The sequence below is a fragment of the Apteryx mantelli genome, chromosome 1 (genome assembly GCF_036417845.1).
Source record: "Apteryx mantelli isolate bAptMan1 chromosome 1, bAptMan1.hap1, whole genome shotgun sequence".
Lineage (NCBI taxonomy): Eukaryota > Metazoa > Chordata > Aves > Apterygiformes > Apterygidae > Apteryx > Apteryx mantelli.
This window is the reverse complement of record NC_089978.1, coordinates 3248027-3300014: the sequence shown is the minus strand read 5'-3', so window position 1 is coordinate 3300014 and position 51988 is coordinate 3248027. Positions and strand designations below refer to the sequence as shown.

Here is a 51988-nt window from a genome sequence, read left to right as displayed (position 1 = left end):
GCTCCAGACCCCCAGAGGTTCACCCTTGCAGCACCCCCCCCTTCAATCCAGCTGTTTGCAGACACTCCTGCAATCCAGCTGTTTGCAGTGCCACCATCCCATCCAGCAGCTGCCACCTCATCCGATCCAGCTGTTGGGGACCCCGCTCCCCACCATTCCAGCTGTTTGCAGACACTATTGCAGCCCAGCTATTTGCAGCCCCACCATCCAGTCCAGCTGTTGCCCCGTCCGATCCAGCTGTTAGAGACCCGTTCCCTCCAACCCAGCTGTTGCAGACCCCCCACACACACACCCCAAGCCAGCTGTCGCACCCCCCCACCCCTGAGATCCAGATGTTACGGGCTGCCCCTCCCTGTAATCCAGCCGTTCCAGCTCCCCATCCAGCTGTTGCCCCCTCCAGCTGTTGCAGACCCTCGCCCGTTCTCCGCCCGCAGGTGCCGGGGCAGGAGCGGGGCAGGAGCGGGGCAGGAGCGGGGCGGCCCGGGGGCGGGTCGGGGGCGGCCCGGGGCGGAGCGGGGCCGGCGGCCGGCAGGAGCGGGGCGGCCCCGGCGCCGAGCGCCGCGCCGCGAGCCCGGTGCATCATCCCGCTCCCGGTAAGTGCCGCGCACGGGGGGGGGGGGGCGGGGGGACGAACCGGACCGGGTCGAACCGAGTAGGGTCAGATCGAACCGAACCGGACCGGGTCGAACCGAACCGGACGGAATCGGGCCGAACCGGAGCGGGTCAAGCCCAAAAGGGTCGAACCGAACCGAACCGAACCGGGTCAAACTGAACCGGGTGGGATCGGGCCGAACCGGACCGGGTCGAACCGAGCAGGGTCAGATCGGGCTGAACCGGGCAGGATCAGACCATACCGGACCGGGTCAAACCGAACCGGCCAGGATCGGGCCGACCCGGACCAGATGGAGCTGAAGCAGCCTGGGTTGAGGCAAAGCAGACGGGATCGGATCGGGGCGAACTGGATCAGATCGAACTGAACCAGACCGGATTAGATCGAACCGAACCGGTCCAGATCCAAACGAACTGGAGAGGATCAGATCAAACCGAACCGGATCAGTTCGGAGAGAACTGGCCCAGTTTGAACTGGACGGGCCTGAACCGAACCGGACTGGGTCCCGCGGGACCCTCGGTTGGGCGTTGGGGTGACACCGGTGCGTGCTGGGCATCCCGGGGAGCCTGGGAACGACAACCCCATGCCGACGTGTGGTGTCGCATGCTCAAAAGCTCCAAAAAAAAACCCAAAATGCCACTAGGGACCTGCTTTTCCCGGGGTGTTTCCATGCCGTGTGTGCCGGGAGCCTGGGCTCTGGCCCCGGGCTGCGTTGCAGGTGCCGGGGTCTCGCGGGCCGTATACGCGTACAGCGCCCGGCGCGCGGGGCGGCAACGGGTCCAGGGTCCCCGGGCACCCCGTGGTGTGCAGGTGTGTGTGTGTGTGTGTGTGTGTGTGTGTGTGTGTGTGTGCGTGTGCATCAGCGCGCACGTGTTAGGTGTTTCCATAGCGGAGCGCGTATGTGTGTGCATATACGGCCGTGTGTGTGTGTGTGCGTCTGCCTGGGGCTATATATGTGTATATGTGTGCGTATAGATGTGCCTACAGAGGCGTATATATGTTTGTATATACGTTATAGAGGTGTATATACTTGTGAACATGTATATGCAAGTGTGCACGCACGTGGGTGAAGCTATAGGTGTATTTCTGATTACGGGTGTGCGCGTGTTTGTATATACGTATGGTTTTATACGTGTGTGTATAGGTGTGTGTGTGCATATAGGCGGTCGTCGCTCTACGCGTACTCCGCAGCCTGGAAAGCTCCCGTGGGCAGCGAGTGTGGCACCGGGGGGAAGAGCTCTCCCGGCCGCCGCTTCCCCTCCAGAGCCGGCCAATTCCCAGCAGAGGCTGGGACAGCTCGTTACGGGATTAACTCCTGCCCTTCCCGGCTGCCGGCCCCGCAGGAAGGGCCGGAGGATGTCGGCGGCCGTTCGGGGAGCCCAACCGAGCTCAAAAACCCTTCCCAGCTTCTCCCTTTCGGGAAAGGGCCCTTCCCGTGCCATAATCCTCCCGCTCCGAGGCTCCCGGGGCCCCGAGTTTCCAATACCCGGGAAACAAAGCGCACGGAGGGGGGGGGAGGTTTGGGCTGGATTCGCGGTCAGACCAGAAAGTCTGGCTCTCCGGGCAGCCCCGAGCTATATCTTTTTTCCCCCTTCTCCGATCACCTTTCCCGACCCGCCTAGCTAATCCCTGCCCCGGCATGGCCGGAGCTTAAGGGCGAGCTGAGTCTCGGGCAGTTTTTAAGGGAGAAATTTGTGCGAGGGGGGTTTTGAGAGCGTTTCTTCACGCCCACGTGGTGATTTCCCTTTTTTTTTCTTTTTTTTTCTTTTTTTCCCTTTTTCTGGGCAATTTTCCCTGGGCAACGGGATGGGGTTGCACGAGGCCTTGCCGGGCGCAATCACCCTTCCCAGGGCAGCGCTGCTTGAGGGCTGAGATCTCGCTCCGCATCCCGCCTTTGGGACCGGGTGCAAAGGAAGCCGCCGATCCCAGCGCGGCGGTGGCTTTTCCCATGCGGCTTTTTTCCCGGACGGAAGGAAACGCTCGACCTGTGCGATAGGGCAAAGCGGGGCAGGGAAGGGTTTTTTTTCCCCCCTGCAGCACGCGGCTGGGTGAAATCCCATCAGCTCGGTGCGTGTTCACGCTGCTGTGCCGATAAAGATGCCGGTGCTTCGGCCTCGGCCAGCAGCGCGGAGGGTCCGCGGAGGGCAAAGCCAGTGGGGAAACTTCAGTTTTCCCTTTTGGAATGAATTTCTCGTGGAAACAAGTGTATTTTTTGGCTGCGCAGACGATGTCTTTGACTTCCTGCTCCTAACGCGATCCCCGCTCCGGCCGCCGGGAAGCTCCTGGCTCCTCTGCCTTTGCCCTTCCACCGGTGTGATGCTCTCGGGAGTCCTCAGCTCCCGCGGCGGTTCGGGGCTCGCCGGGCGCCTCGGCTTCGGAGGAAAGCGGCGGTTTCGGCACGCGGTGGCGGCGGGCAGCGGGAGCGGGAGCAGCCCCCCCCCCCCCCCGTTGGCCCATTTTTGGGGGGAAATGTGCTGACCGGGCGCTTTCGCTTCCACCTCGGCCAAAAAGGAGAACTGGCCCCGCTGCGCTCTGCCGCTTCGGCCCGGCCGTTTCCCTCCGAAAGAGATTTTTTTTTTTCCCCATTTTTTTTCCCCCCCCCGGCGAGCCCAGGCGAATCCTCCGCGGGATGGAGGCGGCACAGCGGCGCGAGGGAGGAAGGCTTTAAGGGAGGAAGGCGGTGGATTCTCTGGTGTCTCGTACGAGGTTGTGCTCACCGGGCACCGCGCGCGGCGTCCCTCTGCTGCCTGCTGGCGTCTTTTCCAGGGTTTGGCAGGGTTTTCTCCTCCGGCTTTCTCTCCGCCCCCCCAGACCCCCCCCCTTGAAATTCAGCCAAAATTCGGCCCTTGAGGGGTTGCACCCAGGCTTGGCAGCAGCTTTGCCCACCCTCGGAGGGGCATTTTGGGGGAGGGGGGAGCAGCCATCGGGGGGGGGGGGTCCGTGCGCTGCCCAAATACACTGCATTTGCCGCGGTGCCGAGACAGGAACAAGGATTTGGGGAGCTTGGGGGGGGGGCCGGTGCCCTCCCTCCGCTCCCGAGCTGCCCCGTGCCTCAGTTCCCCCCCCCCCGGGAAAGTTCGGGTGGCTGCAATGAGACGGGAAGGGGCGACGGGAGCGACGCCTCCGCCTCCACTGGCTCTGTCCCCCCCCCCCACCCTTGGGTGCCCTCCTCGCGCCCAGCTTTGCAACACTGCAACGCCAGCAAAGGTGCCCCAAATTGGAGGGGTGGGGGGGAAGCCCCCGAAACGCGAGCGGGGGACCACAAGTCGCGGCGGCCTGGCCAGCCGTTCCGGTCGTGCCGCTTTCGCTGCCAGCCCTATCCCGGCTCCGGAGCCGGCTGCTGCGGCTGCAGAGCTCGCCCGGGCGCCCGCGGGTGCTGCAGGCCGAACGCCGCCGGCGGCACGTCATGGAGCCGGGCCCGGGGCAGGTGGGTGCGTGAAGGGGTTGCGTGCGCGTGGGCGTGCGCGTGGGTGCGTGTGTGCATGCGTGTGCATGCCGGTGTGTTGGGGTGTGCATGCATGTGGGTCTGTGTGTGTGTGTGTGCGTGTGTGTGTGTTGGGGGTGCGCACGCCTGAGTGCATGCGTGTGCATGTGTGTCTTGGGGCTGTGCATGCATGTGGGTCTGTGCATGCATGTGTGTTGGCGTGTGCATGTCTGTGGGTCTGTGTGTAAGTGTGTGCACGCGTGTGTGTTGGGGATGTGCACATCTGTGGGTCCATGTGCATGCGTGTGCATGCATGTCTTGGGGGTGTGCATGCCTGTGGGTCTGTGTGCATGCATGTGAGCTGGCGTGTGCATGTCTGTGGGTCTGTGTGCATGCGTGTGCATGTGTGTGTCTTGGGGGTGTGCATGCCTGTGGGTCCGTGCGCACGCGTGTGCATGCGTGTCTTGGGGGTGTGCATGCGTGTGGGTCTGTGTGCATGCATGTGAGTTGGCGTGTGCATGTCTGTGGGTCTGTGTGCATGCGTGTGCATGCGTGTGTCTTGGGGGTGTGCATGCCTGTGGGTCCGTGTGCATGCATGCACATGTGTGTTGGGGTGTGCATGCGTGTGGGTCTGTGTGCACGTGTGTGCATGTGTGTGTGTTGGGGTGTGCAAGTCTGTGTGCATGCATGTGCGTTGGGGATGTGCGTGTCTGTGGGTCCATGTGCACACGTGTGCAGGCATGTGTTGGGGATGTGCACATCTGTGGGTCCGTGTGCACGTCTGTGCACGCGTGTGTGTTGGGGTGTGCACGTCTATGGGTCTGTATTCATGCATGTGCATGCGTGTGTGCATGCGTGTGGGTCCATGTGCGTGCATGTGCATGCTGCTGTGTTGGGCTGCGCGTGCATGTGGGTCCGTGTGCGTGTGTTGGGGGTGTGCACACCTGAGCACATGCGTGTGCGTGTGTTTTGGGGTGTGCATGTCTGTGGGTCTGTGTGCATGCGTGTGCATTGGCGTGTGCATGCATGTGGGTCCGTGCGCAAGCATGTGCACGCGTGTGTGTTGGGGATGTGCACATCTGTGGGTCCGTGCGCAAGCGTGTGCACGTGTGTGTATTGGGGATGTGCACATCTGTGGGTCCGTGTGCACGCGTGTGCATGCGTGTCTTGGGGGTGTGCATGCCTGTGGGTCTGTGCATGTGTGTGTGTTGGCGTGTGCATGTCTGTGGGTCTGTGTGCATGCGTGTGCATGTGTGTGTGTTGGGGTGTGCAAGTCTGTGTGCATGCATGTGCGTTGGGGATGTGCGTGTCTGTGGGTCCATGTGCACACGTGTGCAGGCATGTGTTGGGGATGTGCACATCTGTGGGTCCATGGGCATGCGTGTGCATGTGTGTGTTGGGGTGTGCATGCGTGTGGGTCCATGTGCATGCATGTGCATGCATGTGTGCATGCGCGTGGGTCCGTGTGCACGCGTGTGCATTGGGGATGTGCATGTCTGTGGGTCCGTGTGCATGCGTGTATGTTGGGGTGTGCATGTGTGTGGGTCCGCGTGCACGCGTGTGCAGGCATATGTTGGGGATGTGCGTGTCTGTGGGTCCGTGTGCATGCGTGTGCATGCGTGTGCATTGGGGATGTGCATGCCTGTGGGTCCGTGTGCACACGTGGGCATGCGTGTGCATTGGGGTTTGCATGCCTGTGGGTCCGTGTGCATGCGTGTGCATTGGGGCTGTGCGTGTCTGTGGGTCCGTGTGCACGCGTGGGCATGCGTGTGCGTTGGGGCTGTGCGTGCCTGTGGGTCCGTGTGCACGCGGGGGCATGCGTGAGCGTTGGGGCTGTGCGTGTCTGTGGGTCCGTGTGCATGCGTGTGCATGCGTGTGCATTGGGGATGTGCATGCCTGTGGGTCCGTGTGCACGCGTGGGCATGCGTGTGCATTGGGGTTTGCATGCCTGTGGGTCCGTGTGCATGCGTGTGCGTTGGGGCTGTGCGTGCCTGTGGGTCCGTGTGCACGCGGGGGCGTGCGTGGGCGTCGGGGTGGGCATGCGTGTGGGTCCGTGCGCACACATGCGCCGCGCCATCCCGGGGTTTCGGTTCCCCTTTTCGGGGGCCGTCGGCAAGGAAAAGGGAAGTGTCACTCAACGGGCAGCGCGCAGCACCCGCGGCCGCCCAGCGGGTGCCCAGCACCCGTGTCCCCCGGACCCCCGGGACCCCCAGGCCACCTTGCACCTCTCCAGGGCGCCGGGCCGCCTTGTCCCCGGCTTCCCGGCGGCGATCCCGTGAGCACCCGTGGGATGGCGGGGGCACCCGTGGGTGCTGGCGGCGGGGGGCAGGATGGGTGCTGCGCGGGCGGGATGGAGGCGGCTTGGGAGTCCGGGGGCTCAGCAAGGTGCAGAGGCGCAGCGGGTGCAGGGGGAGGCGCAGCGGGGTGCAGGGGGCTCAGGAGGGTTCGGGGGGGCTCAGGAGGGTGCAGGGGTGCAGGGTGGTGCAGGGGGGCACAGCGGGGTGCTGGGGGGGCTCAGGAGGGTGCAGGGGCTCAGAGGGTGCAGGGGGGTCACAGCGGGGTGCAGGGGTGTTCAGGAGGGTGCAGGGGTGCAGGGTGGTGCAGGGGGGCACAGCGGGGTGCTGGGGGGCTCAGGAGGGTGCAGGGGAGTCAGCGGGTGCAAAGGGGCTCAGTGGGGTGCAGCAGCTCAGTGGGGTGCAGGGGGGGCTCAGGAGGGTGCAGGGGGCTCAATAGGGTGCAGGGGGTCACAGCAGGGTGCAGGGGGGCTCAGGAGGGTGCAGGGGGGTGCAAGGGGGCTCAATAGGGTGCAGGGGGTCACAGCAGGGTGCAGGGGGGCTCAGGAGGGTGCAGGGGGGTGCAAGGGGGCTCAGGAGGGTGCAGGGGGTCACAGCAGGGTGCAGGGGGGCTCAGGAGGGTGCAGGGGGGTGCAAGGGGGCTCAATAGGGTGCAGGGGGTCACAGCAGGGTGCAGGGGGGCTCAGGAGGGTGCAGGGGGGTGCAGGGGGGCTCAGGAGGGTGCAGGGGGGCTCAGTGGGGCTGCAGGGCTCCCGAATCGCCGGCGGCCGAGCTGCTCTCAGCCCCCTCAGCTTCCCCTCGGCACAAAGCCAGCCCGACCCGGAGGCTAAGGGAGGTGACCAGGGCCAGGCAGCAGGGCGGTGGCGGAGGGCGAAGAGCGCCGTGGGGTGGGGGGGTCTCGCGTGTCTCGCCGTTTCCTGCTTTCCACGGCGGGTGAAGCCGGCTCCATGTTCGGCCCACGGTGTTGAGCCTCGCCGCAGCCCCGCTCCTGCCCCCCAGCCCCCTGCCGTCCTCTCGCCCGTCTCCCCAGGCCCGAACGTCTGGCGGGACGCCGGGATGAGCGCGTGGGTGCTCAGCTCCTCGGGTGGTGCCATCAAGGTGGCCTCCTGCCCCAGGCGTGGAGATCCCCCGCTGCCCTAAATCGATGGGGAAAAGGGGCATTTCCAGGGCACGATCCGGCAGAGCTGAGCCGGGGAAGGCAGTGGGGAAGGTTGGGGTGGTGGCATGGGGCACCCCATGGAGCAGAGGGTGGCTTTAACCCAGGAGGGTAGATGTGTCCTCAGGACCACGCGTGGTGCACAGCCCGCTGCTGACCGGGGTCGCTGTGGGTTGTCGTTCACAGGCGCTGCCGACTGGCCAAGCCGGCAGAGAAGGTCCCGGTGGTGGGGCTGGGACCATGGAGAACTTCACGGCCGGCGGCGCCAGGAACTCGTGCACCTTCCACGAGGAGTTCAAGCAGGTCCTGCTGCCCTTGGTCTACTCGGTGGTGTTCATGATCGGGCTGCCCCTCAACGCCGTCGTCATCGGGCAGATCTGGCTGTCCCGCAAGGCGCTCACCCGCACCATGATCTACATGCTGAACCTGGCCACGGCCGACCTGCTCTACGTGTGCTCCCTGCCGCTCCTCATCTACAACTACACCCAGAAGGACTACTGGCCCTTCGGGGATTTCACCTGCAAATTCGTCCGCTTCCAGTTCTACACCAACCTGCACGGCAGCATCCTCTTCCTCACCTGCATCAGCGTCCAGCGGTACCTGGGCATCTGCCACCCCTTGGCCTCCTGGCACAAGAAGAAGAGCAAGAAGCTCACGTGGCTGGTGTGCGCGGTGGTGTGGCTCCTGGTCATCGCCCAGTGCTTGCCCACCTTCGTCTTCGCCTCCACGGGCACGCAGAGGAACCGCACCGTGTGCTACGACCTGAGCCCCCCGGACCGCTCCGCCAGCTACTTCCCCTACGGCATCACGCTGACCGTCACCGGCTTTCTGCTCCCCTTCGTGGCCATCCTGGCCTGCTACTGCAGCATGACCCGGATCCTGTGCCAGAAGGACGAGCTCATTGGCTTGGCCGTGCGCAAGAAGAAGGACAAGGCCATCCGCATGATCGTCATCGTGGTCATCGTCTTCTCCGTCAGCTTCTTCCCCTTCCACCTCACCAAGACCATCTACCTGATCGTCCGCTCCTCGCCCAGCCTGCCCTGCTCGGCCCTGCAGGCCTTCGCCATCGCCTACAAGTGCACGCGGCCCTTCGCCAGCATGAACAGCGTCCTGGACCCCATCCTCTTCTACTTCACCCAGCGCAAGTTTCGGGAGAGCACCCGCTACCTCCTCGACAAGGTGAGCTCCAAGTGGAGGCACGACCACTGCATGAACTACGGCTCGTAGCCGGGGAAGGAGCAGCACGGGCAGCGTCGGGGCCGGAGACGGAGCAATTTGGGCTTCGAGCTACCGCCGACGGAGCTGAGGTGGCACCAGCCGGAGGCCGGGGTGGTGGTGGTCCTCCGTTCGGGGCGAGGAGGGTAACATCTCCTGAGCTTTCAGCACTTGCTGTCGTTCCCCTCTGCCTCAGTTTCCCCATCCGCCACGTGAAGAACTGGGCGCTGTAAATAGCAGGCGAAGCAAACGGGGGGGGGGGGGCGCAGGAGCCCCAGGGAGGGCTCGTCCGTGCGTCTGCCAACGCCATCAGCGGGACGGAGGACAGGCCGGGATGAGCCTGGCGCGGGATATCCCCCACTCACAGACCTTCGGGCCCGATATGTTTTGCTGCAGAAACAGGTTTCCGCCACCGGAGACGCGGGCCGTCTCGCAGGGGCAGCGCCGCGTCTCGGCTGGGCCGAGCCTCGAGGACAGACAGACGGTCTCGGCCGTCTCGCCGGGCTGCGTCGGGCGCGTGCCGCGAGCGCTGTCACCTGCCCGGGCCTTTCTCGGGGGTTAATAGTTTTGTGTTAAAAAATATCTCCGATCGTATGAAAACGAAGGAGAGGATCGTGTTTTATATGGGTAAAACTCACCCTCCTTGGACCGGGAGCCTTGGACCGTATATTCCATGTGTATAATAAACCTCCTCCCCTTCCAAATACGTATATGTGCACAAATACATATACACGCTTATATACACACATAGACATATATAATATATATATACACATGCTATATATATATATGTATTTGTGCCGTTGGTGCAGCGGCTACATAAAACAGCCACGTCTAACCAGGGGAAGGTTTGCAGCGCAGCGCAGACTATGCATCATATATATTCTCTATCCCATATATACATCCTATATATAGGATATTCTACCCTATTTTCATTATACACATCTATATAGTGCATGCAGGTGGGTGTATGGTATATATAGGTGTACACGCACACGCACAGGGTGTTTCTGTCGCTCTGCGGAGAGCCTGGTTCTCGCAGCGGTTTATAGGGCAACTCTATAGGGGAACTATACTGTTAAATGGCCCTTGGGGACCCCCCCCTCGCTGTCCCCCAGAAGCCCCGTGTGGCTCTGGGCACGGTCCCCCGGGGACCCACAAAGGGTTTCTGCGTGGGAAAATGCCGGGGCGTTTTCCCACCCACGGGAATCGGGAGCCGCCTGCCCACGGGAATGGCTTAAAACTTAAAAGAAGGGTCTGAACGCGCCCCGGGGTCAGCGTATTCCCATAGCCGCCCGCACCGGTGTCCGGGAGCGACGGGAAGGTGGCGGCACCAGGATGGGCTCCCTCGACTGCCGCCGGTGATGCCGGCCCCGGATGTGTGGCAGGCGAGCTGGGATGGAGACTCGCTGCGGAAACCTCCGGCCTGCCCCGGCCTCGCGTGCGGCTGCTTTTTGCCGGTTAAAATATAACCATCGTGCCAGGCCGGCCGGCGTTGCTCCCTCTCGGGGAGTTCCCTGGGAAAAGGGGTCGGAGGTGGATGCCTGGGGGGCCGGAGAGCCGCAGCGCGGGGCAGGGGGTGGGACAGACCCCTTCCAGCTTTCCCAGCTCTTCCCAAACAAAGGAAAAACGAGCCGGGTGCCGGATGCCCGGAGCAGGCAGAACCGCTCCGCCCGGACCCAGGAGAGGGCGCAAAATATTCAGATTTGGAGAAATCCGGCTCCGGCTGGGTCTATAGCGTGTCCACACGGATGGCAGCAGGGCTGGAGGGAGCCGGGTTGGGGGGGGCCCATCCGCACCCTCCGGCTTCGCTCGGGTGGGCTCGGCGGCAGGTAGCGCTGCCTGCTCCCTCCTTGTGCGAGGTGGCCACCCAAAACTCGGTCAAGACGGGCTTGGAGAAGAAGACACCTTGCATGACGCGGCCGTGTCCTCGCCGGGCCTGGGGGGGTACGAGCCAAAAGCACTTTCTCCCAGCTACCTGGCCGGGATTTGGGGACACGGCGCTGCCGGGGGAGCCGGGGATGCTGCTCACTGATTTCCGCAGGCCCGTTCGGCTGCCCTGAACACGGGGACTTGGGATGAAAATATCCATCCGGAGCAAGCCCAGGTGTCCCCCACGGCTCTGCTCCGGGTCCAGGCTGCAACCGGGCCTGGAAACCAGCCTTGCCGCCGCTTTAGCCCCAGCGGGGTCGGACACAGCCCGCAGCGACCGAGCTCTTCCGTCCGTTTTCACTTCCCCAGCGATAAATCCGCCGTCTTTCCTTGGGCGAACGGGATTTCTGCCTGCAAAGAGCAAGCGCCGGCACAAAAGCCGCCGGAAAAAAATCTTTCGGCGGGGTGGTTTAGTGCAAGCTGGCGACGAGGCGTTCAGCCTCCCCCCCCTCCCCGAAAAAAACGCCCGCCACGGATTGCGGAGATCGGCCGGAGAAATCCGCGCACGTTTTAGGGCGAGAAAAGCAAAGCCCCCCGCGGCCGTGGCTCCCCCGAGCCCTGCGCCCACCCGCCGGCTCGGACTCGCGCCGTCACCGGGCGCCCAAATATTCGCCTCCTTATCCTGTTTTCCCGAACGAGCCGGCGGGGAAGGGGGCAGGGGGAAGGGGGTCCCCCCTCCCATCAAGGGGGACCTGGCGGGGAGCAGCGATGCGGCAGCGGGATGCACCGGGCCTGCTGGGCCGGATCCCCCGTGTCCTCCCCCCTTCCCTTTCCCTTCCCTTCCCTTCCCTTCCCTGGGCCGTGGGAGCAGCGGGGCCATTCCCGGCTTCCCTCCGCCCCGCTTTCCTTGCGCCTTCCCTTGCAAACGGCTCCAACCATCCCCCTCTCGGGGAGGAAACCACGCCTCCCGGGGAAAGTTTATTCGAATGCAACAAATAAAAAAGAAGGGGGAGAAGGGAGGAAAAAAAGGGAAAAAAAAAAAGAAAAAGAGGGAGGGGAAAAAAAAGAGGGGGGGGGGAGAAAACAAAGCGGGAGTGATGAAGCCTGCTGGCAGCCCGGAGGAGGAGCGGGGCCGGGCGGTGCCTGCGGCGGGGCCGGGACCGGGGCCGGGGCCGGGGCCGGGCAGCGGGCGGAGGAGGCGGCGGGGGGGCAGATAATGGCGGAGGGGGGCAGCGGCCGGGGGGCCGCACCGGGCCGGCGGTTCTCGCCCGCCTCCTGCCCGCCTTCCTCCTGCCCGCCTTCCTCCTCCTCCTCCTCCTCCTCCTCCTCCTCCTCCCCGGGTAGGAAAGTTTCGCCGCTGCCCGCCGAGCCGCCGGGCCGGGCGCCGCGCAGCCTGGCCCCCTCGGTGCGCCAGCTCTCGCTGCGCTTCGCCGAACCGGAGCCGGAGCCGCCGCCGGGCCCGGTTCATGCCGGGGGGCCGCTGCCGCCGCTGCCGCCGCTGCCGCCGCCGCCGCCGCCGCCGCGGGGCCCGGCGCTGAGCGCGGAGCCGCCGCGCTGGCCCAGCGTCCCGGCGATGCGCAAACTCTTCGGCGAAAGCTGCCGGCAGGACCCGGCCGATGCGGCGCGGCGGGGCGGCAGCGGCAGCGGTGGCGGCAGCGGTGGCGGCAGCGGTAGCGGCGGCAGCGGCGGCGGCGGCAGCGGCGGCAGCGGGGCCGGGCGGGGGGCGCCGCCGCCGCCGCCGCCCCGCAGCCGCGTCCCGCACCCGGCGCTGCGGGCGCCCCGCGCGGCGCAGCCGGGGCCCGGCCCGCATTCCTGGCATAGCTCGGCCCAACCGCAGCCGCCCGCCTCCTCTTCCTCGGCCCGCGGCTCCAGCAGCGAGGAAGAGCCGCCGGCGCCCGGCCGCTCCTCCGAGGGCTCGGCGGGCAGCGAGGGCGAGGGCCACCCCTCGGCCCCCCGCAAGCGCTCCGGCCGCAAGAAGAAGAAGAAGGACGGCGGCGCGCGGGACGGCGAGGGGCTGGCGGGCGCGGAGGCCGGCGGCGGCGGGCATGCCTCGGCCGGCCCACCGGGCGACGCCGAGGGCCGCCGGCCGCACGCGTGGGGAGGCCCGGAGAGCGGCGGGGCGGCCCCCCGCTACGCGGCGGCGGCGGCGGCGGTGGCCCCCGTGCCCGTGGTGGCCCGCGTCTCCAAGGTGAACATCCTGCCCTTCGCGGCCAGCCCCTGCGGGTCGCGGAGCAGCAGCCGCTACTCCAGCACGGAGACGCTGAAGGAGGAAGAGCACTTCGGGGTGTGCTGGCCCACCCAGAGCCGGGCGTTCCAGGTGGGCTACGGCGTGTATCGGTCGCCCAGCTTCGGGCCGAGCGACGGCCTCGCTCGGGGGCAGCCGCAGGTCCGCGTCCGCCCCAAGCTGCCCCTGGGCACAGCCAAGGCGAAACAGGACTTTGCAAGCGAGAGCCTGCAGCACCCCGGGCCGGAGGGGGACAGAGCCAAACACCGCAAGTCCTTGTCCAACCCCGACATTGCCACCGAGACGCTGACTCTCCTCAGCTTCCTCAAGTCGGACCTCTCGGAGCTGAAGGTGAAGAAGAAGGGGGTGAGGATCGGGCTCCCAGAGGAGGCAGCCATCAGCGGGAGCAGGTACGAAAACTGGCCCAGCCCGGCCAGCCACCCCCTGGCAAGCCGGGGCCGCCACGGGGCTCAGCCCCCGGCCCGGTGGGCGCCGGGCGAGCGGCCCACCCTCAAGGACCTCACGGCCACGTTGCGGCGCACCAAGTCGTTCACCTGCTCCGAGAAGTCGGGGACGCGCCGGCTGTTCCTCCAGAGCACCATGAAGCAAAGCTCCTCCGAACTTCTCCTGGCCAGCACCGGCAACCACGATGGGGCGGCTTCAGACGGCGACCGCAGGCGGAGGGGAGACGACGACGTGCTCCCCGTGGTCATCCAAGACCAGTACATCCAGGAGGCACAGCAAGTCTTTGAGAAGATCAGGAGGATCGGTCGCCAGCAGGACTACGGTTTTGCGGCGGAGCAGAAGGACAGCGGAGGTGTGGAAGGCGCCGGGGAGTTTGCAGAGCCCACGAGGGGAGCAGACGCGTCCCTCCTAGCGAGGACGGAGAGCAAGCGGTGTTTGAAGAAAACAGAGTCCGAGGAAAACCTCTCTTGCAGGAAGTCCGTGGAAGAGCTCTCGGGTCACGAGTCGAGCCTGACGGACGAGGGCATCGTCACCGAGCCGGAGCCGGGGCCCACCGCGATGGCCTACAAGGATCTGCATGAGGCCGTGGCGGCCTGGAAGTTGCCCGATGGTGCTGCAGGAGAGAACGAGGCTCTTCGAGCCAACAGCAGCCCAACGCCTCTCGCCACGCGCCCCACTCGACTGTACCACGACGTTGCGCCCGTGGAGGATGTCCCAGCCGGCAAACTGATGGCCCAAGCGTCCTCCGAGGCGCCCGCGACCCCAAGCACCGTGCGGCGCCGAAGGAAATTCCCCTCCGTCGGCACCAATGGGTCCGACTCCAGCCCCGGCAGCAACGGCGAGTCCAACGGAGAAGCCTACCGCTCCCTGAGCGACCCCATGCCCCACCGGCGCTGCCCCGTCGCAGAGGAGGCCACCAACTTCTCCATGGACAGCAACCTGCTGGGCTCGCTGGGCGCCAAGGCGGGCATGCCCGAGTCCTCGGCCGTCTCCCTGTGCGAGTACGCGGGCAGCGCGGCCAGCGACCTGTCGGTGTGCAGCGACGGCCTGCGGGATTACAGCACCGTCATCAAGAACATCGTCAGCCAGCCCGGGGCCATGGACAAAGTGATCGACGAGAAGGGCAACGGCAAGACCATCAAGAAGAAGTCCTTCAGCGACCCCAGCCGCCGTGGTCAGTTGGCCAGCGCTGGCTTCGAGGGCCCTGGCGAGGCCATCAGCGAGATGGAGCCAAGCATCCCACCATCCAGCAGCGAGCCCATCCTCTCGGAGCAACGGGCTGACCAGGAGGCCACCAAGCCGGCTGAGCACGGCCGCCCCGCGCAGCTCACGGACGGCGGTTCCGGCGAGGCCGGCCCCGGCTACGGCTTCGACCCCAAGCTCGTCGAGGTCTTGTCTCCCCGCGTGCTCCGGCGCAGCTCCAAGAAACGCACCAACCGGGCGGCCCACCAGGAGAACCGCCCGCCGTCCTCCTCGGCTCCAGTACCCGGCACCCTCGGCAAGGCCAGGCCACCCTCCAAGCACGTCCGGCACACCAGCGAACCCGCCACCTTCATCCCCATCTCCGGAGCCTCGCCTCGCTCTTCCCTCCAGCCCAGCATCCCCGTGTCCACGCCGGAGCCTTCCCGGCTGCCCGTCAAGTCCTTACCTGTCCTCCAGCCACCCTCTCTGGAAGACGTGACCAAGCGGTACATGTTGGCCCTCAACTCAGGTGACTCCTTGCCCCCCGGCGCGGCGGACGCGCCGCGCTCTTCGCCCGCGACGCCCACGGCCGCCGAGCCCAAGCTCCCGCGGTGCCCGCGGCAGCCGGAGGACCACGGCGCCGTGCCGGCGCCCCGGAGCAAGCCGCAGGTGGTAAGTGCCCCATCTCTCCTAAGGTGCCTTAGCTCCAGAGGTGCTTCCCACCAGAGGTCCCAAGGAACCTCGCGTCGTCCTGGCTCCCGACATCCCTCCAAATTCCTCCGGGGGAGGAATACGTCGGGCAGGGACAAGCGCGGCCTTTTTTTTGTTGTTGCTGTTGCTTTTGCAGCCGCGATGCTGCAAACTTTGCACCTCTCTGGCTGGATCGGGGCTCGCTGGTAGCTCTCGCGGCGGCGCCGCCAGCGGCTCGGGAAGCAAAGCCGGCTTTTTTAGCGAAACGGGCACGCATCACAACGCGGGGAACGCCGGGAAGGGGGGGGGAAAAAGTGCGTTTTGCGTGTTGCAATTTAAGGGTTTTATCCCGTTCTCGGAGTCCTTAACGCGGATCGCAGCAGAGCGCGGGCTGGCGGATACGGATTTCTATGGATTTCTAACAAAAAGCGCGTTGCTTCGGCGGGGAGCTCGCTTCGCGGCCGCCAGAGCCCACCCGCGCGTTTTGGGTCGGGAAACCCTCTTTCCCGGCGGTGCTGGGGCGATTTGCCGGATTTTCGATCCCCGCGTGCAGGGGGAGGCCGGGTTCTCGCGCCGTCGGGTCGCCGAGGCCGAAGGCCGCGTGCATCCCGGCGGAAGCGCGGCGGCCGACCCCGGCGCGCCTCCCCCCCGCCGTTTCTGCCCCTGGGAAATCGTCAAACTTTTCTTTCGGAGTCTTTTTCTCCGAGCTGGATTTTGTATGCTTTCTCCCAGCGGTTTCACTGCATCGGTGTTTTTCCACCCCCGTTCCCAGTCCCCGTTTCCCCGGCGTTTTGGGAGCTCCTCGGAGCGGAGCCTTTCTCGCGGCCTGGTTTCGCGGGCGCTTTGGTTTCTTTCCCGCGGATGCGGACGCGGCGCCGGGATGCGCGCGCTCGGCGATGCCGCCTCCTCCCGCGCGGCGCCGGCCTCGGCCGTTCCGCGCACCCACGGGGGCTTTTAATAACTCGTCACGACGCCCCGTGGGCTGCCGCGGCCCCGGCGAAGCCCAGAAATACCCGTTCCCGCGGAGCAGGGGTTTTTTTTTTTCTTCCTGCGAGGCCGGTGTCCGGATTCACGGGAAAAGCCCTCGCCGGCACCAAACGGGCACCTCCGCGCCGGGGCCGGGGCGCTCTCCGAATTGGAAGGGCGCGGAGCTGGGCGCCCGCCTCCGGTTCCCGCGGCGTCGGGGTCCGAGCGGCCCCCCGGCAGCTCCGTGTCCCGGAAAGCCGGCAGCCCTCGTTCGGGGCCCCGTTTGCCGCCCGATCCGCCTTTCTCCGTGCCCAGGGAGGGGGGCGCCCCGAATCGCCCCCAAATCCCCCCCCCACCCCGGGTTCGGACTGCCGGGTGCGAAGCATCCTCGGAAACAACTCATTTCCGCTTTACTAAATCCGGCTGCGTTTTGACCTCGAAACGCTCCGTTCGGCGCTCCGGGCCCTCAGCGATGCTCCCGGCGTGGGAACGGCGACTCCAGCGGCCTCCCCGCCGCATCCCGGAGGGATTCGCCAGCCCCATCGGGGCAAAACCGCTGTTTTTAAGGTAGCTCGAGGTCTTCGCCTCGGAAAAGCGGGCAAGCCCCGGGGCAGGAACGCCGCTCACCTTGTCCGGAGCCTCGGCCCTCCGGATCCGGCACGGACGGGGGGCGAATTTTCCCTTTTAAGGGCAACGGTGGAGCCGTATCTTTGCATCGCGGCTCCTGCCGCGCGGGTTCCCCTGTGCCGCGGCCGGAACGTAACGCGCAGCGGGATTTTTCTTTCTCCCTGATTTATTGGAGAGCAGATTTATTGTTTTGCTTCGGACGGCACCCGCCGGAGCCGGAGCCGGAGCCGGAGCCGGAGCCGGAGCCGGGGGGGGGCTGGCGACGGGGGAGCCGAGCGCTGCAAGGGAGTTGCTTTAATTACGGGCCGCGACGCCCGAGACCGGATATAACTTGGCACCGGCGTTGCTGGCTCCGACGGCAGATTTACACGCTCCAAGACCTGCGGATAAGAAATGATCCCTTTTTTTATGGTTTGCCTTTTTTCCCCCCCACATCCAGCTCTGCCGCGTGCTGCTCCGCTGTATAACCGCATTTAACATTTCGCCCCGTTACTTTTTGGATCCGCAAAGGTTTTTAGGGACCGAAACTTCCCCGTTTCTCTCCTCCTGCCTCGCGAGGGCCGGAACGCCCTTCGGAGGCGACGGCATGCCGCTCCGCGGGGACAGCTAAATTGGAAGTGTCGTTCCCAGATGGTCGGAGGCGCCGGGGAAAAGCTGGTTCCTCTTTAAAAAACAAACGGCATCCCGCGCGCTGCGTGGGAGACGCGCTCCCTTCCCGGCCTCTTCTCCCGGCTTTCCGAGCGGGGAGAAAGCCGGCGGCACGTGGGGGCGGAGGGGGGGGGTCCGGGCGCCTTCGCGGCTCGGGCCGGCTCGCGCGATTCCCGCGGCCGGTGCCGAGGGCCGTAAAGCCAATTTGGCAGCTTCCCGCGGCGCCTGGCGTGGAAAAAGCTCCCTTTTACGGATGCGGAGCCCCCCGCTTTGCCCCCGCGATCTCCGGGCTTGTTTGCAGGGAAAAGCAGGTTTTCCCATGGGAGCCGGGCGATGGCGCCGGGCCGAAAAATTCTCCCGCACCAGAGAAAGCTGGAAACACCCCCGGCACCGGTGGCTGTGACGAGAGGAGACAGCGGAAAGGCTCAGCGAAAAGCGCCCCGGATGCTGAGCTCCGGAGGCTGCTGCTCCCTTTGGGGTGAAAAGGAGCGAATTTGGGGCTGGCGGAGGGAAGTCTTTTATTTATTTATTTTTTCCCACGCTGTGGGAAAGCGGCGGCAATCCGAGGATTTCGCCGGATGGGAGAAACCGGAGGCGGCCGCTCCTACGAGCACCGGGAGATCGAGCTCGGGGGTTTCGCGGGGCTGCGGGGACCGGCCGGCCAACTCGTTGCGTCGGGGCTTTGCTCAGCCGTCACGGAGATGCCGGCCGGGCCCGGCTCCCGCCGGAGCATCCCCGGGGACGGCGATCCCACGCCTCCGCGGCCGCGGCTCGGCGGCCGGCCCGGGCTCGGGGCCATCGCTCCCGGTGCGCGGCCTCGCGCTCCCCAGCGGCCGGGGCAGCTCCGAGGGAAACGGCCGGGGTCAGATTCCCAGGAACGAGCCGCTTGCGTAAAACGCCGCCAGCCCCGGCATCCCGTGCCGGCACCGACCGCCGCGGGAGACTCATCTCAGGGTGCAGCCCGGGGCTTTTCCCACTGCGATTTTCCCTGTTACATCCCGCCGGAGCATCCTTCCTCCCAACCTGCCTCTCCCCATGCTGCGGGAACCCCGAAAATTCCCTTTGCTCCCTTTGGAGGCGACTCCGCGCCCGGCTCGGGGAACCTCCCTGCTAGTGATGCCCCGGTCTCCGGGCTTGGCTCAGCGCAGGGAAAGGCTCGGAGCATCCTGCTTCCGCGGGAGCTGTGCAGAAATAGCTTTTTCAGCCCGAAAACGATGGAGCGGAGAGCAGCTCCGCGGATCCCGGCGGGTTTGGGCACCGCTCGGGCCCTCCGCCTCCCTCCTCCGCCGGCAGCGCCGTTGCCGACGCTTCCCATGCCCGGGCGGGCGCGCGCTCGCCGGGAAAGTTTTGCCTTGCTGGGAAAGGAAAGGAAAACAAGGCTCGCCGGCGTGTCGTAATCCGGGCGTAGGCCGCCGGCGCGCCTCGCCTCCGAGCTTTCTCCGCAGCCGCAGCCGGGGCGGCGAACGCCCCCCTCGCCGGCCTCCGTCCCCGCGGGAAAACGCGGGAATTGGCAGCCTGCGGCAAAGGGGACTGAGACGACTTGCTCCAGATTTGGGGAGAAAAAGGGGGGGGAAAAAGCCTCCCGGACTCGGACGGGCATGGCGATGGCTCAGCCGGCCGGGAACATTCCCAGGGACGCGGCTGGGCGTTTTCTCGCTTTTCGGCGGGGCTGGAAATCTGTAATTAAGCGGCTGTCGCAGGGGAGCCGGGGAGAAGTATGGAAAAGGATCCATCCAGGATGGATCTCTGCCGTCATGGTGGGAACGTATTTTTCATGCTGGGCAGCTGCCACCAAGCCTCAGCCCCACGCGGGACACCGGAGACTCCGGATTGGCACCGACAGCCAGAGCGGGAGGCGCCAGGGCCGAGCCGGCTGTTTTCTTTGCCGCTGCCAAAATCCCCTTAACTCTGCCCGCCGGTTATGGAGGGAGGCCGGGAGCCCGCTTTGCGCGAGCGGGAGGGCAGCCGGGAAGGCTCCCCATGCCCGCCTGTCCCTGCAGGAGCCAAATTCATCCCAGCTTTGGGATTCGGGCGCTCCCGCCGGGACACGGCAGCCGGGCCGGCTGGCGCGGGAACCGCGTGCGAGGCGGAGAGCGCGGCGGCGGAGCAAAGCTGAACCTCGTGGTAGTGAATCGCAAACCCTTCTTTTTTTGGCAGGAAAAATTCCTCCCACCCGCCAGCATGAAATCCCTGCATCCCTCGAAGCCGGGTCAGTTTAAACACCCTTTTTTTTAATTTCCAAGGGGATGAGGAGCCGGGGAGGGGGCATCGGCGTTTCCACCGCCCTGGATCTCTCCGTCAAGCCTCTTGCAGGAAATTCCACGGCGCAGAGCCCCTCGCTCCGGCACATCCCGGCTGCCTGTTTTTACCGCCGCCGCCAATATTCCCGTTATCGCGGGCTTTCGGGCGCAGGCTAGCAAAGCGGTCTGTATTCCGGGCTGGTTTTCGCGGATGCCGGCAGGCCCACGGCGAAAGCCGTTTGCAGACGGCTGCTTTCGCTTCGCCCGGGTCGAAAGCGGCACGAGCCGCGTTTGGGGCTTCCGGGGGCTTTTTTTTCCATGAGTGCGTTTTCGGCCGGATCGGTTCCCGCCAGTGGCAACCGACGGTGCGGACGTGCCCGAATTGCCTTGCGTCGCGAAGACGCGGGTGCCGGCTCCTCCGGCCGCGCGGTCCGGCGGACAAAGCGATGCTCCGGCTGGTTGCAGCTGGACGCTTTGGAGCAGCTTTTCCAAGTCCTGCATGGAGCTGGGCTCCAAAATTTTCAGGATGCCGGTTGCTCCCGGCCTGGCTCTTACCTGCTTCATGATCAGGGGCATTTTTATTTTGCTGAGCCTTTTTGCAGGCTTGCCCAGCTCCCCCTGGCACGGCCGGGAAAGGGATCTGCTCCCAAAAAACGGTGTAAATTTGGACAGGGCTGGAGATGGCCCCGGAGCGAGAGGGTTAGTGCTCTGCTCCGGAGGGGGCTGGTGTTGGCCCCGGGGCCATGGCAGTCCACAAGGTCGGCGTGCCTGGGGATGCATGGAGAGATAAGTGGTCCCAGCGCTGATCCCAGTGGTCCAGGGATGCACGGAGCGAGACGTGGTCCCGGCACGCGGGGCGGACACGGACTGCCATGCCGGGCATTTCTGGGCAGCCCGCCATGGCGCCTCGTTGCGTTCGCCTGCGCCTGCAGAGCTGCGTGTCTGGGCTTTTCCGGGCGCAGCCGAGACGTTCCGGCGTTCCGTGGGTTCCCGCGGCTCTTCTCCGCGTAGGATCTGTCTGCCCCCCAAGCCTCGGCTGGGAGAAGGCGGCCCTGTTCGTAGCTCGCCGTCGTCCTCCCGCGGGGGAGGTGGCTTGTTTCTGCAGCGTTAGCCGGTCGCGATGCGGGTAGCGTTGGAGCGTTTCCAAAGAGCGTTCCCAAAACAAGCTCTTTCCCGTAGGCTCTTTGCGATGAGAGGGAATAGAAAGGAGATGCGCGGGGATCTCAGCCGGCCGTCTCCCCATGGCCATCCATCCGGGGCGTCCTGCCATCCGCCCCAGCATGGACCCATCTCCACGTGAGGAACATCTGGGCTTGGTCCCGATCAGGTAGCTCCCACCAGCAAAACCAGCGGCAGCTTCATAGCTGGAGCAGGGATTTCTCCTAAACTCAGATGCAGGAAGATGTTTCTGGTTGCTTTTCCCGTTCGGTCCGTGGAGTAGATAAGGTGATGCCCGTCACGTAAAGGACAGATGTAATGGGGAAAACTCTGACAGCGCTGGGATTTGGTCCATACGGAGTTTCTTCCCCTTCTCCTTGGGCTTTCCTCTCTGTGCAGAGAATGGTGTCCTGCAGATCCTTAGCTCTTCGTCAGTGCCTTGTCTCCTGTCTGTGGGGCAAGAGACTTCCTTCCTTCCATCCGTCTTCTGCATCCATCCACCCATCGTCATCCATCCACCCATCCATCTCCATCCATCTGCCCATCTCCATCCATCTGCCCATCCATCTCCATCCATCTGCCCATCCATTTCCATCCACCCACCCATCCATCTCCATCCATCCACCCATCTCCATCCAGCCAGCCATCCATCTCCACCTACCCATCTCCATCCATCTGCCCATCCATCTCCACCCACCCATCTCCATCCGCCCACCCATCTCCATCTGCCCATCCATCTCCATCCGCCCACCCATCTCCACCCACCCACCTGAAGCAACAGGCCCTGCTCTGGCCATATGGGCGTGATCTTAGAGGAGGGCATCATCATCATCTTCCAGGACATTTGATCCTGAAGGTATCAAGGCCAGCTTGCACGGACAGGGCCCGTGGAAGCAAGTACATTGTTTTTTCCACCGTGGTGTTTGCAGGCCAGCTGGATCAGGCCACGATGCGTCCAGAGAAGAAAAATCAACCATTTCCACCCCCTGCTCCCCCCCCCCCCAGCGTGACTCTTTTTAAAGCTCTGATGTTTGGTCCCCGTGGGGCTGTTTCGCTGGGCTCTCTTGGTTGCCATGGTGAAGATGGGTGAGGAATTTCAAAGGGAATGGCTACAGTAAATGAACTCTCTCTATAAATAGCGTGTTTGCTTTTGGGTCTTTGGGAACCGCGGCCCGGCCAATGGGAGCGAGAGCGAAAATCGGCATCCGTGTAAAAATATTCCAGCAACTTGCGCTTCTTGCAAACTCCCGGCGGTCACTGCTGGAAAACGGGAGAGAAAAGCTGCTCGCGCGTCGTTTTCCGGGGGGAACGCGGGGAAAAAAAAACGCGGGGCGGCCCGGGAAGCGTTTCCCTCCGCGCGCGTGGCCGGAGAAGCAGGTTAACCCGGGGAGGGGGGGGGCTGCCGGGCTGCGTGTCCCTCCCTGTGCATCGCGTGGGTGCGCGCGCGTCCGGTTTGAGTTGCGTCCTCTTAACGGCGGAGATGCCTCGGGCTCCGTCTCACGCCCGAATCCCTCCGGGCTCGCTCCTCATCCCTCTTTGGGGACCTGGATGTCCTTCCGCCCCGCGGGTGCTGAAGGGTTTGGGCCAGCCCCGATGGGGAAGACGTGCTCGGCGCCACGTCCATCTCCGGCGCGATGTCCCTACCGGAGACCCGGGCACGGCCGAGCCGGGCAGAGCACCGTTCCCCCAACGCCGCGAGGGGCCGAAGGCTCGCCGGGCTCTTCCTCGCGGGCAGCCGGCCCCGAGGAGCCACCGCCGCGGGAGCCCAGCTGTGCGACTGGTTAATATTTCCCTGGCAGGGCGGCGAGGTTTCTATTTGCGAACGCACGTTCCCGCTGGCGCTCTCCAAAGAAAACAAGCAGGGAGTTGTTTGCATGAGCAGATTGGCATCTCCAGGCCCGGGATATGGTTTCCTGCTTTTTTTAGCCGGGCTAGCAGGAGACTAGGCGGCCTGCCCCCATTTGGCATCCTTCTTCCTTCTTTTTTTTTTTTTTTAAGGGTTTCATCCCGACCCCCCCCACCTCCGCAGAAAATCCCGCGGCTATCGATAGGGGAGCGGGCGGCACGCGCCGCCGCCCGCGGTGGGGGGGGGGGGAACGTAGCCGTGCCTTTCCCTCTCGCCCGTGGTCTCCAAAACCCCGGTGAGATGGGATCTAGATGGCTCGGAGCCTCGGTAATCGGAGACGGGGGTCGTCGCCCGGCCGTTCGCATCCCGCCCAGGTCAGTAGATGCCCCGAACGCAGCCCTGCGGAGGGGAGCGGAGGTGCGGCGCTGGGGGGGGCGGCTCGGCCCCCGCGGCGCCGGGATGGTGGCACCGAAGGGAAGGAGTCACCTCCGGCCGTCCCGTGCCATGGGCGGGCCTGGCAGAGCTCCAGGTCCCCTCCATGAGGCCGCTGGTGGCACTGACGCCCCCCATCCCGGCCCCTGGCCCGCTTTGGCAGCAGAAGGGAGCCCACGGTGCCTTGGGGTGCTCCTGGGGTGCTACGGGACCCAGGGAAGCCCTTGGGGACACTGAGCGCTGGAGGGGTTGGAGGTCGGGATGGGGTGAAAAGGGCTGGTCTCCCGTTGAGGTTGCAGATGTAGTGTTGCAAGGGGCACAGCCCCGGCCGGGGCCACGGGAAGCTGGGCGCGAGCCCGGGGCGGGACAACACGGGCTGTTTGGGGCTCCTGGATCTAGGATGCCCATCAGCTTCTGGGTGCCTGTGGACTCCTGGGTGTGCATTGGCTCCTGGGTGTCCATGGACTCCTAGTGCCCATCGGCTCCTGGGTGCCCATCAGCTCCTGGGTGTCCATGGACTCCTGGTGTCCATCAGCTCCTGGGTGTCCATGGAGTCCTGGGCGTCCATTGGCTCCTGAGTGTTCATGGATTCCTGGTGCCCATCAGCTCCTGGGTGTCCATCAGCTCCTGGTGTCCATCAGCTCCTGGGTGTCCATGGAGTCCTGGGTATCCATTGGCTCCTGGGTGCCCATTGGCTCCTGGGTGCCCATTGGTTCCTGGGTGTCCATGGACTCCTGGGTGTCCATGAACTTGTGCTGCCCATTGGCTCTTGAGTGTGCATTGGCTCCTGGGTGTCCATGGACTCCTGGTGGCCATCGGCTCCCAGGTGCCCATCAGCTCCTGGATGTCCATGGACTCCTGGTGCCCATCAGCTCCTGGATGCCCATGGACTCCTGGTGCCCATGCAATCCTGAGAGTCCATTGATTCCTGGGTACCCATGGACTTCTGGGTGCCCCTCAGCTCCTGGGTGTCCATGACTCCTGGGAGCCCATCGGTCCTGGGTGCCTGTGACCTCCTGGATGCCCATCACCTGGGTGTCCGTGGCCAGCCGGGTGCCGGTGCGGGACCCTCCTCGCCGCGCGGCGTTTCCTCGCACGCTCCTCACCGGGAACCATCTCCTCCGTCGCTGGGTCCTGCCACCTCCTGCCCGCGTGGGCAGTCGGGCCGGGGGGGGGGGGGGGACGCGCGCGGGGCCGAGCGGAGGAGGGGGGGAGCGCGGCCGTGCCGTTTCCGCGTGACCTCAGCATCTGGAAAGCAGCGCTCTTGGCCCGCGCCGCGGGCGACTTGAGGCGAAAACCTTCCATATTTGGCGAAAGCCGTCGGAGGGCTCGGCGGGGGGCCCCCGGCCCTCGCCCCCCCTTCGCCGCCGCGCTTTTAACCCTCGGGAGCCCCGGGAGCGGCGGCGGGGGGCCACCAGTGCACCGAGTTGCGCCCGGGCTCTGGCGCTCTCCCGGAGGCAAAGTAAAAAAGTTGCTCCGGCTCCTTGGGAAGGATAAAAATGTATATTTTTTTTATTATTTTTCTTCTCGCACGCTTAAAAAGCGGCGTCCGGGCCAGGCCGCTGTGCTGCCAGCTGCGAAAGCAGCCTGGCGGGATGAATCACCGAAGCCGAGGAGTCAAGGAAGGGAAAAGCCGGCTGAGCCGCCCCCGCTCCCCGCGGCGGCTCCGTAACGCGAGCCCGTTCCCCGCGATTCCCGCTCCGGGGGACGGCGCGGCCGTCGCCGGCGAAGCGGCAAGGCGGCTCCCTCCCGCCCCTCGTGAAGGGGGACGGACAGATGGACGGACGGACGGATGGACGGAGGACGGGGAGGCCCAAGCAAAAGGCTCCCGGGGAATTTCGTAGCCGGGAATCCAAAGGAAAAAGGGCGAAGCGGGGTGGGGAGAACGGGATCCGTCCGTCCCTCCCCGCCACTGCTGCGGCCCCAAGGACCTCCCATGGAGTGGGAGGAAGGGATTTGCTCGGAGCCCGCGGAAGAGCAGAGCCTCAAAGGTGTCGGATAAAGTCCGGCGGCAACGCGGGCATCCCCTGCCCGGACCCGCAAGGGGCTGCCGGCAGCCTCCTTTGAAATGAGCTGAAAACAAGAAAAATAGGTTAATAATCCCAATCGGAGGCTCGATGCTTTGGCAGAGGGATGGGGGCGTCCCCGAAGCTGCCCTCCTCCTCCTCCTCCTCCTCCTCCTCCTCCTCCTCCTCCTCCTCCTCCTCCTGCCGCTGCCGGCTGCTGGTTTTCTCCATGGGAGCGTCTCTGCACCCAAGCAAAGCTCCTCTGCAGCCCGGGAGCCTGGGAAAAACCCCGGCCGAGGCAAAAGCAAACACGTTCTGCCTGCGGGCTCCGGGTAAACACGGGAATATTATTAGTAACTGCAGCGCGGTTGAATCAGAGCTGCTGATTTATGCGCTTATTTCCTTTAAAGACGGTACGGCTTGGAAAGTGCCTTGGACTTTCCTTACCCGTGGGAGAACAGCAAGCGGCCTGGAGGGGGAAGGATGGCGTCTCCGAACGGAGAGCGAGGGCCCAGGTGATGTCGTGTGTCATCTCTCCGGCCTCGGCTCAGGGCCTCTTCCGCTGCTTTCCGCAGCGGCACACGCAGCCCGTCGTTGCCCTGGGAGTGGCGGAGGTCTTTCCTGGGACACGGGGCCTGGTGTTCCTGGGGATGGATGGAGGCGGCTGGTACCAGGGATGGAAGTGGCTGGTACCAGGGATAGAGGTAGATGGTACCAGGGATGGAGGTGACTGGTACCAGGGATGGAGGTAGCATGTACCCATGGATGGAGATGCCTGGTACCAGGGATAGAGGTGGCATGTACACATGGATGGAGGTGGCTGGTACCAAGAGATGGAGGTGACTCGTACCAGGGATGGAGGTGGCTGGTAACCATGAATGGAAGTGGCTGGTACCAAGAATGGAGGTTGTTGGTACCAGGGGATGGAGGCAGCTGGTACCAGGGATGGAGGTGGCTGGTACCAGGGATGGAGGTGGCTGGTACCAGGGATGGAGGTGGCTGGTACCAAGAGATGGAGGTGACTGGTACCAGGGTTAGAGGTGGCTGGTAACCATGAATGGAAGTGGCTGGTGCCAGGGATGGAGGTGGCTGGTACCAGGGGATGGAGGCAGCTGGTACCAGGGATGGAGGTGGCTGGTACCAGGGTTGGAGGTGGCTGGTAACCATGAATGGAAGTGGCTGGTACCAGGGGATGGAGGTGGCTGGTACGTGGCAGATCCAAGTCTGCCCTTGGCCGGTGCTTGGCATCAAGCAGACCAACTCTTGGAGCAGCGAGACCATCTTAGGCCGTGTCCCCGGCTAGCGAATACTTTGCCTCCGCTTCCGCCCTGTCCCGTGGGCTCTTCCCGATTCATCGCCTGCGCCGGTTCCCTTTGTCACCCGGCGTCACCGTCTGCGGCGTCCGGGCTCTGCCGCTGCCTGGCACCGTCCTGGTGGCTGTGCCCAGCCGGTCATCCCCGCGTTCGCCGCAGGCCTCCAGTCGCTGTCCCCGCCAGGCCTGGGTTCCTAGCCAAGAGGTTTTCCATGGCCTTTTCCCGTCAGCCCGGGAATTAATCCCACTCTTCTCATGGGGGATGAGTCTGGCCCGGGAGCTATTTTTTTCATGTTTTATTTAAGTTGGCATCTTTAACGTCAGCAGAGCCTCGCTGTCTCCGGGGACCGTGTCCCTTCCCGCTCGCAGGATGCGCGGGAATAGCAGCGCCCGTGTCCGCGAATCCGCTTTCCCAACGGACGGCAAACTTTGTGCATGAGCGGAGACCGCGCTAAGCAATCCGCGTTTCGCGCATCGCCGTCAGGATAGGAGTCGGGAGAGAGGGGAAGGATTTCGAAGAATTGCGTTAGAACAGGGATTCGATCCCAGAAATGCTGCGGATGCGACGGCCCCAAGACAGGGGAGGCCGGGAACGGCTCGGCTCCGGGGGCATCTTTTCCGATGCACGGAAATTTCAGGGCATTTGCGGGACAAATGACGCGGGAAAGACCTCGGCGGGCTCCCGGGAAAGGAGACGGTAACCGCCCGCCGCCGCTGCCGTCTCATTCCTGCTTCTCCCTATGATGGGAATTTTATCCCCCGGCGAAGGGCCGGCGGCGGGCTGGTTTGCCTCGAAGGCTATACAAAACCTAATCAAACCTTATGGTTAAAAAACATCCCGAGGGGAGTTAATGCGATTTTTCCCGAGCCGTTTTCCTGCCAGAAACCAAGCGATGGAGGAAATATGGAATCGGATGTAAAAACGGCATCGTCCAAGCTATTTCGGTTTAACGTCGGCCACATCACTGCTAACCGCCAGCCCTATAAACGGCTCATTTAATTAACCTCAAACTTTCCTCCAGGAAAAAAACATAAAAATCCTCCTCTGGCCTTGGAATCGGCCTGGGAATCTGCGGGCAGAAGGGAGCTTTTCCTTGAGAAAGCAAGCCGAGGTCAAAATCCAGCAGCAACCGCCGTTGCCAATCCCGAAGGGTTCGAAGTTGAGCTGTGGCAGACGCCGGCGCGGTCCGGGAACGTCATCCGTTGCTGCCGCGCGGGTGGGATCGTCCCCCTTTCCCGGGAAATGGCTTTTTCCCCACGCATGTGTGCGCACGAGCCAGAGTTTTCCCGCGCCGCGGGAGACGGGGAGGGAGCCCGTGGGAAAAGCAAGGAGAGGCTCCAAGAGCCACGAGCCAGGGGCGCAGCTGATGGGGGTGACGTCCGGCTCGGGGGGGGGCCGCATCCCGACGAGGTTTCCGTAGCTCCGGGGACGGAGCTCCCTTCTCCGGCCTCTGCTGCAAGGTCTGACCACCCGCGTGGGGGACAAAAATCTTTTCTCCGACGGGAATTTCCCGTATTGCAACTCGTGCCGGGGCGGCTCCGGCTTCGCGTGGGCAGGCCGGACGCGGATGGGGCCCATTTTTCTAGGAGGATTTGGGGTTTTTGGGGGAGAAGGGGGGGGGGCAGCTCTCGGCACGGCGCCGGCGAGGCACCCGGAGGAGCCGCCGCTGCGGCGACTCCCGCGCGCCCGACTCCCAGAAAAGAGCATCCGAAAGGAAGTCGAAAGGTGTTTACAGAGCGGCGGGCTAAAAATAGCCGCCTCATATTTTAGCCCGGCCCTAAAAATAGGCCGTGCCGGTCGAGCGGCCAAACGCTGCCAGGAATTTCCCGCGGGCCGGGCTCGCGGAAAGAGGGTGGGGGGGGGCTCCCTTCCCCTCAACCCTGCTACGAGACACCGGAGAATCCACCCGCGGCGGCGCTTAAATCCGCCGGGGAAAAGCCGCCGGAGATGGGAAGAAAAAGCCTCCCGCGTCCCCGTCGTTTCCCCTTAAGGCCGGGGAGGCGCTTGAGCAGGTGGCTTCGCTCCTTCGGCCGGACCGGCGTTACGTGCGCCGAGTTGTCCGGCCTCTGCGCCCGGCAGCGGCGACGCCATGGCAAAGGGCTTCCCCAAAACGAAACGCCCCCCCCAACCGGAGAGGGGACATCGCCCCGCGGTGGCCTGGGATTCCCCCCCTCTTTCCGGCTGGTCTGCATCCCGCGGCTCCCACCCGGAGCGGCTTTTTGGGCCTTGGAGGCTGGGAGCCGGGAGGGAATTTCCTGGCTGGGGATGCGCCGCCGTGGCCGTCGCCAAGGCAACCGGCGAGGGGCTAATTCGGTTTAATTAACGGAGCGGGAGCGGAGGGTCGGCCGGAAGAACCTCGTTATTCCCCGTGCGCGGGCTGAGCATCCCGGCCCCGCTCCCTGCCTCCGTTTCCCTTCCCTAGGGAAAAAAATTGGGCCTGAGCATCCTCGTTTCGGCCGGGGGACTCCGGCATCCCCCCCCTCCGTGCGCCCCAGCAGCGATTTTTCTCGCTGATATGGGTGAAATTAGGGCGATTTGGGGCTCGGTGATGGGGGGGGGAGGCGGGATGAAGCCCCCCCGCGAGCGCCTTTCCCGGGAATGCCGCCGGCCGGCTCTGCCTGTGATTGCTCACGCCTGCCGTTAGCCGGCTCGAGCACCTGCCGCCGCCGCCAGACGGACGGACCCCCCAAGCGCCGGCCGGACGCACGGCCCCCCGCACGCACAGACAGACAGACAGACGCGCGCGCGCACGCACGCAGGCGCCGACGCACAGCCCGGCGCGGCAGGCAGCCTGCGTCCCCGCTCCTCGCCTTCGGCAGCGCCTCGCTCCCCCTTTTTTTTATTTATTTTTTAAAAAAAAACATCGCAATTACGCCCCGAAGGAGAGATTTCCCCATTTTATTTATTGCCCTCCTGCCGGCAAAGCTGCTCGCTGGGGAATTTTTTTATTATTCTTCTTATTTTTTTTCCTGCTTTTCCGGGGTGGTGGTGGGGGGGGGGGGGAGAAACCCGGTTTTGCTTGTGTTGTTTTTTTTTTTTTCCTCCTTTTTTTTGTGTTTTTTTCCCCCCTCCCCGCTGTGGCCCCGGGCCGCGTGGGCCGGCCCGACCCCGGGGACCCGCATGCTGCAGATGGTGAGGACTCTCGCGCAGTTCACCATCGCCCTGGAGGACATGCGAGACCTCGGGGACGGCATCGACGCGGCCTTCGGCGCCACCGCCGCCGCCACCGCCGCCGCCGCCGCCCCCGGCCTCGGCGCCGACGAGCCGCCGGAGAAGGGCTCCACGGGCGGCCGCGGCAGCCCCACGGATGCCGGCAGCGCCGAGGTGATGCGCCGTGGGGGGACGCCGTGGGGGGGGGGGGGACACGGTGGCGGTGGTGGCGGTGGTGGCGGTGGGGGGATGATGCCGTGTGCACGGATGCGTCACGCTTGGACACGTGTGCGACACCGGTACCCGGAGCGATGCCGGGGGCGGCGGCGGAGGAGGGGGGGACACACACACGGATGGAGAGAGCCCCGGGGGGTCTGGACCGCCATCACCGTGGCAACGCCATCCTCATCCTCATCCTCATCCTCATCCTCATCCTCGCCCCCCCCCCCCCGGCAATAAGGAGGAGGGGGGGGAGCTGCGGAAAATCCCCACCCGCCGACGGAGAGCCGCCCCGGTTCCCGCGGCCTTGCCGGGCCCGTGGGAACCGGCAGGGATATTTTCCCACGGGTCGCCCCCTCCCCAAAATTGCCGCCGCCATGGGGGCCGTGCGTCTTGCCGCCGGGAACGCCTCGGCGGGGATGTTAACCCCTCGGGTACCGGCGACCGTGGAGGGGGGGGTCCCCGCGGTATCCCCGCCGCGGCCCGGCCTCGCTCCCCCCGCGGCGGAGGCAGGATGGGACCGGGGTGCGCCGGCTCGCTCCTGTTCCCCCAGGGCAGATTCGGGAGAGGAGCCGGAGCAGATGGAAACAGAAGCGGGGAGGCAGCGAGCTCCCCGCAGGGCGGTTTTCTTCGCTCCCGTCGGAGCGGTAATTCGGTGGGGCTCCCCCTTGTCCGGGCCGGGGGGGTCCCGCTTGGCCGCCCAAGGAAGGATGCTCCGTGCGACCGCATCTGAGATGGCATCCCGGGGATCCCGGCGTCCTTTCTTCCCACTGCCGGCGGGGGGGGGGTGACACCTCTACCCTTATAAAGCTCCCCGCCGGAGGAGTCCCGTAGCCATCGTGTGTCCCGCGTGAGTGGGCTGAGACCTGGCAAACTCGCTTCCCCTGAGTCACCCTCAGGCAGGCCTGCTCTCTCCAGTAATTTGGGGCAAAGCCCCTCTTTTCCAGCACCTGGAAAAGCACGAGGTGGTTTACGGAGTTTTTGGGCTGGCTCGCATGCGGCGCTGAGCCCCTCCGGCTCGAGGAAAGAAAACCTCCTTCCCGCCGCGTTAGCGAGCTGGGACGGCTCCGTAAGGGCCGATAAAAACCAGACGCGGAGGAAAGCCGTCGTTCGGACCTAGCCGCAAGCCGCGGGGCTGTCACCTCCGTCTCTCCGTGGGGAAACTGAGGCAGGCAGGACTGGGAAGGGGGGGGACGGCTGTGCCGACGCTCTCGTGGCCCCGCCGCGGGCGCGTGCCTCTGCTGTCCTGCTTACAGGTGGGGAAACTGAGGCATGGGCCCATCCGTCGGCAGAGCAAGGCTCCGAGCCCGGCTCCGAGCCGATCCCGGCCCGAGCGAGCGCACGCGGAGGCAGCTCGGGCCTCGCCGCCGGGCATCCGACTCAAAGCCGGCGTCGATGCTGGCAAAGCCACCCCGACTCAGGGCTCCGGGAGCCGGATGCCGCCGGGATCCGCTCGCGGGAGCTCGGCCCCGGGAGGCCTCCGCGCGGCTCTGTGTCCGGTTTTCGATGCTGCTTTCCGGGCGAGGAGCGGAGTGTTTAGACAGAGCCCGGCGGGGATGGATGGATGGGGGGGATTAGCGATGTGGGAGCGATAACAGAGGCGAAGGGCCGGGGGGGGGGGGGAAGTGGCTCGCCGAGAGACGGGAAACCAGAGCGGAGCCGCGGCAGCGGCTTTGCAGCGCTCCGGCGGCTGCTCGGCGGCGAGCGCGTCGCTCCCTGGGGACCGGCGTGGGCGACGGCGGCCTGAATCCGCGGCGAGGAGGGTTGAGCCTGAGCGTTAAGTAAAACTTCCTAACGCCGCTCGTGTAATTGCGACGAGCTTTCGCGGGGCCCCACGTCCCAGCCGGCAGCGACGGGAGGTGCGGAAAGCCCTGCGCCTCCCGGCTGAGCTGATCCTGCGATACCGGCGTTCCTGCCGCACCGGCGGCCCCAACGTGGCCGCGTGCAAGGCGATCCCAATCCCAGGGCTCTAGAGCTGCCCTGGAAATGTATCCAGAGCCGTTGGGTGTCTCTACACCCAGAGCTTCTGGGGCATCCCTGCATCAAAGACTTTTGGGGCATCTCCACGCTCAGGGCCTTTGGAGCACCTTGCACCCAGGGCTTTTGGGGTGTCTCCGTACCCGGAACCTTTTTGGAGCATCTTGGCAGACAGGGTCTTTGGAAGGTCTCCACACCCAGGGCCGTTGAAGCAGCTCCAAACGCAGGGTGCTTGGAGCATCTCTGTACCCCAGGCCTTTGGTGGGCCTCCGTATCCAAGTGGAGCGTTTCTGTACCCAGGGCCATCGGAGCATCTCCACACCCAGGGCCTGTGGGACTTCTCCACACCCAGACCCCTTGGAGCATCTCCACAATCATGGCCCTCAGAGCATCCACATACCCAAGGCTCTTGTAACATGTCCATACCTAAGGCCTTTGGAGCATCTCCATACCCAGGGCTATTGGAACATCTCCACCCCAAAGCTGTTGGGGCATCTCTGCACCCAGGGCCACTGGAGCATCTCCACACTCAAGGCCTTTGGGGCAGCTCCATACTTAGGGCTTCTGGAGCATCTCTGCATCCAGGGCTCTTGAAGCATCTCCTAACCTGGGGCCAGTGGAGCACCTCTGCACCCTGGGCCTTTGGGACCTTATAGCAACGAGGGCCCTTCAAGCATCTCTGCACCCAGGGCCGTTGGAGCATCTCCATGCCCGGGATCTTTGAGGCATTTCTGCACCGGGGCCGTTGGGGAGTCTTGCCCTGGAGGTGAGACGCAGGCTGGGCTCAGCTCCCGCGTGTCCCCGCTTGGCGCAGCTGGTGGGACCAGGCAGGAGGACTGTCCCCCGCTCCCCTCCGCTCTGGCAGCGCGGGGGCCGAGCGGGCGCCGAGCGGCAGCGCCGCCGCATCCCCGGGAGCCGGCCGCTGGAGCGGGAGGTCTCGGCGGTGCTGCGCCGGGGAGGTCAGCGGCCCACGGGAGCCGAGCGGGGAGCGAATTCCAGAGCGGAGCGGCCTCCTCTCGGCGGCGCGCGGCGGGCGCGGGGCCGCGCTGAGCTCAGCCGCTGGGGAGCCCGAAGGGAGCCGGCACCGACCCATGTAGGGCTTTGTGAGCCGGGGCGGACTCCTGACGCGCCCAGCTGCCGGAGGAAACCAGGCAGCTCTGTGCAATCGGTGTCATGTACTTCCTAATCCTCCCGGATTCCACGATTTGGGTGGAGAGGGAGCGAAGGGGAGCTGGACGGGAGCCGGGCTTGCAGCCGTTGCCGAACCGAGTGAGTGTCCCCGCCAGAGCGCGGCACCCGGCCGCTCGCCATCCGTCACACCGCAGCGCCGGCCCCGAATCTCACCTGGCTTTTCTCTCCTTGCAGGATATGAGGAAACACGTCATCATGACGCTCCTAGATACAGAGCAGTCCTACGTGGAGTCCTTGCGCACCTTGATGCAGGTACGGCGCCGCGGGCGCCGGCGGGGTGGCGAGGGGCCGAGCCCCGCTAAACCGGAGATGCTTTCCTTTTTGGGGGAGCGGGGACGCAGCCGCGGCGTGGGCGTTCCTGCAAGGCAGCGCGGGAAGCGCGCCGGACCCCCGCGGCGGGGACATTCGGGCGCTTCGAAGTCAGACCCTGGCGCTGCTGTGGGTGCCGTAGCGGCGCCGATGGGGTGGCAGAGACATTGGGGGCTGCACGGGACAGGCGGTGGGAGCAGCGTGGAAGCAGTCGCTGCTGAACAGGAGTGGGGAAGGTCACCTCGTCCCCCCGAATCAGCCCCATAACAATTCCCAGAGGGCATTTGTCCGAGCAATGTCACCCACGACCTGGAGTGAGGTATGCTGTCCCAGGGTTTTCCCTACTTAGCTCTTCCTTGCGCCTCACTCCATCTCCCGGGTTGCTGTTGAAGGCCCTACCTTGCCATCCCGTCCCCTGGGGACTTGGGGACCTGTTCCTCCTCGTGATATCTGTTACCACATCTTCCCCGTTATCTGCTCAGCTTCAGCACCTGCTAGTGGGCCACAGCCATGGGTCAAGGGCTTTTTAGGTCCCTTTTTTGCTGAGCTAATTCCAAAATCCCTTGGAACAGCCAGGCTGGAAGGACCTCTCATGTTCAGAAGGTTAATGAAGATGAATGTGCTGGAGCAGTAGGTCCTCACTGTTGGCTGATGTAGGTGTGGGTTGTCAGAACCCATCTCTGCAGGTGCAAGTGCCAAAAAATCAGGCAGCAGGTGAATTTGTTTGAAGGCGCATGACCACCATGGAGGGAAATGCATGTCGAATGCCTCTGTTGTCCACCACAACCTGTGCAAGAGGGATCTGACCCGTTCAGTACCAAAGCAGTGCCCATAAGACACCCAATGGGCTGATGAGCCACGAAGGCATGGGACATCCTCATCTTCCCTGGACACCCAGCGAGGCTTTCCCCAATAAATCTCCAGCACGGCTGTTCCTGCAGTGGACCCAGAGGTGCAAGGAGGGCTTTGCCATGTGTTGCTGCAGGAGGGAGAGACCTCTGGTCTTAGCACAGACATTGGCTCAAGGGGGCAAGAGGACCCCGGCTCTAATCCATATTTGGGGGGAAAGTGTACCTTGTTCAGGGTCAAACAGCATCTCTGCTGATCTTGGCATGGACTTGGCTCTCACCTAGGAAGTTCCCAAGCCACATGGCGATGTCCCTGTGTGGTGTCAGCCGGCACGCTGTGGAGGGCAAATCCATATTGGACCGTGCTGGAGCAGCATCCTTGGGAGAAATCACCCACTTTCATAGCAGGTGGGATGTGTGGACCAGACTTGGCCTTGCCGTCAGGGGAGGGAAGTAGTGTACAGCCCTTCTCCTGGTGGAGCAGTCTACAACAGGGCAGGCGAAGCGGATCAGGATCAGAATCCTTGGGCAGGATTTGCCTCTACTAACATGCAGTGTCTATGGCCAGGGCTGTCCGCTGGAGGTAGAAGCATGGAGATCTGGTAAATGGAGATGATGACGTTTCGGGTGCAATTCTGCTGATTGCCTGCAGGCATCTGCTTTGAGATGAAACAAATCATGGTCTCCCACTCCATCTGTACTGGCTGGATCTCCATGAGATACCCACTGCTGTCCTGAGGAACCTCATCCTCCAGGGGGTTCCTCCCTTCCTGCTGTCCACGGTTTCATTAGCTCGGAGGGAGATGTCTGAAGCGGCTCAAGGTTGGTCCCATCTGTTCAGTTTGTACTTGGCTGTAACTCTGGGCCAGTGCGATGCAAGAACCCACCTTGGCCAGGAGCATCCAAAACCACATCGCATCCTCACTTTGTTGCCCAAATGCCCGAGGAAGCCCATGGTCCTCACAGCATCCTGAAGGACACCATGTCCAGGTACCAATCCATGCATTCAAGGCTTGAGGGATTCTCACAGAAGACATCGTCTTCGTCCTGCATCCATTGCAAATCCAGCTCTGCTGTTCCCCAGGGGAGCACTTCTCTCCACTGCGCTGCCCCATGCAGGGAAGAAAGCAGTCTTCATTGGAGAGCCCACGACCCAGCATTCCTGCAGACCTCCTTGTCCCAGGACACTGTGGAGGCCAGAAGCACAAACAGAGTTCAGGAGAGGAATGGGTAGAATTTCTGCAGGACAGATCCACCTGTGGCTCTTAAACACAACAACCTGATACAGCCTCTGGCTCTGGAAGGCCCTCAGACTCATGGCTGGGAGGTGGCGATGGCCATGGGAAGCATCACCCTGGTTTTGTTCTGGTGGCACCACAGCCGTGGCCGGCTGGCTTCTCGAGTTGGAGCTTGATTTATTCTGCTGGAAACAGCATCTAGGACGAGCATCCTGGCCTACCAGCTTGGGTCAGGCATGGCCACTGGGTGTAACCCAGCTCTCCTCTTGCCCAGCCAAAAATCTCTGTTCTTGAGACCACCAGAGACATGGGTCCAGGGGATGGAGGGGGCTCTGGGGCTCCTTGTGCAACCGTTGCCCATGGACCCATGCAACGTGTCCACGCTGGGATCTTGGCCGCTGCCTGTGCCCGTGTGGTGCCCATGGCCCCCAGCACCCATGGTGACATGGGGCCTGGGGTGGATGGGAGGCGCCGGGGTGGGATGAGGACCCTAGGGTGATTCGGGGAACACAACCCCTAGTTCACTCGGGGAACTCCCTGCTGCAGGATGCTGTGGACCTCAAAAATTTACCCAGGTTGAAAAATTCATAGGGAAAAAAAAAAAAGTCTGTTGAGGCTCCGACTGGATCCCTTTGCTTCCCTGCCGCAGGGTTACATGAAGCCCCTGAAGCAGCCTGAGAACTCACTGCTGTGCGACCCCTCACTGGTGGATGAGATCTTTGACCAGATCCCCGAGCTGCTGGAGCACCACGAGCAGTTCCTGGAGCAGATCAATGACTGCGTGCAAAACTGGCATGAGAAGCAGAAAGTGGGCGACCTCCTCGTGCAGTCGGTAGGAGCAGCCGACCCCAGCCCCATCCTTGTCCCAGTCCCTGTCCCCATCCCATCAGAGCACGCCAGGAGCGTGAGAGGTGGCTGGGAACCGAGGCGCAGGTCGGACCGGCTGATCCCTGGTCCCCTTATGGTCAGGGCTTTATTCCAGGCTCTGGGATTTGGGGGGGGCAAGAAGGACTTAAGACTTTCCCAAGCCAGGCAGCTGGGACCTTCCCAGACGTGTCCCCCTGTCCAGCGTGGCCAGTGTCCCCCCAAGCCTGGTGCTCCCTGGTGTCCCTCTGGGACCAGATGCTCGCTCTGTATGGGAGCACACGGACGCAGCCCCAGCAGGGAAAGTCTCTGAGCAAGAGCAGGGAAATGATTAAAGGATGGGAAAAAACGTGTCTGAGATGGAGAGAGAGAGGGAGAGAGAGAGACGATCTCCAGGCCCTCGGTCTGCTTAGCTTAACAGTGAGATGCTGCAGCGAGCGGCTGGGTCTGCAGCTTCGCATTTCTGCACCGGGAGCAGAAATGTCAGGGCTGAAAAATCTCAGCGTGCGACGGGAGAGGCCTCCCCGCACCGGGCGCCGAGCCTGGGCAGATCCCCGCGAAGGGGAAGGAGGCGGCTGCCGTTAACCCTTGGGGCTGCTTCACCCACCTTTCGCTCCCTGCCCCTCCGCTCCCCGCAGTTCTCCAAGGACGTCCTGGTGAACATCTACTCCGCCTACATCGATAACTTCCTCAACGCCAAGGATGCCGTGAGGATCGCCAAGGAAGCCCGGCCAGCCTTTATGAAGTTCCTGGAGGTAGGTCCTTGGATGTGCTCCTTTGGTTTGGAGGGGCTGACGTGGCTCCCTGCGGCACCCGGGAGCCACGTGCCAGCCTGCTCGCAGGGCGGCAAGAGCTCATGGGAATCCATCGGTGATGTGAGGCCAAACTGGGATTTTTTTCCCCATCCTCCTATTTTTATTACGAAGGGATTTTTAGTGAGAACCTGGGTTGAACCAGAGTCATTCAGATGCTGGGCTGGTGGGAAAAGGAGTTGTGTCAGGTCGTGGACTGGTATCGCTCCAGCTCCTGGACTGGTATCGCTCCAGCTCCTGGACTGGCAGCAGCCCAGGTGAGCCGGGTCCCCGCCGTGTCCCACCTAACAGGCCCATCCTTCTCTCTTGCCGATGTTTCGCAGCAAAGCATGAGGGAGAACAAGGAGAAGCAGGCGCTGTCCGACCTGATGATCAAGCCCGTGCAGAGGATCCCGCGGTACGAGCTGCTGGTGAAGGTAGGCAGAGCAACGTCAGGTGAGACCCGTCCATCTCGGCTCGTCCGTGCAGGGATGCGGAGCGGGAACATGGCCGGGGTTGGCTGGCCGCATGAACCAGGTTGCAAGAGGAGATGCTTTGGGCAGCCGCGAAGAACAGGGCTGTTTGGGGTCTCCAACACCGACTCTCCAGATAACCTTGGGAGCCAGGTGACCTTGGGATGTTTCTAGCCGTTAACTCGATCCTTGCAGCGAGCTGGAGTCGGGCGAACGGGGGACAGCGGCAGGGCTCGCCCTGATGCTGGGTGATGGCCGGGGCAGGAGCCCCTTACAGGTGGCAAAATCCAAGCTGGAGGCAGCTGAACCTCCAGCCCACGCGAAGACCGGCCGGCCGGGCTGCGAGCGCCAAGATTTGCCTTGTTTCATTGCAAAACGTTTCCTGCCTGGGGCTGATTTCCCTCAAAATTGGGAATTTGGGAGTTTGCTTCCAAAACGCAACGGAGGGTGCTGGCACGGCACCCACCAGCATCTCGGGCGGTGCCGATCCCGAGCATGGCCCGCGGGGACGGCACCCAACTCTCTTCCCCGTGGCAGGACCTGCTGAAGCACACGCCGGAGGACCACCCCGACCACCCTTTCCTCATCGACGCCCAACGCAACATCAAGCAAGTGGCCGAGAGGATAAACAAGGGCATGAAGAGCGCCGAGGAGGTGGAGAGGAACGCCCGGATCGTGCAGGAGATCGAGTCCCACATCGAAGGCATGGAGGATGTACGTGGACCGCGGGAAGAGCTTGTAACGAGGGAGCTAACGAGCCTCCGAGCAAGGTCGGGAGGGGGAGGAGGCTCTGTGCTTTATGGCTGAGGCTGGAGGGTCCTCGTTACGCGTGGGGACCTGCCGCCACGTTACGTCCTCACCTTGGGGCCAAGCGAAATCTCCGCTTCTCACTCCCTCTGCCCTGCGCTGGTGTTTGGAGCCCCAAAAGTGAGCCCTGAGCACCCGCTAGCCCAGGCACAGCCCGGCTTTGGGAACTTGGGTCACCCAGGGGGACTTTGCCGAGCCTCGGGCACGCCAGCGCGCGAGGGTGCAGCACCCGCGTCCGTGCGTCTCACGAGCATCCTTGTCCTCACAGCTCCAGGCCCCGCTCCGGAGGTTCCTGCGTCAGGAGATGGTGGTGGAAGTGGTAAGAGCCGACGGCCCGGCGGCCCGCGGGATCACTCCTCACCCCTCGCCCCGGCAGTTTGTCTGTCCCCTGGCTGCTTCGTGGCAGGGAGAGGTGGCACTGGGGAGTGGGCGGCTGCGATTGCGGCGTGCGGCATCTTGGGGGTCGCCCAGGGCGGCTGGGTCCCCACGGAGAAGGTGCTGGCTGGGTGGAAAGGCAGTTGGATGGTGGCTAGAGGGATGTTGGTGGAAGGGTGGATGGATGGATGGATGCACGGCTGGACAGACGGATGGGTGTGCAGAGGGACGGTGGGAGGGAGAGATGGCCCGAACAACCTCAGAGATCGCGCTGAGGATGAACAGTGATTTATTGCCACCTTCTCCGTCCTTCCTCTACCCAAAGCGCTTCCTTCACGTCCAACTTGCTGGGCTGAGTCCAGGTGTGGCCCGTGAGCACCAGCTGCTCCGGAGCTGGGGAAACTGGGGCAGGAGACGTAACGTAGCCGCTAACCCGCCCCTGTTTCTCGCCGTTGCTCTGCAGAAGGCGGTGGGCGGCAAGAAGGACCGCTCGTTCTTCCTCTTCACGGACCTCCTCGTGTGCACCACGCTGAAGCGCAAGTCGGGCTCCCTCCGCCGCAGCTCCATGAGCCTGTGAGTGCCGCCGGTCGCGCCGCCGGCCAGCCGTCCGTCCCGCCGCATCTCCCGTTGCCATCCGGAGCGGCCCGCTCTGCCGCCCTCTCCGATGGCAGCTCAGATCGAGCCGTTAGGGTTGTCCCTCCGCGCGTCCTCCGCTCCGGGACTGCTTTTAAGCCGAGGGGGATAAAATCTCGGCGCAATTCTCGGGTGGCCCCACGGCGCTCAGCCAGCTCTTGCCTCGCAGGTACACGGCGGCCAGCGTGATAGACACGGCCAGCAAGTACAAGCTGCTCTGGAAGCTGCCCCTGGAGGACGTGGACATCGTCAAAGGTCTGTCGCTGCCACCGCCGCTGCCGCCGCCCCCCGAAACCCCGGCGCTTGCCGCCCCGCTCGGGCGATGGGCAGGAAGGGGGTAGCGGGAGCATCCCGGGGGCCTCATCTCGCCGCGCAGGTGCCTCGCAAGCCACCAACCGCGAGAGCGTCCAGAAGAGCATCTGCCGCCTGGACGAGGACCTCAGCACGCTGGGCCAAGTGAGCAAGCTCTCGGAGAACCTCAGCTTCCCGCACCAGGTGAGGGCGCCGGGGCCGGACGCCTCCTCCCGCGCACCCCAGGAGGGTGGGGGCAAGGTGGACCTGATCCGGGCGCCCGGCTGCGTTGGGGCCCCTCCGCACCCCAGCTGAGATGTGGCCACATGGCAGGGTCTCGGCCAGCTGCTCCGTGGCTCTCTCCATCCCTCCGTTTAGCTTGAATGCCCGATATTTAGGAGAAAATCACTTTTTGTTAAACATCCACCAGTACTCCTCCCCATCCGACCAGGTTGGACAAACGATGTCCGTGCATTTTATCCAGCAACGAGAAGCAAAGGAGCCTTTTATCTTGTTAAGTGCCACCAGTCCCTGCCTTTTTGCCTTTCCTGGCCAGCTTTTAAGTGGTTTTGGACTGGGATTTTGTTACTGCCATAGGGAGATGCTGTCAGAGCCCCACTGGTGAGAGCTGTTCCCTGCCCCAGGAGCTCTCAGTGGGATGGAGAAGGCAGCAGGGTTGGGCAGCCTCGCTCCCGGCCATGTCTCGGGGCAAAAGCAGGGTTTAGCTGATCCCATCTGCCTGGAAAACCCTCAACGAGATGGGTTTTCACCCGGGGATGGGCTGTTGGCCATGACTGTCTTCAGAGGACCCCAGTGCCATCAGCTCTGGAGGACCCCAATGCCACCAGCTCTGAAAGACCTCAATGCCACCAGCTCTGAAGTCAGACTGGGTTTTGGGCAGCCCCAAAAGGATGCTTGGGGTCACCTCCAGCTCCAGGCTCTTGGGATAGCAGTGGGGAGGGACGTGGGCAACACCATGGTGGTGGACCCATCTCCTCCATCCTCCGTCCTTGGCTGTCCTCCGAGAGCCAAACCACTGTCCCCCCCGCGCAGAGCCTGGACGACGTCATCAAGGACCTGATGGCTGCCATCCACCGGGAGCTGGCCGAGAAGCAGTCGCTGTCCTTCAGCATGTCCTTCCCCCCCAACAAAGTGGAGCTCACCACCACCAAGGCCGAAGGCACCGAGTCCTTCGTCTTCGAGTTCCCCAACCCCGACGCCCGGCAAAGCTTCGAGCAGGCCTTCGAGGACGCCAAGAAGAAGCTGGGTAACGGCGGGTGCCTGCTCCCAGGGTCAGCCTCCCGCGAGGGCTGGGGACGTGGGGAGGAGAAAGCACCCGAAACCCGTTGTGTGCCACTCTGCACCCACCACCAAGTGGCTGGTGGTGTCCTGGGGCAGCTGCTCGCACCGCGGACGCGGCGGCGTCGCTCCCCCGTTTGCAGAGCCCGCGGGTGCCTCTGCTCCGCCACCTCCTCCGCGCCCCGTCCTTCTCAGCTCTTATCTTATACTCCCAGCATCCAGCAAAAACTGCCTGGACCCGGAGTTCCTCAAGGCCATCCCCATCATGAAGACGCGGAGCGGGATGCAGGTACCCGTTTCCGCTCTCGGCGGATTGAAGCATCCTCCTGCAGCCGGTGCCGTGGAGGAGCATCGCCGCAGCGCTTCCCGAAATCCGGGTTTCGAGCCCCGCGGGCTCTTCACGTGGCTCGTGCCCACGTTGCGAGGGGGGACGGGGAAAGGGCCGGGAAAGGCTGCGCCGTGCCGCCCGCCGGTGACCCGAGCTCTCCCGGTCTTTTGCCCTCTTCCAGTTCTCTTGCGCTTCTCCCAGTCCCGGCAGCCCGGAGAGCGCCTGCGAGGTCTGGGTGTGCAACAGCGACGGCTACGTGGGGCAGGTCTGCCTGCTGAGCATCCGCAAGGAGCCCACCGTGGAGGCGTGCATCGCCGTCTGCTCCGCCCGGATCCTCTGCATCGCCTCCGTGCCGGGCCTCAAGCGGCCCTACAGGTAGGCGCTGCGGGGGACGGACGTCGCCCGGCGAATTCGGGCGGCGCGGGGCAACGCCGGGGCCGGTTCCCGCAACGGGCCGGGCGAAGGCGGCGCCGGTTTTTGCCCCGCGCCGTCTCTGCCCCGGCAGGGAGCGTCCCGAGTCGTTGGCGAGCCCGGCGGCGGAGCCGGCGCCGGCGCCGCAGCCGGAGGACGCCGGGCCCCAGCAGTGCCTGCACATCTCCATCTCGGGCTCCTCGCTGGAGCTCTCGGAGCCCGTTGACAGCGCCAACCGGGAGCTGATGCCTTTCGACAGCGACGACACGGACGACGAGTCCTCCCCGAGCCCCTCGGGCACGCTGCAGAGCCAGGCCAGCCACTCCACCATCTCCTCCAGCTTCGGAAGTGAGTCGGCCCGCGGGCAAGGGAAGGCTTCGAAGATGGGGAAACCCCGGGAAGGAGGCGTTCGGGGCCGATCCCGGGGCACGCGGGGCGCGGGAACCCGCCGCATCCACCAGTCGCCCGGCCCTGGTCGCTCTGCGGGTGGATCGGGGTGGGAATCTCTTATCTGCAAAGAAGCAGCGAGGAAGAGGAGGGAGGCCACCTTCAGCGGGAAGCATCCCGCCTCGGCCAGCGCAGAGCTTCGCGTCGGGGCCGAGAGACGCTGTTGAGACGCCGAACGTGCTTTGGGCAGGGGGGTTTTGGGGAGGGATCCGGGTGTGAAGCAGAGCCCGCTCCGTCCCGCCTCACCTCTTCCTCCTCCTCCTCTTCGTCCAGACGAAGAGCTGCCGAGCGGCAAGGAGGCGGCGGCGGAGACGACGAGCTCGGAAGAGGAGCAGGAGCCGTCCTTCCTGACCCTGGCGGGTCCCTTCGGCCCCAGCGGAGCCGGCGAGAGCCCCGTGGACGGCCGGGCCATGCGGCGTTCCAGCCGCGGCTCCTTCACGCGGGGCAGCCTGGAGGAGCTGCTGAGCCTCGATCCCGAAGCCCACCAGAGCTCCATGTGGCTGGGCACCGAGGACGGCTGGTGCGGCACAGGCGCGCGGCGGATGGATCGGGGAGAGGGGGGAACCGCGGGAAAACACCCCCCGGCTCCCGGGGCGCGAGGTTCTCCGGCATCCGGGAGCTCAGCGCCGCCGCTCTTGCCCCCCCCTCCCCCCCCCAGCATCCACGTGTACCAGTCGTCGGACAACATCCGCAACAGGAAGAACAGCATGAAGATGCAGCACGCCGCCGCCGTCACCTGCATCTTGTAAGCGCGCCGGCAGGGAGAAGCGGCCGCGGGGGCGGCCCTGGCACGCGGCTCCCCCCCGGGCTGAAGCCCCCTTCTCACCCCCCCTTCTCACCCCCCTTCTTCTCGCCGCAGGTACCTGGATAACCAGGTTTTCGTGTCGTTGGCCAACGGGGAGCTCATCGCCTACCAGCGGGAGGCAGGTGAGGCCGGCGCGGGGGGCGCCCCGGGGGGGGGGGGGCCGTTCGAGGGCCCGCGGGGAGGAGGGTTGGCAAGCAGGACCCCTGTCCTGCGGAGGGTGTCTGTCCTGCGGAGGGTGTCCGTGCTGCAAAGGGTGTCTGTCCTGCAGAGGGTGTCTGTGCTGCAAAGGGTGTCCGTCCTGCAAAGGGTGTCCGTCCGGCACAGGGTGTCCACGCTGCAAAGGGTGTCCGTCCTGCAAAGGGTGTCCGTCCCGCACAGGGTGTCCGTCCCGCACAGGGTGTCCATCCTGCAAAGGGTGTCTGTCCTGCAAAGGGTGTCCGTCCCACAGAGGGTGTCTGTGCTGCAAAGGGTGTCCGTGCTGCAAAGGGTGTCCGTCCTGCAAAGGGTGTCTGTCCTGCAGAGGGTGTCTGTCCCGCAAAGAGTGTCTGTCCCACAGAGGGTGTCCGTCCTGCAGAGGGTGTCTGTCCCGCAAAGGGTGTCCGTGTTGCAGAGGGTGTCCGTCCCGCAGAGGGTGTCCATCCCGCAGAGGGTTCCCTGGGTGCAACCCGCTTTCCCGGGCACGCGGGAGAGTGGGCGATCCCGGCAGGAGCGATGCCTCGAGGGTTGCTAGAAGCGAGGGGCTGGAGAGGAGCATCTGCCCCGCTCCGGCGGTTCCCGGGGTGTCCCCGGCCACCGGCAGCATCCCCTGGGCAGAGTGTGTGTGTGTGTGGGGGGGGGGTTCCCGGGCTGTCTGTCCGTCTGTCTGTGCGTCCAGGCGCCTCTGACGGCGGGCGCTCGCAGGGCGCTTCTGGGACCCGCACAACTCGAAGGCGCTGGCGCTGGGCTCGCCGGGCAGCCCCGTGACGAAGATGGTGGCGGTGGGCGGCAAGCTGTGGTGCGGCTGCCAGAACCGCGTCATCGTCCTCAACACGGCCACGCTGGCGCAGGAGGTACGGCAGACGGGGGACCGGGGCGGGGGGGTGGCGGGGACGAGGTGGGGGGGGGGGGACGACGACGAGGACGGCGGCGGCACACGGGCCCGCTCTGTCGCCGCGCAGCACGCCTTCGCCGTGGGGCCGGACAGCGGGCGCGGCGTGAGCTGCATGGCGAGCGCGGGGCCCGGCGTGTGGGTGGCCCTGCAGAGCAGCGCCCAGGTGCGCCTCTACCACGCCACCAGCTACGAGCAGCTGGCCGAGGCCGACGTCACGCCGCCGGTGCACAAGATGCTGGCCGGTGAGTGCGGCGCCGGGGGGGGGGGGGAGGTTTTGGGGGGGGGGGACACACGGGGCTGACGCCCGCCCGGTCCCGTCCGCCCCCGCCGCAGGCGCCGACGCCATCATCCGGCAGCACAAGGCGGCGTGCCTGCGCGTGACGGCGCTGCTGGCCTGCGGCGAGCTGCTCTGGGTGGGCACCAGCGCCGGCGTGGTGCTGACGCTGGCCGCCGCCGCCGCCGCCGCCGCCACCCGGGCGCCGCCCGCCCTCGTGGGGCTGCCCCAGGGCCACACGGGCCACGTGCGCTTCCTCGCCGCCCTCGAGCTGCCCGCCGCCCTCGACCGCCTCTGCCCGCAGCCCGCCGGCGCCGGTACGGGGGGGGGGGCGGGGCGGGGGGCGGGGCTAGGGGGTGGGAGGGGCCGGTTGGGTGGGAGGGGCTAGTGGGAGCGGGAGAGGCTTGAGGGGTGGGAGGGGCTAGTGGGAGTGGGAGGAGTTAGTGGGAGGGGTCGATTGGGGCAGGAGGGGCTAGTTGGGTGGGAGGGGCTAGTGGGGGTGGGAGGAGTTAGTGGGAGTGGGAGGGGCTGGTTGGGATGGGAGGGGCTAGTTGGGGTGGGAGGGGCTAGTGGGGGTGGGAGAGGTTAGTGGGAGTGGGAGGGACCGGTTGGGGTGGGAGGGGCTAGTGGGAGTGGGAGGGGCTTGAGGGGTGGGGGGCTAATGGGAGTGGGAGGAGTTAGTGGGAGTGGGAGGGGCGGTTGGGATGGGAGGGGCTAGTGGGAGTGGGAGGGGCTTGAGGGGGTGGGATGAGCTATTTGGAGTGGGAGGGGCTAATGGGGGTGGGAGGGGCTAGTCAGGGTGGGAGGGGCTTGAGGGGTGGGAGGGGCTATTTGGAGTGGGAGGGCTGATTGGGTGGGAGGGGCTAATGGGGGTGGGGGCATTTGGAGTGGGAGGGGCTAGTGGGGACAGGAGGGGCTAGTGGGGTGGGAGGGGCTTGAGCAGGTGGGAGGGGCTAGTGGGATGTGGGGGGGCTAGTGGGGGTGGGAGGGGCCATTCGAAGTGGGAGGGGCTAGTGGGATGTGGGGGGGCTAGTGGGGGTGGGAGGGGCTAGTAGGTGGGAGGGGTGATTGGGGTAGGTTCAATTGGGTGGGAGGGGCTATTTGGAGTGGGAGGGGCTTGAGGGGTGGGAGGGGCTATTTGGAGTGGGAGGGGCTAGTCAGGGTGGGAGGGGCTAGTGGGATGTGGGGGGGCTAGTGGGGGTGAGAGAGGCCAATGGGTGGGAGGGGTGATTGGGGTGGGTGGGGTGATTGGGTGGGAGGGGCTAGTCAGGGTGGGAGGGCTGTTGGATTGGGAGGAGCTACTTTGGGGGGCCTTGGGGTGGGAGGGGCTAATTGGGTGGGGGGGCTAGTGGGGATGTGGGATGTGGGGGCTATTGGGGTGGGAGGAGCTATGGGGGAAGGACTGGGGTAGGAAGAGCTATTGGGATGCAAGGAGCTATTTGGGGGAGGGGCCTTGGGTGGGAGGGGCTATTGGGGTGGGAGGAGCTAGTTGGGTGGGAGGAGCTATTGGGATGAGAGGGGCTGGTTGGGGAGGAGCTAGTTGGGGTGGGAGGAGCTATTGTGGGGGAGGAGCTTTCAGTTGGGAGGGCTACTTGGGGGAGGAGCTGGTTGGGTGGGAGGAGCTTCTGGGGTGGAAGGAGGTTTGGGGGAGGAGCTTTGGGGTGGGAGGGGTTGTTTGGAGGAGGGGCTATAGGTGGGTGGTGCTATAGGAACAGGAGGAGCTATTGTGAGGGAGGAGCTATTGGGGTGGGAGGAGCTTTGGGGGTGGGAGGGGTTATTGTGGGGGCTATGGGGGGTAGGGCTATGGGGGGAGCTGCTGTGGGGAGGGGCTAGTGGGGGAGGGGCTAGTTTGGGTGGGAGGAGCTTCTGGGCTGGGAGGAGCTATTGAGAAGGAGCTTTGGGGTGGGAGGGGTTACTGTGGGGGAGGGGCTATGTCTGGGTGGAGATTTGGGAGTGGGAGGGGCTATTGTGGGGGAGGAGCTATTGGGGTGGGAGGGTTTTGGGGGGGTTATGGGTGGGTGGAGCTATGGGAATGGGGGGATCTATTGGGGTGGGAGGAGCTATTGCAAGGGTGGGGCTATGGGGGTGGGAGGAGTTATTGGGATGGGAGGAACTACTGTGGGGGGGCCTATGGGTGTGGGAGGAGCTACTGCAGGAGGAGGGACTATGGGGTGGGAGGAGCTATTTGGGGGGGCTATGGGGGGGTGCTATTGGGAGGGGGCTATTGGGGGAGGAGCTATGGGGTGGGAGGGGTTATTTGGGGGCTATGGGTGGGAGGAGCTATGGGAGTGGGAGGAGCTATTGGGTGGGAGGAACCATTGCAGGGGAGGTGCTATGGGGTGGGAGGGGCTATAGCAGGGGGAGGGGCTATGGGGTGGGAGGAGCTATGGCAGGGGAGGGTCTGTGGGGTGGGAGGAGCTATGGCAGGGGAGGGGCTATGGGTGGGAGGAGCTATTGCAGAGGAGGGGCTATGGGTGGGGGGCTACTGCAGGGGGAGGGGCTATGGGGTGGGAGGAGCTAGTGCAGGGGAGGGACTATGGGGTGGGAGGAACTATGGCAGGGGGAGGGGCTATGGGGTGGGAGGGGCTATGCAGGTGGGAGGAGCTATTGCAGGGGAAGGGCTATGGGGTGGGAGGGGCTATGCAGGTGGGAGGGGCTATTGGTGTGGGAGGAGCTATGGCAGGGGGAGGGGCTATGGGGTGGGAGGAGCTCTTCCGGGCTAGAGGCGGAGCCAAGGCCCCGAGGCGCCTCCAGCCGGCCCCCGCTGCCGAGGGGAGGTGCTGACGGTGCCGGGGCGGCTCGCAGGGCCCGAGGCGGCGGGCGAGGGGCCCAGGCGGGAGGGCGCCCGGCCTCGGGCCACCGGCCTGGGCCTGGCCAAGCCCCAGCTGCTGGTGATCAGCGGCGGCGACGGCTACGAGGACTTCCGGCTGGCGGCCAGCAGCGACACGGTGGGCCGCGACGACAGCACCAACCACCTGCTGCTGTGGCGGGCGTGAGCGGCCCCCGCCGCCGCCCCCCCGCCGCCGCCGCCGCCGCCAGCCCCGCTCCCCCCGCGCCCCCTCGAAATATATATATATATATATAATATATATAAATATCCTTATTTATTGGTGGCGGGAGGGAGGGAGGGGGGCGCGGGAGCCGGGACGGTGGCGAGCGCCCGGCCGCCGTCCCCGTCCCCGTCCCCTCCCCCATTTCGCGCCGCGGGGCGCCCGCGCCTTTCTGCCCCCCCCCCGCCGCCGCCACCCCGCGCCGCATCCGGACCAAACCTGGCCGCCGCTTCTCCCGCTCGCTGCCCTCTCGCTCGCTCGGCTTTCGCCCCGGCCCGCCGCCAGCCCGCGTGTGTCCCCCCCTCTGCCTCCAGCTTCGCCGCGGCCAAGCCGCCGTCACCGGCGGGGGATTTCGGCGGGCTGGTTCCCCGGGGGGGGGGACCGGCGGCGGCACGTTCGAGCTGAGATAACCCGGGATGCTCCGAGGCGGTCCCGGCCCCGGCGAGAGGCGGGAATGCTGCTTTCCCACGTCCGTCTGTCTGTCTGCCCGGGGAGGGGGTTGGTTTGGGGGGAGGGTTTTTTGGGGGTTGTTCATAAGGATGGCAGTAATGTTTAGGGGGGGTCGGGTGGGGGGGGCTCTTGGTCACCGTGGGCTCTTTGTCATTAAAGGTCACCCGTGTCGGAATTAAACCGAGCGTGCTCTCGTCTTTGGCCGGATGCGTCCCGGCCACCGCGGAAAATTGCGGATACAGGAAGGGTCCGCGGGCGCGGGGATGAGGCGGAGACGGGAAAAGCCGCGCAAGGGAAGGTGCTTTTTAGGGAAACGGCAATTTCCTGCCAAACGGAACCTTTTCAAGCCGAATCTGCTTTGGTTTCGCCCCAAAACACCGGCGGGAAGGAGCGACCCCCCCCGCCCCCGGCTGCAGCGCCTCGCGGCGCCCGGCAGGCGGCGCTGCCCGCGGGGGGGGGGGCGCGGGGGGGGGCGGAGCCTCCGAACGTTCGCGCGCCGACGCGGCGGGGAAGGGGAGGGAGCCCCGCGTTGTGACGTCACAACGTGGGGGGCGTGGCCGGCGGCCGAACTGCTCCATTGGCGCCCGGCGGGTTCATTCATAAAAAGAGGGCGGCGCTGCCGGCGCGGGAGCCGGTGCCCCGGCAGGTAAGAGCCTGGCTCGGCCCCCCCCGGGGGGGGCTGCCGTGGGGGTGGGGAGGCACCGCCATTGCCGGGGGGGGGGTCTATTCCGAGCTGGGGGGGGGCTCGGGTTGCTTTGCCATAAACAGCGGTTTGGGCTTGCGGGCCCCTCCCGGAGATGCCCCTGCCTGAGGTCTAGCGCTACGGGATCAACGGACTGGGGTGCCGTGCTCTTACGAAGGACCATGTGCCCCCCCCTCGGTCCGATGAGATCCCGGGGGGGGGGTTACGGGAGCCCTGAGCCGTGATCCCGGCGCCGTTCGAGCTGGCTCCCCTTCTCCTGGTGGACCACAACCAGGCAAAGCTCTGGGTTTGGGCTGTCAGCGCTGCTGGCTCCAGCCGCTGGTGCAGGATGCGACCCCGGCTGTGCTCGGGGGGGGGCTGAGCCCCCCGGAGCGGTGCAGAAGGCAACGTGCCCGTTCCCCTGCCAAAGGCCTGGCCTGGACCGCGCGCGACTAGTAAAGGCTCGGGCCACTGCCCTGGAAGGGTAAAAGTGCTTCACGCTAGGCTTAAACCGTAGCTTTATCGGTGACGTCGGGGCTCGCAGAACCAGTGCCCAGAGGCATCTCCGCCGCTCCTGTCCCCGCTGGTTCCAGAGCGGGAGCAGCCATCCCGGCACCGCGGTCACCGGCGGCTCGGCGTGATGCGGTGCCAGGTGTCACCCCTGGGCTGGGAGCCTTCGTCCAGCTGGCGGCTTCATGCCAGGGTGGGGGCTCTAGGCGAAACGCCTTGACCTCGTTTTCGGCATGGTTTTCTGGGGCCGCCTCGCCGTAGCAAGGATCTGGGGAGCGGAAAGTCGTCGCCCTGCTCCTCAGGAGTAATTCCAAAGTTTTTGTTGCAACAAGCAAATCCCTACAGCCCTTGCCGGTTCCTATGACGAACCGGGCAGCAAAACCAGCCTTCCCCTCCACGACCGCCCCAGCACAGCGACGGTGCCGGTGCTGGCCGAGCTCTCCATAGCTCAAAGGATGGAGATTCCCCTTATCCAGTTGCTCGCCCATCTTCCTAAGGAGACTTTTTCCTAGGATCTGATGAGCTTCCCTTGTTCCTGCTTGTGCTCTTGCCTCTTGTCCCATCACTGTGCCCTTCCGAGAAGGACCTGGCTCCGTCTTCTCTGCACCATCCCGGCAGGGAGCTGCAGACAGCAATAAATCCCCCGTCGCCTTCTCCTTTCCAGGCTGAACAGAGCCACCTCGCAGCCTCTCCTTGCGCCTCCTGTGCTCCAACCTTCAACCGCGTTGATGGTCTCCACTGGACTGGCTGCAGTCTCTTGTGTGCAGTTTGGGGCTCCCCCAGTAGAGGATCCAGATGTGATCTGAAGAGTTTCACAGAATGGTTGAGGTTGGAAGGGACCTCTGGAAATCATCTGGTCCAACCCCCCCCCGGCTCAAGCAGGGTCACCTGGAGCACATTGCCCAGGACCATGTCCGGATGGCTTTTGAGTATCTTCAAGGATGGAGACTCCACAACCTCTCTGGGCAACCTGTTTCAACCCAGCTTTCCCTAAAGGCCCTATGCTGGCTAGAAAGAGCCCTGCTGCCTGCAAGGGTGACGTAGGAGATGGAGCGGGGAGAGGAACCCATCAAGGTGCAGCCCATTGGGCTGGACCAGGCTGTGTCCGTGGTGTGCTGGGCCCCTCCTGCTGCCTCCCAGCATCTCCCCTTGCTGGGATGAACGCACAAGCGTAATTAGCTGCATCTCGCACCGTTGGTGCTGGAGACTTTAATTAGGCTGCTGCAGACCAGCAGGAGGAGGGGGTGCGCTTGGAGAATGCGGTCATCCAAAGCTGCAGAGGATCTGGCAAAGGCTTATCACAGCTCTCTGCTGCCTCTGGACAGTCTCACCACTGTCAGCGGTCTCCAGGGCAGGAGGGGAGCTCCAGGCCTTGGTGAGAGCCAGCCAGAGGTCCTGTGTGCCCCAAAACCAGGGTGGCCAGGTGCTGGCTGCCCTGGGGAGCAGGGGTCTGGGGTTGTTGCAAAGGAGGTCCCACATGGACCTTGGTCACTGCTGGCCAAGAGGGACCCAGTGACCCAGGAGTGAGCAGCCTGCAACACTGGGGTGAAGCCCTGGTAGATCTTGAGTATGTAGATGGAAGGATGATGGAAGTAGGAAGAGATGCTACCAAAAGAGGCCCCAGACCATCTTACCGCCGGTTCCCTCAGGTGGGGAGACGCTGCTTCCCGGCAGCCCAGACCTCACTGGGGTGGGGGGAAAGCAGGAACGAGCTGAGGCTAAAACACCCCGGAGAGTGGTGCTGGGGCAGAGCAGCACCTTTAGCCGTGTGCCCTTCCCGCACGGAGCTGACCCGAAACCCGGAAAAGCCGCTTTCCGAAGCGGCTAAGCAGAAATGTGGGTTTTTTTCCGTTGTTTCCCGTGCGCCGGGATGACGAGCCCTGGCGTTAGGTTGGTGGGTCCACGCGTGATGGGGAGGAGGGTTTTTATCCCCCCCCAACCCGAAACCGAGATACGCACCTGGGCTTTGCTCTGCCACTGTCCCCCCGGGCGCCCTTGGTCATGTCCCTTAACCCTCCCTGCCACCGGGCTTCAGTCCCGTTAAAGGCTACGGCCCGGCCGAGCCCTGCCGAAATTCCTCCCCTTTGCAGCGTGCCGGCTCTTGTCCGACGGAGCTGCCGGCAAGGCTTCGCGGCTGCCCCGGGGGGGGCTCTGTTTGGTTCGAGGGGGGATTTTCCCCTCCAATTTTTCCCTCCTTCTCTTCTCTCTGTCCCGCAATCTTCCTTCAAACCAAGCAGCGAGGCGGAGGCCATGCCGAGGCCAAAGGCAGGGCGGAGGGGACCGCGGGAAGCGCCGAGTCCGCGGCACAGATTGCGGGGGGGGGGGGGGCAATGGGGTGCGTCCGCCCCGGGGCTCCGTTCCCCGGTGGTGCCGGCCCGGGTTTTCCCTCTGCTCTTCCTGCAGGCTGCCGCCCCCTTGCCCGGGACTTAAGCGCGGCTCGAGCGAGGCTGCAGGCAAAACGCGGCCCTGGATTTTCTTGGGGAGCGGAGCGCTGCTGCTTGCTGGGCCGAACCGCTGGGGGGTGTGTGTGTTTGGGGGGGGGTGCACGGCCTCTGGGCCCCCCCCACGCCACGGGAGCCCCCTGACCCTTCTCCCCTGTGGGGTCCCTGCACGCCCTGGGCTTCCTTCCCAGACACGCTGGGGGGAAACTGGGGCCGCATAACTTCTAACGAGCCTGCAGGACTGCGGCGTTAACTCTGAAGCCTAATGAGGACACCCCGGGACCGGACTGGTCTTAACCGCCTGAACTGCGGGAATGGAGCAGCCCGTCGCCCCCTGTGCCTCTTCCAGCGGCTCAAGGGCTCGCTAGCATCGCAAAGACTGAGAAAGCTGCCCGAACCCCGGACCTGAACCCCCCCCCCGGGGCACAGCACCGCAGGAACGAAGGGGCCCTCGAGGCGGCACCGCTGGTGTCGTTCCCCGCAGTGCCCGCTCCCCCTATTTACCTCCCCCCCGGGGGCTCTTGGCCCGCTGAGGCCGCTCGTGTTTTGGGTTCCTAATTTATATTTTTTAAGCCTCCTGGATTTCTTTCTGGAAATGGAGTAATTAATAAAGGCGCTCGGAGCGTGGTGCTGGGGGGGGTTGGCGCGGAGCTGGGGGGGGGGCGGC

General features: G+C 64.9%; 2 protein-coding genes across 2 annotated transcripts; both read left to right on the top strand.

The window, feature by feature from the left end:
- Nucleotides 1-558: 558 nt before the first annotated feature.
- Nucleotides 559-9281, top strand: P2RY6 (pyrimidinergic receptor P2Y6). Its single transcript, XM_067289601.1, has 2 exons — nt 559-593; nt 7671-9281. Exon 2 carries the CDS (start codon nt 7725-7727, stop codon nt 8709-8711), a length of 987 nt encoding a protein of 328 aa, XP_067145702.1. The 5' UTR covers nt 559-593; nt 7671-7724; the 3' UTR covers nt 8712-9281.
- A 2506-nt stretch (nt 9282-11787) lies between these two features.
- ARHGEF17 (Rho guanine nucleotide exchange factor 17) lies at nt 11788-47347 on the top strand. Its single transcript, XM_067308948.1, has 21 exons — nt 11788-15114; nt 33080-33157; nt 35950-36132; nt 36803-36919; nt 37300-37392; nt 37966-38142; nt 38504-38554; nt 39074-39183; nt 39413-39498; nt 39620-39738; nt 40588-40801; nt 41049-41122; nt 41343-41536; nt 41667-41920; nt 42293-42539; nt 42678-42764; nt 42879-42946; nt 43725-43873; nt 43982-44156; nt 44248-44505; nt 46994-47347. Exons 1-21 carry the CDS (start codon nt 11788-11790, stop codon nt 47182-47184), a joined length of 6252 nt encoding a protein of 2083 aa, XP_067165049.1. The 3' UTR covers nt 47185-47347.
- The last annotated feature ends 4641 nt before the right edge of the window (nt 47348-51988 follow it).

Excerpts from the sequence above, each read along its gene's own strand:
- ARHGEF17 (XM_067308948.1), top strand. The coding sequence starts at position 11,788 with ATGGCGGAGGGGGGCAGCGGCCGGGGGGCCGCACCGGGCCGGCGGTTC. Across the intron at positions 38,143-38,503 it reads ACATCGAAGGCATGGAGGAT|CTCCAGGCCCCGCTCCGGAG; the intron begins GTACGTGGACCG and ends TTGTCCTCACAG. Across the intron at positions 41,123-41,342 it reads AGACGCGGAGCGGGATGCAG|TTCTCTTGCGCTTCTCCCAG; the intron begins GTACCCGTTTCC and ends GCCCTCTTCCAG.
- P2RY6 (XM_067289601.1), top strand. The coding sequence starts at position 7,725 with ATGGAGAACTTCACGGCCGGCGGCGCCAGGAACTCGTGCACCTTCCAC.